The 72,089-nt window shown below is 49.7% G+C and overlaps 1 protein-coding gene and 1 long non-coding RNA gene across 2 annotated transcripts in view; one reads left to right on the forward strand and one right to left on the reverse strand.

The window, feature by feature from the left end:
- The window catches only part of LOC142313108 (uncharacterized), a 16,225-nt gene extending 11,252 nt beyond the window's left edge, over positions 1-4,973 (reverse strand). Inside the window, exons 1-2 of the mRNA XM_075352092.1 lie at positions 4,967-4,973; positions 3,378-3,491 (exon numbers count right to left, since the gene is read on the reverse strand). Of these exons, the coding sequence (XP_075208207.1) occupies positions 3,378-3,491; positions 4,967-4,973 (121 nt within the window). The remainder of the gene's footprint in view (positions 1-3,377; positions 3,492-4,966) is intronic.
- Positions 4,974-38,561: 33,588 nt separating this feature from the next.
- On the forward strand, positions 38,562-53,745 carry LOC142312444 (uncharacterized). Its single transcript, XR_012754383.1, has 2 exons — positions 38,562-38,606; positions 52,168-53,745. It is a non-coding gene; the product is annotated as an uncharacterized LOC142312444 (long non-coding RNA).
- The last annotated feature ends 18,344 nt before the right edge of the window (positions 53,746-72,089 follow it).

Consider the following 72,089-nt stretch of genomic DNA (forward strand, 5'->3'; position numbering starts at 1 on the left):
GGGTCCGGCCTGCCCCCGTCCGCCACGTCGCCTCGCTCGTCACCCTTGTCCGCAGCCAGCGCCCTGACAGACCCACTACCTCGACTTGTGGCAGCGAAACCCGTCTCGTCTGCTGAAGAGGACCCAGCAACTGGGACCTCGGGCCTTGCTTTTACCACCACCTCGGCACCCGTCCTGGCCCCAAACCAGGCCACAACCCTGATGACATCTCACCTGGTCCCGAGTCCAGCCGCACCGGTGATGACGTCGGCTCTGGCAGTCCGCCCGGCCGCAACGGAGGCGGCACTCGACCTGAAGTCTACCCCAGCTGTAGCGACAACCGCTCCTAAGCACCCCGTCCCGGCTGTGGAGTAGCCGGAGTGCATCTGCAGAGAGGTGGGGCCCACGGCAGTCCGAGAGGCCAGTCGTAGCCAGCGCCGAGGGCATCCGAGTGGGCCTGGCTCCTGGGCAGGAGGAGAAGCACAGGAACCGTGCCCCATACTGGGAACGGCAGCAGCAGCAACTCTGCAGAAGGGTAGCTGCTCGGGAAACCGGAGCCTGAAGTATCCAAGTTGTTTTTAGACTGCTAACCCTTGTTGAACGTCCTCATATTCCGTGGAGAAGGCCATCTGATCCCAGGTGGAGAGTGGCAGGAGAGTTAAAGTTAAAAATTTAAAGGAACACCGTTCTTGTTGAACCTCTTTACCCTGCCTGTTAAAATTGGAAGAGGCCATCAGGGTCCGGAGCAGCGTATCACAAGGAGGTGGTACCAGGAGCCCTTGGTGGAGGACGGTGCCGAACCTGCTAAAAGTTGAGAGCTGGAGAAAGGAAAGCAGCTGCACCCGTACCGCAAGCAACTAAAAGGGGGTCTCAGGACAGTGCAGCACCGTGAGTGAGGGTGGCACTGGGGATCCGTGTTGTTTGGGTGGCGGGTTGTTTGGGAGAAGAGCTGCCACAGGAGGCTGCGCTGGTTGTAAAATGTTGTTCTATGGACTTGGTAGCGGAACTCAACCATCTCTTTTCTTCAGGACAGTTTCGTAACGTTAAAAATGTTTGTTTTTTCTTGTGCCTTCCCTCCGGGGAATGAAAGAAACGTTTTGAAATGGTTTACTTGTTTTCTTTTTCAATTGCAGAAGCCGAAAAAGAAATACCGGTGCCGGACAGCCCAAGGACGGGCTGTGTTTTACCAAGGGGTGGAAGGGGGGGGGGGGGGTGACGCCTTGGCAAAACCAGGTTGTCACAGAGCCTGCACAAATCCACCAAAATGCAGGCCATTCTCCTCTTTGGCAACGACACAGTCCCCACACAGGTATACATTAGCCAATCAGACCCTAGTCACCAACCCCCCCCCCCATGACAATGGGAGGGAACAAGACAAGACAGTGAAGTGGAGCAGAGCAGTCTGTGTCAGGGAGAGGAAGAGAGAGGAGTGGAGAGCTGACAGGAGGGAGTTGGAGCTCCCTGGAGAGGGTGGTAGTCGGAGTTGGAGCCCTGGACCACTGGACATCTGGACTACCTACGCTGACTAGGTGGCAGTGAGTGCCACTGGCGACGGAGATCCGGTCGCGGGGAACCTGAAGTAGACTGGGGCAGGGTTGTAGCCCGCCGTTGCCGAGAGAGGGGATCTGGTCCACAGGCCGCTACAAGAGTGACACACAGAAAGTGCAGGAGAAAGGGCCCCTGGCTGTATATCTGCGTGCGGGATCCAGCACACCCCTCCAGAGGCTCCCGGCATCCGCCTTGGTTTAGAATACAGACTCTGTGTGTTTACTGACCCTCCAAATCATCATCAGCTCATCCAGCACCACGACAACCGAACTGTGAGTTCCCTTCTCCCTTCAACCCCTCACCGTTCCCTGGGCCCCGGGACTACACCTTCGCTACCTGTGGAGGGGATCCCACCATGCTGCCCCACTCCATCAGCCCCGAGCGCCCACCTACAGGGCAGCAGCGGTGTCACCATCCCTCACTGCAACCCATGGGTGGCGTCACTGACAAAGACTCTATCCCCTGTAAGTAACCCCTTTTCACTCGTGGGCGACAGACGGCTGCGCAAGCCCCGGATCTGGCTGCCACTCGAGCCACAGCCACCGCCCAGATCTGAGTGCCTCGAGTGACCCCCCGGTTGTGGTCTGTCCCCCACCCGCGACATCTTGGCGTCACATCAGTATGAACACACACACACACACAAAACCAGCCTGTCTCCTCTTCAGCCTTAGGCGGGCTTTGCACGTTGCGACATCGCAAGCCGATGCTGCGATGTTGCACGCGATAGTCCCCACCCCCGTCGCAGCAGCGATATCTTGTGAATGCTGGCATAGCGAAAATTATCGCTACGCCAGCTTCACATGCACTCACCTGCCCTGCCACCGTCGCTCTGGCCGGTGACCCGCCTCCTTCCTAAGGAGGCGGGTCGTACAACGGCACAGCGACGTCACACGGCAGGTGGCCAATCAAAGCGGAGGGGCGGAGATGAGCAGGATGTAAACATCCCGCCCACCTCCTTCCTTCCGTATAGCCGCCGGCGGCAGGTAACGAGATGTTCCTCGCTCCTGCGGCTTAACACACAGCGATGTGCGCTGCCGCAGGAACGAGGAACATCGTACCTGTCGCGGCAGAGTAATTATGAAAAAGTCGGAGCCTGCACCAATGATACAATAATGACGCTTTTGTGCTCGTTAATCGTATCATCTAGGATTTACACACTACGATGTCGAAAGTGACGCCGGAGGTGCGTCACTTTCGATTTGACCCCACCGACATCGCACGTGCGATGTTGCAACATGCAAAGCCGCCCTTAGACTCCTGCAGTTGAGACCTTTGGTCACATGATGTGATGTCAAAAAAGTCCTTAAGCAGTCCTATATTCAGCATATAAACACTGGGCCCCTAGGAGAATAGGGGCCCTGTGAAATTGTCCAGTTTGCTCTCCCTTTCCCCTAATGCTGCAATTAAGATACCTTTGGTTACATCATGTCACATGACTTTGAAGTCATCAAAGGTCCTTAAAGAATCAACCTCAGAATACAACTGATGGGGATCCTAAAAGAGTGGGGTTCCTAAGAAATTGCGCAGTTTGACTCCTCCCAACACTGGCCCTGACTGTAACTAGGGCTTATTTTTGGAGTAGGTCTTATATTTCAAGTATTCTCTAAAAATCCCATAAAAATCATGCTAGAGCTTATTTTCAGTGTAGGTCGTCTTTTTGGGGAAACAGGGTATTCATGAACCCTCTGCAGGTCTTTGAGTTGCCTTCATAACGACATAGAGAAGGCACTAGAAACAAACAGCAGAAGAAGCAGAAGCAAAGAAAATACAGCTGAAAAAACCCAGAGCAGAAAGTCTAAAAATGTAAACACAAAATTAGTGCAGAAAGTACATGAGTAGATATCTCTTACTGGATAGAGCTGGAGGAAACACATCCTGAGGAACATCGGGGTCTTCTTGGTTACAGTCCTGTGGGAGAAGAGGACGGGAACCTCTCTCTGGTGTTGTCCTCTTACTGGATAGAACTGGAGGAGACACATACAGGGACTGAATTCATTCCTTACATACAGATAATTATAGGCCGTGTGTATTTAGTCCTGTCTATTACCTGGTGATGTGAGGGGCTGGGGAACCTCCATCATGACGTCCTTGTACAGATCTTTGTGTCCTTCTAAATACTCCCACTCCTCCATGGAGAAATAGACGGTGACGTCCTGACACCTTAAAGGAACCTGACACATACAATGATACCGTCACCCCCGATCCCTTCATAGCGTTACTGTATAATGTCCCAGCATTCCCAGCAGTGTCACCTCTCCAGTCAGCAGCTCAATCATCTTGTAGGTGAGTTCTAGGATCTTCTGGTCATTGATGTCCTCATGTATCGGGGGGTGAGGTGGAGGCCCCGTGATTGGGCTCAGGGGTCTTCCCCATCCCTCAGACACAGGGGTCTGACAGCGCTCACTAGAGGTCTTCTTCACTACTGTGTAATCCTGGTTATGGAGAGACACAGTAATAAATCTCACTCCAGACATTTCCAGAGTCCTCACCTCTCCAGTTCTGTCCATCTGTAAAGGTTGCTTTACACAGGACGATATATCGTGCGATCGCACCCGCCCCCGTCATTTGTGCGTCACAGGCAATTTGTTGCCCGTGGCGCACAAAATCGTTAACTCCCGTCACATGTACTTAACTTCCGCACGACCTCGCTGTGGGCGGCGAACATCCTCTTCCTGAAGGGTGAGGGACGTTCGGCGTCACAGTGACGTCACACAGCGGCCGCCCAATAGAAGCGGAGGGGCGGAGATGAGCGTGACGTAACATTCCGCCCACCTTCTTCCTTCCTCATTGCTGGCAGGACGCAGGTAAGCTGTAGTTCCTCGTTCACGCGGTGTCACACGTAGCGATGTGTGCTGCACCGGGAACGATGAACAACCGGCGCACAGAAGGAGGAACGACATTATGAAAATGAACGACGTGTCAACGAGCAACGATAAGGTGAGTATTTTTGCTCGTTAACACTCGTTCGTAGCTGTCACACGCTACGATATCTCTAACGATGCTGGATGTGCGTCATGGAATCCGTGACCCCGACGACATATCGGCAGACATATCGTAGCGTGTCACGCCGCCTTTATTCCCATAGATAAGAATGATGTAATGTGACGTCATCAGAATCTCTCACCTCTCCAGTAAGCCGGAAGAGGATCTCTAGGGTGAGGTGTAATATCCTCTCCGCCATCTTGTCCCTGTCCATATCCATCCTTGATGGGGCAATTAGGAGAATTCTCTTATATAGAAGATCTCCACTGAGAGGATCCGATATTGTAGGGACCTGAATGTGGAGAAGATGACTATGTGACATCATAAAGAATCCTGTACAGTAATATAATTACTGGAGACTTTATATAGCATGAAGGAGAAGACAATTCATGGTTTTGGGGCTGCAGGAACCGAAATGAAGATTTTTGATCCAATAATATTAAGAAGCGGCTTTTACTTGACATGTATGGAACGTGACTATTTTATAATATTCATCGGTTTGCTTGTTTTATTTTTTTGTTTGGGTTTTTTTTGTATGCTTGCAGGTTTTTAGCTTTGCAGACTTTTTTGGCTGATTTTTAAACTGCAATTTTTTAAAAAATATTTGCAAAATTACTGCATAATAATGACCCTGAAAAAATCGTGGGTGTGCGGGAGGACGAGAAAACCAACCAGTGCCAGGAAGCTGCCGCCGAGGCAGATAACATAATAGGATGCAGTGAATGAGGCACAGATGCTCCGGACAAGAACAGTTTTTCCTCTATACAAGTCACTAGTGCGGCCACACTTACAATATTCTGCACAATTTCGGGCTCCAGTGAATGAGGAGGACATAACTGAACTAGAGCGGGTGCAGAGAAGAGCGACCATTAAAGGAATGGAAGGTCTGCACTAGGAGGACAGGTTAGCAAGCCTGGGGTTATTCATTTGGAAACACAAAGGCTATGGGGAGATTTTATTATAATGTACAAGTATATCAGGGGCATTACTGAGATATTTCTAATGAGCTTTTTACAACTGAGGCCTGCATTGATGACAAGGAGGTTCAATCATAATCACAGATGGGGATTCTTTACTGTAAGAGCAATGAGAATATGGAACTCTCTGACACATGATGTGATAAATGTTGATAGACTACAAACATTCAAGGCGGGCTTGGATGCCTTCCGTAAAATGTATATTATTGCAGATTATCAGTACTAGATTTTGTGATGGGACATTGATCCAGGGAACTAGTCTAATATTTTTAGAGTCATGAAGGATTTTTTTCCCCTTGTAAAAGTATTCACACCCCCAGAACGTTTCCACTTATTTTAGCGCCATACCCACAAACGTAAATGTATTTTATTAGGGTTTTATGTGATCTACCAGCATTAAAGTAACAAGTTGTTGTGAAGTGTAAAGATAGATGGTTTTCTAAATATTTAAACCTATAAATCTGAATATTGTGACGTGTATTTGTATTAAGCCCCTTGTAGTATGATGCGCCTGAGTGACCAATTGCCTCCAGAAGTCACATAATTAGTAAATTGAGTCACCTGTATCATTTATTGTCAGTATAACTACAGCTGTTTTGTGAAGATTTCACGAGTTTTGTTTGAGAACATTAGGGATCAAACAGCATCTTGAAAACCAAGGAACCCACCAGACAGGTTAGGGATAAAGTTGTGGAAAAAAGTAAAGCAGGGTTTGGTTTAAAAAAAAAAAAAAAAAAGCCTAAGCTCTGAACATCTCACTAAGCACTATTCAATCCATCATTCAAAAATGGCAGGAGTATAGTGTGGAGACACGAGGGTCAGTTGATACAGTCATGTGCTGGCCTAGATGTCTTCAGACAGACTGCTCGGACCAGGGCTCATCCCACTGAATGCCCGTACTCCTTCCTTGTGGGCATGACACTACTTAGACAACACAGGATGAGGGAACCACACCTTGGTAAAACGTTATTGGTTCACCAACAGGCAAAATCTTATTGTACATTTCCAATAGAAATGAACATAAGGTGGTACAAGCGACAGAGTCTCTCTCATCCATTGGCTCACAAGGGATTAAAATCTTTGTGACTTCGGGGCTTCCTGGGCTAACTATCCCAGCCAGCAGCACCCTGGTTTTAACAAGCACCCACTGAGAGGAGATAGCGGCAAGCTTAGAAAGATGAACGAGCACAGCAAGTTATGTAGCCAGGCAACTGAACTATCCTCACCTGGGTTCTCCAAGCAAATTTGTGGGCTCACCAATGAGCAGTGAAGCAGATCTGTGATCATCCAGCTGAACATGTGGATCCTAGGCTGATGTCCTGCAGAATGAATGTGGTGACAGGCGAAAAGCTCTTCTAATACCCTCAGTTTTCATTTCAGGTTATTGTGTCTGATAGGATTGGTGGGAGATGACTGTTCTCTCATTGGTTCAGTTCAATCCGACTGCATAATTTTCTTCTGATTGATGTAGTCAAAGAGGCTGAGGCAATCCACATTTAACAGACAATAGGGCTCCGGTCAGTCTCACATGAAACAATGGCTAAGTTCTCCTAATTTGCCAAAGGCACAATATGTCTGGCCTAATTAAGAACAGTTCACCCCTCACACAAATCTCCAGATACTTGGTTGTCACATATAGCACAACTGCAAAACGACAAAGACATGGCTGTCCACCTAAACTGACATTCCAAGCAAAAAGAGCAGTAATTATAGAGAAGCAGCCAAGAGGCCTGTGGTCAGTGGAAAAGCAGGAGCGATCCAGAGCTCAGGAGGAAAATCTGTCCACAGGACAACTATAAGTCATAAACTCCACAAATTTGGCCCTTATGGAAGAGTGGACAATTTTAAAAGCAAAACATAAGAATTGAAAATTGCTTCACAGACGTCTTCATCCAATTTACCTGAGATAGAGCTGTTTTATAAAGTAGAAAGGGCAAAAATGTCACCTCTAGATGTGCAAAGCTGGTAGACACATCCCCCAAGAGATTGGCAGAAGCAATTGTAGTGAAATGAGCTCCTGCAAAGTATTCTCACAGGGGGCTGAATACTAAGGCTGGGTTCACACATAGCGACAGCGATAACGACGTCGCTGTTACGTCACCATTTTCTGTGACGTAACAGCGACCTAGTAAGTCGCTGTTATGATTGCTGCTTAGCTGTCAAACACAGCGATGCAGCGGAGATCATAACGTCGCTACATGTGCAGAGAGCAGGGAGCTGCGCACACTGCTTAGCGCTGGCTCCCTGCTCTCCTAGCTACAGTACACATCGGGTTAATTACACGATGTGTACTGCAGCTACATGTGCAGGGAGCAGCGCACACTGCTTAGCGCTGGCTCCTTGCTCTCCTAGCTACAGTACACATCGGGTTAATTAACCCGATGTGTACTGCAGCTACATGTGCAGAGAGTCGGGAGCCGGCACTGGCAGCGTGAGAGCGGCGGAGGCTGGTAACGAAGGTAAATATCGGGTAACCACCTTGGTTACCCGATGTTTACCCTGGTTACAGCTTACCGCAGCTGCCAGATGCCGGCTCCTGCTCTCTGCATTTCGTTGCTCTCTCGCTGTCACACACAGCGATCTGTGCGTCACAGCGGGAGAGCAACAATAAAAAAAACGAACCAGGGCTGTGTGTAACGAGCAGCGATCTCACAGCAGGGGCCAGATCGCTGCTCAGTGTCACACACAGCGAGATCGCTAATGAGGTCACTGCTGCGTCACAAAAACCGTGACGTAGCAGCGATTTCGGTAGCGATCTCGCTATGTGTGAAGCACCCCTAATGCACATCACAATTTTCAGTTATATTACTTAAAATATTTAGAAATCCATGTATAATTTCCTTTATATTTCACAAATGTTTGTTACTTTGTGTTGTTATCACATAAAACCCAAATAAAAATCCACTTGTTTGTGGCTGTAATGTAAAAAAATATGGAAAAGTTCATTGGGTGTGAATAGTTTTTCAAGGAAAGGTATGTTTACCTTCAACCTAAAAAAAATGACGAAATTTTGTCACGAATGTTCTCCAGTCCACACCCGAGATATTATATGTATAGAAAATACTTTAGTGCAAACTTGTCGCCATTTAGAAAAACATGAGACTTGCACTAAAAAGTCAGAAACAGGTCACAGGGAAAAATACAAAGCGTTTCTATTGTGCGCAAAATTCATGATCCACTTGCTCCATTCTGAAGAATTTGAAACAAAAAACATTAATACAAGAAGATAAAAAAAGTGACTTAGAAAACACCACAATTGATGAGTTGGATGTAAGTTTTGTGGTGCGGAGCCCGTTATACCGGCAGACGGGCTGTGACCGGAGGCAAAAATATTCACGGAAGGGAAAGATTTTACACTTTCTAGATAAATCCTCTCCTCCCGGGATGTAACGGCCTATAATGCCGGGATCACACGACCGGATAAAGAATCATCACAGCTTCATCCAGAAAACTAGGACAAGTCTTTTCTTATTTGTCATCCATATACAATCCGGTATTTACAGCCGCTATTAATAATTTACAAGACCATTTACAGCTTCCTCCATTACAGAACTGCAATGTACCCGTAACACAATGTCTGCTGTATGGTGGAGCTGGTGGGAATCTGATGGTTTGTGCAGACACAGACCTGAATGGACGAGTCTCTTCCGATTTACAGAAGACACTAGAGGATGCTGGGATTATTCTCACACGCAGATTCAGTCAGTGAGAAAGAAAAATCCCCATCTGCACCGCCACATCCAATAACAATGGTCTGAGGGCGAGACGTTGTGTTATTTTATGGACAGCACTGAAAATACAGTAGTGTGAACGAGGACTAAAAGGAATCATCAAAGCTCTTATCTCTCCTAATCCTGCCATCTCCACCGCTCTCATTACACAAGTATAACACATATAATACTGGAGGATAAAACAAGACTGAGCACAAGACCTTCACAGCCGTCTACACATCATGGGGAGATTTCATGGCACCTTCTCTCCATCTACCTGATGATCCTGAGGAACATCGGGATCTTCTTGTTTACAGTCCTGTGGGAGAAGAGGACGGGGACATCTCTCTGGTGTTGTCCTCTTACTGGATAGAGCTGGAGGAGACACATACAGGGACTGAATTCATTCCTTACATACAGATAATTATAGGCCGTGTGTATTTAGTCCTGTCTATTACCTGGTGATGTGAGGGGCTGGGGAACCTCCATCATGACGTCCTTGTACAGATCTTTGTGTCCTTCTAAATACTCCCACTCCTCCATGGAGAAATAGACGGTGACGTCCTGACACCTTATAGGAACCTGACACATACAATCATACCGTCACCCCCGATCCCTTCATAGCGCTACTGTATAATGTCCCAGCATTCCCAGCAGTGTCACCTCTCCAGTCAGCAGCTCAATCATCTTGTAGGTGAGTTCTAGGATCTTCTGGTCATTGATGTCCTCATGTATCGGGGGGTGAGGTGGAGGCCCCGTGATTGGGCTCAGGGGTCTTCCCCATCCCTCAGACACAGGGGCCTGACAGCGCTCACTAGAGGTCTTCTTCACTACTGTGTAATCCTGGTTATGGAGAGACACAGTAATCAATCTCACTCCAGACATTTCCAGAGTCCTCACCTCTCCAGTTCTGTCCATCTGTTATTCCCATAGATAAGAATGGTGTAATGTGACATCATCAGAATCTCTCACCTCTCCAGTAAGCCGGAAGAGGATCTCTAGGGTGAGGTGTAATATCCTCTCCGCCATCTTGTCCCTGTCCATAGCCATCCTTCACGGGGCAATCAGGAGAATTCTCTTCTATAGAAGATCTCCACTGAGAGGATCCGATATTATAAGGACCTGAATGGGAAGAAGATGACGATGTAACATCATAAAGAATCCGCTGTAATAATACAATTACTGGAGATAATAAAGGGAAACATATAATGAGAACATTCTGGGGGAACATTATACTGTGTGGGGAAAGAAAGGGGCCAAGGACTGAGGGCAGAAAACCGAGGGCAGAAAGGGGCCGAGGACCGAAGGCAGAAAGGGGCCGAGGGCAGAAAGGGGCCGAGGACCGAGGGCAGAAAGGGGCCGAGGACCGAGGGCAGAAAGGGGCCGAGGACCGAGGTTAGAAAGGGGCCGAGGACCGAGGGCAGAAAGGGGCCGAGGACCGAAGGCAGAAAGGGGCCGAGGGCAGAAAGGGGCCGAGGACCGAGGGCAGAAAGGGGCCGAGGACCGAAGGCAGAAAGGGGCCGAGGACCGAGGGCAGAAAGGGGCCGAGGACCGAGGGCAGAAAGGGGCCGAGGACTGAGGGCAGAAAGGGGCCGAGGACCGAGGTTAGAAAGGGGCCGAGGACCGAGGGCAGAAAGGGGCCGAGGACTGAGGGCAGACAGGTTCCTCACTTCCACTATGGGGAGATAAGGTATGCACACCAGTGACTATGTAAGGGGAATACATGAAATAGCAGAAACTGCTGTGTGAATACTGACTTGAAAAATCCAATAGCTATATGTAAGAGTGAAAATGTGAAAAATGGAATCTGCATTACTGCCATGAACATATGAATCAAGAGAAATTTAGCTACTGAATTGATCAATGCAATAGAGCCCCAACACTACGCCAAAGTATTTCTCTACGTTGGGGTCCCTAGCTTGTGTGTGTCCTCTCATGCAGTTAAAAAACTTACCGTGTATGGGAAGCTGAGACCCAGGCTATTTATGTGTATGATATCGATTGGCAATAGGTGTGGTTGGGGAGGGTTCACAAATGAAAAACTACTAACGAACCCTCCCCAACCACACCTATTGCCAATCCATATCATACGCATAAATAGCCTGAGTCTCAGCTTCCGATACACGGTAAGTTTTTTAACTGCATGAGAGGACACACACAAGCTAGGGACCCCAACGTAGAGAAATACTTTGGCGTAGTGTTGGGGCTCTATTGCATTGATCAATTCAGTAGCTAAATTTCTCTTGATTCATATGTTCATGGCAGTAATGCAGATTCCATTTTTCACATTTTCACTCTTACATATAGCTATTGGATTTTTCAAGTCAGTATTCACACAGCAGTTTCTGCTATTTCATGTATTCCCCTTACATAGTCACTGGTGTGCATACCTTATCTCCCCATAGTGATGTTTTTGAGGTTTTTGCACCCAGTTCAGACTTAGAATGGTGTTCCAAACGTTAGTCCTTATTTGGGTTTCCTCACTTCCGGCCTCTCATAGTTGGGGCGCTTGTATCTATCAGAGGAAAAGGAACAAAAACCTCACAATTCATAGAAATCAGTGAGAGAAAACTCCAAGAAAGTCTCAGTGCTGAAGGGGTTAATGTCACCTGTGACCAATAATGGGGAATTTCCACACACCTCCACCTGCAGAGCCGCTGTCACAAGTGACAGTCATGTGGTTTCTGGCTATAGAAGGTCACAGCATCTGGCTGCGCAGAATGCTCCCTGACTTTCCATCGTTCCTGCTGTCAGTATTAATTTCCTGCTGGATTTCTCTCCCCCTTTTGGACCCAGCAGGAGCTCGCCTTACACCAGATCATCAGCATTGTCTGGGTGCTTAAATACCAGTTACTTCCTTGGACTCATGCTGGTGATATTTTTAGTTCATTCAAGCCTTGGTTGTAAGCAGGTGGCTTGTACTCCTCTGTGGTATTGCTGCTGAACTTCTACCTGTGTCACCTGTAGATAAGTAGTTCATGCATTTTCCTGTGTGTCCTCCTTGTGTCGTCTTTAGTGTTTAGTGGGGTTGATGAAGAGCCCATCCCACCCTTTCCCTATTTAGGGCCCAGCAGTAGTTATAGCTAGGGTCAGGTATCCGGCTCGGGGCAGAGGTGCGGAACCTATCTATGGTGGTGAGGACCCAGGGACCAGCAGTAGTTATAGCTAGGGTCAGGTATCCGGCTCGGCGCAGAGGTGCGGAACCTATCTATGGTGGTGAGGACCCAGGGACCAGCAGTAGTTATATCTAGGGTCAGGTATCCGGCTCGGGGCAGAGGTGCGGAACCTATCTATGGTGGTGAGGGCCCAGGGACCAGCAGTAGTTATATCTAGGGTCAGGTATCCGGCTCGGCGCAGAGGTGCGGAACCTATCTATGGTGGTGAGGACCCAGGGACCAGCAGTAGTTATATCTAGGGTCAGGTATCCGGCTCGGGGCAGAGGTAAGGAACCTATCTATGGTGGTGAGGACCCAGGGACCAGCAGTAGTTATAGCTAGGGTCAGGTATCCGGCTCGGCGCAGAGGTGCGGAACCTATCTATGGTGGTGAGGGCCCAGGGACCAGCAGTAGTTATAGCTAGGGTCAGGTATCCGGCTCGGGGCAGAGGTGAGGAACCTATCTATGGTGGTGAGGGCCCAGGGACCAGCAGTAGTTATAGCTAGGGTCAGGTATCCGGCTCGGGGCAGAGGTGAGGAACCTATCTATGGTGGTGAGGGCCCAGGGACCAGCAGTAGTTATATCTAGGGTCAGGTATCCGGCTCGGCGCAGAGGTGCGGAACCTATCTATGGTGGTGAGGGCCCAGGGACCAGCAGTAGTTATAGCTAGGGTCAGGTATCCGGCTCGGGGCAGAGGTGCGGAACCTATCTATGGTGGTGAGGGCCCAGGGACCAGCAGTAGTTATAGCTAGGGTCAGGTATCCGGCTCGGGGCAGAGGTGCGGAACCTATCTATGGTGGTGAGGGCCCAGGGACCAGCAGTAGTTATAGCTAGGGTCAGGTATCCGGCTCGGGGCAGAGGTGCGGAACCTATCTATGGTGGTGAGGGCCCAGGGACCAGCAGTAGTTATAGCTAGGGTCAGGTATCCGGCTCGGGGCAGAGGTGCGGAACCTATCTATGGTGGTGAGGGCCCAGGGACCAGCAGTAGTTATAGCTAGGGTCAGGTATCCGGCTCGGGGCAGAGGTGAGGAACCTATCTATGGTGGTGAGGGCCCAGGGACCAGCAGTAGTTATAGCTAGGGTCAGGTATCCGGCTCGGGGCAGAGGTGCGGAACCTATCTATGGTGGTGAGGGCCCAGGGACCAGCAGTAGTTATAGCTAGGGTCAGGTATCCGGCTCGGCGCAGAGGTGCGGAACCTATCTATGGTGGTGAGGGCCCAGGGACCAGCAGTAGTTATAGCTAGGGTCAGGTATCCGGCTCGGGGCAGAGGTGCGGAACCTATCTATGGTGGTGAGGGCCCAGGGACCAGCAGTAGTTATAGCTAGGGTCAGGTATCCGGCTCGGCGCAGAGGTGCGGAACCTATCTATGGTGGTGAGGACCCAGGGACCAGCAGTAGTTATAGCTAGGGTCAGGTATCCGGCTCGGGGCAGAGGTGCGGAACCTATCTATGGTGGTGAGGACCCAGGGACCAGCAGTAGTTATAGCTAGGGTCAGGTATCCGGCTCGGGGCAGAGGTGCGGAACCTATCTATGGTGGTGAGGACCCAGGGACCAGCAGTAGTTATAGCTAGGGTCAGGTGTCCGGCTCGGGGCAGAGGTGCGGAACCTATCTATGGTGGTGAGGGCCCAGGGACCAGCAGTAGTTATAGCTAGGGTCAGGTGTCCGGCTCGGGGCAGAGGTGCGGAACCTATCTATGGTGGTGAGGGCCCAGGGACCAGCAGTAGTTATAGCTAGGGTCAGGTATCCGGCTCGGCGCAGAGGTGCGGAACCTATCTATGGTGGTGAGGGCCCAGGGACCAGCAGTAGTTATAGCTAGGGTCAGGTATCCGGCTCGGGGCAGAGGTGCGGAACCTATTTATGGTGGTGAGGAACCAGGGACAAGCAGTAGTTATAGCTAGGGTCAGGTATCCGGCTCGGGGCAGAGGTGCGGAACCTATCTATGGTGGTGAGGGCCCAGGGACCAGCAGTAGTTATAGCTAGGGTCAGGTATCCGGCTCGGGGCAGAGGTGCGGAACCTATCTATGGTGGTGAGGACCCAGGGACCAGCAGTAGTTATATCTAGGGTCAGATATCCGGCTCGGGGCAGAGGTGCGGAACCTATCTATGGTGGTGAGGGCCCAGGGACCAGCAGTAGTTATAGCTAGGGTCAGGTATCCGGCTCGGGGCAGAGGTGCGGAACCTATCTATGGTGGTGAGGGCCCAGGGACCAGCAGTAGTTATAGCTAGGGTCAGGTATCCGGCTCGGGGCAGAGGTGCGGAACCTATCTATGGTGGTGAGGACCCAGGGACCAGCAGTAGTTATAGCTAGGGTCAGGTATCCGGCTCGGGGCAGAGGTGCGGAACCTATCTATGGTGGTGAGGACCCAGGGACCAGCAGTAGTTATAGCTAGGGTCAGGTATCCGGCTCGGGGCAGAGGTGCGGAACCTATCTATGGTGGTGAGGACCCAGGGACCAGCAGTAGTTATAGCTAGGGTCAGGTATCCGGCTCGGGGCAGAGGTGAGGAACCTATCTATGGTGGTGAGGGCCCAGGGACCAGCAGTAGTTATAGCTAGGGTCAGGTATCCGGCTCGGGGCAGAGGTGAGGAACCTATCTATGGTGGTGAGGGCCCAGGGACCAGCAGTAGTTATAGCTAGGGTCAGGTATCCGGCTCGGGGCAGAGGTGAGGAACCTATCTATGGTGGTGAGGACCCAGGGACCAGCAGTAGTTATAGCTAGGGTCAGGTATCCGGCTCGGCGCAGAGGTGCGGAACCTATCTATGGTGGTGAGGGCCCAGGGACCAGCAGTAGTTATAGCTAGGGTCAGGTATCCGGCTCGGGGCAGAGGTGAGGAACCTATCTATGGTGGTGAGGGCCCAGGGACCAGCAGTAGTTATAGCTAGGGTCAGGTATCCGGCTCGGGGCAGAGGTGCGGAACCTCTCTATGGTGGTGAGGGCCCAGGGACCAGCAGTAGTTATATCTAGGGTCAGGTATCCGGCTCGGCGCAGAGGTGAGGAACCTATCTATGGTGGTGAGGACCCAGGGACCAGCAGTAGTTATATCTAGGGTCAGGTATCCGGCTCGGCGCAGAGGTGAGGAACCTATCTATGGTGGTGAGGACCCAGGGACCAGCAGTAGTTATATCTAGGGTCAGGTATCCGGCTCGGCGCAGAGGTGAGGAACCTATCTATGGTGGTGAGGGACCCAGGGACCAGCAGTAGTTATATCTAGGGTCAGGTATCCGGCTCGGCGCAGAGGTGTGGAACCTATCTATGGTGGTGAGGGCCCAGGGACCAGCAGTAGTTATAGCTAGGGTCAGGTATCCGGCTCGGGGCAGAGGTGAGGAACCTATCTATGGTGGTGAGGGCCCAGGGACCAGCAGTAGTTATAGCTAGGGTCAGGTATCCGGCTCGGGGCAGAGGTGCGGAACCTATCTATGGTGGTGAGGGCCCAGGGACCAGCAGTAGTTATAGCTAGGGTCAGGTATCCGGCTCGGGGCAGAGGTGAGGAACCTATCTATGGTGGTGAGGACCCAGGGAGCAGCAGTAGTTATAGCTAGGGTCAGGTATCCGGCTCGGCGCAGAGGTGCGGAACCTATCTATGGTGGTGAGGGCCCAGCAGTAGGTTTAGTCTAGTTTACTTTCCCTAGACACAGGGTTTCCGTTACCTTCCTTTTTGCTGTTCGCTTGGTGCTTCCCAACCCCCGCATCTAGAGTAACAGCCGCACAGTATACATGTGGCTGCTCTGTGCTTCCAGGACCTGTGATGATGTCACATGGAGGGGAGGAGTCAGGGTCACATGGTCAGCTCCTCAGTAGTGATGGGTAAAATGCGGTTTTTTGGTGAGCCGGGGCTTTTTGCTCTGAAAACGGCTCTTCATTTCCTATTACCTTTGGCTTTAAATTTGAAGCCAAATTCTGGTATGTTGTAACCCATGATTGTACCTTTTAGTGAAAATCTACACGTGCCAATTTATGACATAAAACAGAATAGTTTCCAGAATAACTGGATTTTATATTATTTGCTGTAAAAACTTTAACAAACACAAAATGAACATGCAAAATAGCAACAAGATCCTAATTCTCAGCGCCACATTGTAGAGCCCCATTCACACTTGGCGAGTTCGCTGTGGGCTGTGTCTGCTGCAAACAGTCTGCAGCAAATCTGCAGCGTCAGATGTGGCCTCTGCATCCAGGCGGATTTAGAGAAGGAATCTGCTGCGGAATTCCCCCGTCCATTGCCTGCAATGAATGTGGCATATCGGATACTCTGCACATAGTGACGCTGCTGAAGCCAGTTTCACACCTCGTGTCACATTCTGAAGTTTTCCATGAAGTGAGAATGTGTTTTGGATAAAGCCATTGCCGCTGTCGGCTTCTGTAAATGCCATGGAATTTCCACGCTGATGATCTGCTGGAAACTCCGCTGCAAATCCACAAAGTGTGAAGGCAGCCGAAAAGTGTCTGTAGGGCCCATTGGATAAACTAAGTGCCATAGCCTGGATGGACGGATTCAGTTTATTTCCTCTGTTATTAGCTGTTTTGGAAAAGACTGTTTTTTTGGTGTCCCATCAAGGACCAATGTCTTCTGCCATCACTAATATAATGTCAGTAAAGGGGTTGGATCACATGGGCAAGTGCCATTAACTGAGGAGAACTTTTTATAATAGGTATATTCTCCATATACTTATTTTACAAATTCTGCTTCAATCCTGCTGGTATTCCATAAAAACCTATGAAACTGTTTACATGGGTTTCCATGGAAGTTGTCCTGTGCCGAGAGCCATTTTTGTACAGGTCAGTATTGAACCGCATTGCGAATAAACACAATGCGGCCGCTAAAATAGCGAATATTAGCGATTTTAGCCGCAGTATCGCGTATATTCACAATGCGGTTTAATTTAAACATTCAAATTGGACCACACAAAGTGTTGGAAATTGCCAGCACCGCGCAAAACGAGAAAGGTTTGATAAAAAAAGTGCAGAAATCAAACAAGTGCAATTCAATTAGCTCAACACTACTGGCAATTGTATGCAGAATGGGATGTGATGTGAGAGGCTGTACTGCCTTGTATAGTGCTAGTTTTGTGCATGAAGGTGGTCCCTCAGATTGGCACTGCGATCAAGAGAGGACGGAGCATTGCCCCCCCCCTCCCCCGGGGCATTTGCGGAGGCCTGCATGACCCCTGATTGGTGGGGAGGTCAGGGTGTCATGGGTGGGGGGAGGGGGAGCGAGCCCGTTTTTAAAGGATTGGATGGCCAAAGGGGAGGAGCGGCACTTTCCCGCTCCCCTGGCTGAAGGAAGAGTCGCAGCCACCTTACCTGCGGCAATGGAGTCGGTGGAACAAATCTTGGAGCGGCTGAGAGCGGCGGCTGGCGACCATCCTCCAGGCTGGCTGCAGGCGTCTGTGCAGGGACTCATCGGAGGGAGGAGGGAGGCGGTGGGGGCTCCCCCCCCACGTGAGCGGCGCCTCCGTAGATCCAGACCGCCGGAGCGGTTATCCCCTGAGGTGACTCCCCGGGCCCAGCGACGCACTAGAAGCCCCTCCGGGGACCCTCCAGGCCGGGCGCCATGTGCAAAAAAGTCCAGCAGGCCCCGGTCTGGGAGGAATTCAAGAGTGCGGCCGGGTCCAGCGGTGGAGAGCAGGCCTCTGCTGGAGTTGGGGGCGGGGCCTGCTCCCACTGTGTCAACGGTGGATGTCGGAGCTGCGGCGGGGCGCTCTGGTGATGTGCCTGCCGAGCGCCCTGAGCCCTGTCTGCGGTGGAGGTCGGATGAGGGGGCGGGCCCCAGCGGAGGGGGCGGATCAAGACGGCTGGGATCGGTAGTGCACCGGGCCTGGCGCGCAGGGCCCTCATCAGCAGAGGCCCCGAATGACGGGGGGGCCCCGTGGAGTGGGATGTGGGAGCTGCGTCGGCAGGATCCAGAGGACCGCAGACAGCCCCCTGTTGCAGCCGGCTGGGGGGGGCGGACATCAGCCACAGGATCAGCTCCTGGAGGGATCTTCCGGCCCTGCAGCAGCAGGGGCCAACGGCGGCGAAGCGGAGGTGCGGAGCCGGGAGTCTACAGAGCAGCCGGAGGGACGTCAGGAGTCTGGTGGTCCGGCTGACGGGGCCTCTACCCTCGTGCAGCCCGGTGAGTATGGTTCTATGTCTTGTTTGTCTGCCCAGTATTGTCAGGTACAGAATGCAAGGGGGGATGTAGGTCACCCAGGGTTTAGGCAGGGGATACCCACGGGGGGTGGAGGATATGTGTCAGGAGGGGGGGAGGTGGTAGAGCTTATAGGTTGTGTGCGTACGTTGCTGGAGCGGATTGGGGGGGCACGGGAACACTCAGGGCCAGTGGGGGCTTGGATTAATCCACCTCCCTTGGGCATTAGTGAAACGCCGGTTGCAGGTATTGCTTCCCCGGTGTCGGTGTCGGTTCAGACGGAAAAGAATAAGGGGGACAGGCTTCATTTAGATGATCGGGCGCGGGGCGAGGTTTTCGTCTGTTTTGAGGGTCCCTTGGGTTCCCATCTTAAGACAGAGGTGAGGGAGAAGATATGGAAGGATGAATACGTAGAGATCTTCTCCCTGCTGCCGTTGGCAAAATTTAATTTGGACAAAGGTAAAAAGGATGATAGCAAGAAAGAAGAGGAGAAGAAGCGGCGATGGCGCTTGATCCCCCAGACGTTCACTAATTGGTTGCAGGCTTTTGCTATTTTGGCGAGTGTGATAGGCGAAAAGGCGCCGGAGAACTGTTCACATTTGTTTTGCTATATGGACTCTATTGGAGAGGCTTACAGGGTGTATGGGGGACAGACATGGCTTAGGTATGACGAACAGTTTCGTCAGCGGAAGGCCGTTCGACCTTCTATTAGATGGGACCAAAAGGACATCGGGTTGTGGTTACGGGTTATGGCGCCGTCGAGGTATGGCCAGCCCTTTCAGGGCGGGGCCGGGTCTGCCGGCCAGTCCGGAACGCAGGGTGCCGGGAGTCAACAAGGTCAGGGGGGATCGCAAAAGCCCGGCGTGTGTTGGCAATTCAATGAGGGGCAATGCAAGTTCGGGGCCACCTGCCGTTTTAAGCACCTCTGTACCCATTGTAATGGGACCTCACATGGAGCGGCAAAGTGCTTTAAGAAAGGCAAATCCAAGCCCGGCACTACTCATACCCAAGGGTCTGACGCCGGTGAGCTTAGCCGCGATGCTTCCGTACCTAAATAGGTACCCTGATAGGGAGAAAGCTGAAGTTTTGTGGTTGGGATTTGGGGAGGGTTTCAGAATTCCGGCTCCCAATTTTAATGTGCCGGCGGCGACGAAGAACCTTTTGTCAGCTTACCAGCATTCGGTGGTCGTGGCCGAAAAATTAGGCAAGGAAGTGGCTTTGGGGAGGATGGCGCGGCCGTTCCAGGCCCCTCCTTTTCCTGATCTGGTGGTCTCGCCGTTGGGGGTGGTGCCAAAAAAGGAGCCGGGAAAATTCCGGCTGATTCACCATCTGTCTTACCCAAGAGGTAGGTCGGTAAATGACGGGATACCGGCTGAACTGTGTTCGGTGGTTTATACGTCATTTGATGAGGCCACAAGATGGGTAAAAAAAATGTGGAAAGGGGGCACTTATGGCTAAGACGGATATTGAATCAGCTTTTCGGCTTTTGCCAGTGCATGCAGATTGTGTCCGGTTGTTGGGTTGCTTTTGGGAGGGGGCGTATTTGTAGATCGTTGTTTGCCCATGGGGTGCTCAATCTCATGTGCATTTTTCGAAACGTTTAGTTGCTTTTTGGAGTGGGTTGTTCGGGACGTTTCGGGCTTGTCAGCATTGGTACATTACCTCGATGATTTTTTGTGTGTAGGTCCTGCCGATTCGGCGCAGTGTGCCGGGATCTTGGCAACTATGGAGTGGGTTGCGGACCGATTTGGGGTCCCCTTGGCGCCTGAAAAAACGGTGGGACCGACTACTAGTTTAAGTTTTCTGGGCATTGTAATCGATTCAGTGGCCTGGGAAGTCCGGCTTCCTGAGGACAAGGTTGCGGCCATGAGGGACGAGGTGGCAAGGGCACGGCGGGTGAAGAAACTGCAATTAAGGGAAGTGCAGTCCCTACTGGGAAAACTTAACTTTGCTTGTCGGGTGATGCCAATGGGCCGGATTTTTTCGCGACAACTTGCCAGGGCAACGGCGGGGGTGCTTTCTCCGCACCATTACGTTCGGTTATCAGCAGACCACAAAGCGGACTTAGCAGTTTGGGGACAGTTTTTGGAACACTACAACGGTCGTTCCCTGATCATGGAAGATGCAGTGGACAATTTTGACTTGGAGTTGTTTACGGATGCGGCGGGCAGTTCAGGTTTCGGAGCTTTCTTCCAGGGTCAGTGGTGTGTGGGTCGGTGGCCGGACAACTGGACGGCTGCAGGCTTGACAAAGAATGTGGCGCTATTGGAAATTTTTCCAATAATGGTGGCACTTCATCTTTGGAGAGGCCAGTTGGCAAACAAGAAGATTCGTTTTAACTGTGACAACATGGGGGTGGTGCTGGCGATTAATCAGTTTTCGGCGTCCTCTCCTCCGGTCGTTCGGGTGTTACGGGAATTGGTATTGGTTTGTCTGCAAATTAACGCATGTATTACGGCGACTCATGTGCCAGGTGTTCAGAACCTAATAGCTGATTCCCTCTCTCGTTTCAGTGGGATCGGTTCCGGGTTTGCGCACCAGAGGCAGAGTCCAGCGGGTTGGAGTGCCCAGCACACCTTTGGAACGTGGTCTTCGGGCAGCGGGACCGCTAATTCGGGCGTCCTTGTCGGGTAACACGTGGACAGCATATCAGGCAGCATGGGGGCTGTGGGAGCAATGGTTGCAGGGTGGGGATTTTTCTGAAGAGGATCAGTTGGGAATATTGTTGGAAAAGTTGGGGGAAGCGGCGGTAGCAGGGTGGTCGGTTGCGAAGGCAAATCGTTTCATGGCAGGGTTAGCATTTGGTTTCCGGTTACGAGGGTTACGAGATTTAACTAAGTGTTTTTTGGTTGTACAGGCGTTGAAGGGTTTTCGCAGAGGACGAAAGCTACTGGATGGTAGACGACCAGTGTCATTCGGATTATTGGAACGGCTGGGTGGGGTGTTGGGGGAGGTCTGTACATCTCCGTTTGAGGAACATTTGTTTAGGTTGGCATTTTCATTGGCGTTTTTTGGAGCCCTGCGGGTGGGGGAATTGGTATCTCCCAGTAAGTTGTCCCCTGGGGGTTTGAGTCGTGGTGACATTATGGCGGTGGACAGGGGAATTGAATTTTGGATAAGTAAATCTAAAACTGATCAACGGGGGGCAGGGAAGCGAGTGTGTTTGGGAGCGGTTAGGGGATCGGATATGTGCCCGTTGAGGTGTTTCAAGAATTTTGAACAGATTCGTAAAAAGGTGGACGGCCCGCTGTTATGTCATGACGACGGGTCTTTCTTATCACGATATCAGTTTGTGAGTGTTTTCAGGGCGTGTTTGAAGTCGTTGGGGTTAGATCCTAAGTCTTTCGGATCGCTTTCTTTTCGCATAGGGGCGGCAACAGAAGCATCCATGTGCGGTTTGTCTGAAGACGCGGTTAAACAGATTGGTAGGTGGAAGTCGGGGCGCTTTAAGTTATACGTCCGCCCCCAGGCGGTGGTCGGAAACTGAGTGGGGACTCTTACGGTGCATGGGGGGGGGGGGCGGCCGGGGTGTTGGTGTTTTGTTTGAGGGTATCAGGCACTAAAATGGTTGTTTGTTTGTGTTTTTGTATTGCAGAAACACCCCTTCCCTCCCCCCCGCTGGTCTGGATCCTGGGCCATTCCTACGTGTATTGGGGAGCCCGGCGAGCGGATGCGAGAAGGAACGGGAGACAGTTAGGCTTCGCCAGGGACGTGGCTCTCGTACGATGGCTCGGGGTTCGGGGGTTAGGGTGGAGCAGGGTGTTACAAGAGGTGCATAAACATGCCCGATTAGACAGGCCTCCTGAAGTGTTGGTCTTACACGTTGGGGGGAACGATCTAGGGGAAAGGCCTTTCAGAATCCTAATAAAAGACATCAAGCACGACTTGTTGCGGCTATGGGTGTCTTTTCCAGGGATTACGGTGGTTTGGTCAGAGATGGTGGCGAGAAGGAGTTGGCGGAAAGCGCGGTCTGTTGAGAGGCTGAACAAGGCGCGGGCAAAGGTTAATAGGGCGATTTCAAAGTTTGTTAGTCGGAATGGGGGTGTTTGTATCCGGCATGTGGAGTTGGAAAGGACGGAAGAGGAATTTTGGTTGGCGGACGGGGTACACTTAAATGCGGTAGGGATCGATTTGTGGGCCCTTGGCCTGCAGGGAGGTATTGAAAGGGCCCTGAGGTTGAGGGGGGTCTCAGGCACTTGAAGGTTATCAAGGTGCCTTCGTTGTGGCGTATTATTGGTGGGTCCTTGAAGTTGGTTTAAAATTGTTCGGGGAATCCATACGGGTGTGGATCCCCTCATTGGCACAATTGCTGGTCACCTGGTGATTTGGAGGGGAATTCCGACGGGGATATCGGGGCCCCTGTGGGTGTGTTGGGGTTAATGAAGGATTAACCCTTACAGTTTGGTGCGCCTGAGCCAGTGTGGGTAACGGCTGGGAGCAAGTTGGTTTTATGGTTCGGTTTATGGGAATCACCAGGGTTGTAGCTTCAAAGACCTTACCATATTGCAATTTTATTGGTTATGTATTTATGTTAATAAAATGGCTGCTATGGCCAGAATTATCCAAAAGATATTCGGTGTCTGCGTAGTCATTTTAGATAAGAATGGGAATGGGGGAAGGAGACGGAAGGAAGACCGGAGTCAGCAATTCCAGGGTCATGTAACAGGGGCTGCTGGGAGGTTATTCACCAGAAACAACAGAACCATTCCAAGCTGCACTAGCTAATGGTGCATTTACACAGTCGCTGCAGCACCCGAGCCTGCGATCCAGTGATGCTCAATCCAGCGATGGGATGTTTGCAGAGGAGATCCTTATCTGCCCTGCCCATATGCATCGCTGGATCATTTGTTCTCTTCCATTCAAGTGAATGGGAGAGAACAAGTGACGCACATTTACATCCGCTGTTTCTCCCTCGCTCAGTGAGGATTTACAAAGAATCAGGCTAAATCCAGATGTCAGTGTTCCTTTAATAAAGTGCCTGACTGCCTGACTGCTGCTTGTCACAGATTGGAGGGGGCGGGGCTGTGAGTCAGTGCTATGTGCGGCAGCAGGAGGAGCATGCATTCTCAGTCTCCTGGATAAAATCAGAGTGACTACTGCCGGGAGGGAGAGGCCGGGAGGGGAGGGGCAAGAGGGGAGCGGCGGGGCAAGAGGGGACTGACTGTGGAACGGAACTGGCAAAGAGCCGTTTACATTTCAATTGGCCCCTGCCAGGAGCCGACTCATATGATTCACTATGAAGAGCCGGCTCTTAGAGCCGGCTCGTTCAGGAGCTACCCATCACTAACACATTCCCTCCTGTCAGTATACTGTCCCAGCACCTGTAGATAAATTAATACTATGTAATGAACATTATATATAGCCCCTAACGTGAGTCTATAGGATACACACACACACACACACACACACACACACACACACACACACACACACACACACACACACACACACACACACCTAGAGTTATATAATATACATTATCCCACCTCATGCACTCTCTCCCACTGCACTGTCTCCTCTGCCCCCAGCACTCCCCTGTCTCTCACCCCCATGAAGTCTCGTCTCTGCCCCCCTGCTGTGTAACCCATGATCTCTTCTCTAGCCCCCCACTCTGTCAGCAGTGCACTCTTCTCTGCCCCCTCCCCCTCTGCTCGCTCTGCCTTCTCACTCGTGCAGCATGCTGTCTCTTCTCCTTGCTGTGATGATTGCAGTGTCCTTACAGCTGAGCTATACAGAGCTCAGTGCTGTTGTTCGCTGGTGTCAAGTGACATCCCTGCTTCTGACTGTATTCAGAAGCGAGGAGCACAGGAGGCTGCATTCATCACAGAGACAGAGCACGGGGGAGGGGGGGGGTCACAGTTGCCCAAGCACCATACAACATAATGAACTGAGGACACTGTTGGGAAAACAGCACTCACAGTGTCCTAGACAGAGAGGGCAACCCTGTGTTTGTCCAGCAATGTGTGTGTGCAGAGGGTGTGGCTGGACACTGAGGCCGGGGGCGGTGCCAGCTGTGACTGTGGGTTTGGCAGTCAAACATGTCATGTTAGGTTGTGCTGAATGTAAACAAGGAGCTGCAGAGAATAAAGTGAAAAATCAAGAGAAACAAAAGTTAGAAAACAAAAAAATAATGTAGGGGGTGTTTTATATGACAAGACAGCACAGATTAACTTAATTTTTTTTTGGAGTTTATGTTGGACAACTCCTTTAATTATTGAAAATAAATCAAAATTAGATTGGGGAACAAAAGTCAAACCCAGTTGAAGAACTTCAATCTGGGAGCTGGTTAATTGATGTTTAGATAAATTAATTACCTCACGACCTGTGTTCCCATCTTTTTCACTAGATGGAGGAGGAGCACCACGGACACCACCAGGGGTTTTAAATCTATTTTTTGCATGGGCAGCTCTCGTGTTAGGTCATAGAGATCCAATATTGTCTGCTACACCCTCCTCATCCAATGAAGAAGCAGATGATGCAGATATTGACATTGATGATGCATGATGTTTCTTTTTTTTGCTGAGTGAAGTGTGTCGCCCTGGGCAAGCCAGGGGACACGGGTCACAACACCACCACACCCCACACTCCAGGTAGGCACATCTGCTAACCAAAAATCCTTGTTGCCTTCCTCCAGAGGTTGATGATGCACACCAGGGGGTGGGCCAGGCGGTTGGCTCCGCCCACCGAGGAGCTCACAACTCTGGAGGCGGGAAGTGACCAGGCAGTCTAGTCAGGGAGGAGGAAGTGGAAGGAGTGAGGAGTAGCCCAGGCAGGGGCTAGAGTAAACAACCAGAAGTGAAGGTGAAAGTAAGGAAAGTAGTAAAGGAGGAAAAGCAAGAAAAGTAACAGAAGGAAGGAAAGCCTGAGAGCCCAGCTGTGTGTAGGGCTAGAACAGCAAGGTCAGCGACGGCGGTGACTGTCCGGAGTGGGACCGTTCGGAAGTTCCTGGAAGGACCCCGTTGGCTGTGTGCCCGGTGGTCTGGAGCAGTGTTCCGAAGGACAGTCAGCACCAGGGCAGGGGCCTCTCGGACCCCGGCAAGGCTAGGAGTCGCCCAATTTGCCGAATCCGTCAGTGACGGGGACGCAGATCCCCCAACAACGAAGTCCCGATTGACGGCAACAGTCCGACCATTAACGGGGAGACACCGCCACCGCCAAGGCACCAGTTTCCCCAGGGCCAGCGCCTGCGGGCAAAGTGTAGAGCTCCTCCGGCCCAGATTGCAGTCGGGGAGCGGGTAACCGGAGGGAATCCACCGATACCACCAGACAACACAGGTGCAAGGAAGAGAGAAGTCACCGTCACCTACCGGGAGTGCAGGTGCAGCCGTCTGTGGGACCGTCCTACCAGCCGTTGGTTTACCGTACAAACTGTGTCCGTGTCAGGCTGAGTGAGTACCATAGTGCCGCAAGGCACAGCGCTGCCCCCGCGTCCCTGCGCCCTCAAGGCCCTGCACTTTACATCTCTCCACCGGGCCCCGGGATCACCAACCCCTACCCACGGAGGGGCAACACAACACCTGGCTGCTCCCATCACCATCCCCGGGATCCCCATCCAAAGCAGCGGTGGTGCAATCACCACAACCGTGGGTGGCGTCACGAACTATAACCCCAACAACCACCCCCCTTTTCACTCACGGGCGAGGAGTGTCGCTCGAGACACCCCGGGATCCGGCCCGCGGCTCGAGCCACCAGGAGCAACTGCCGGACCCGAGCAGAAGGGGTGAGCGCGGTGTGCTGACACCCTCCTCCCCGCCCGCGACAACTTGGCGTCACGAACAGGATCTTACCGCTCTGCCGTCAGGTAGAGGTGCGCCTTGTGACCGCCGGAGATATCCGGCAGAAAAATTTCAGAAGCCGCCATCTTTGGCGCGAAAAGTTCCCGCTCGAGCGTCTTCTCGAGCAGTAGAAGCGCGAAGGCCAAAACCCCGCCCCGAGAGAGGAGGGGCCGGAAAAGAGCTAAGGGGGACGCGATGGCGGCTGGCGGCATGTAGTCGCCGCTATAAAAGCAGGGACGCCAGGACCTTGCCAGAAAACCGTTCCTGGAAGCAAACAGCAAAGATACCATGTGGATGCCGTCCCGAAACACCGTGGCCCCCGCACCGGGAACCGCAGCGTGGGTGGAGATCCGGACCGCGCAGCTCCACCTAAGGCTGCAGGTCAAGATGCAGCTCCTCATGGAGGAGTGGGAGACCGACATGGCGGACGTTGTGGCAGCCGTGCGGAGACGCGAGGAGGAAGCGGAGGAAGGGAGGGTGAGTGACCCACGCCCCTATGTCCCGGAGGGACCGGTCGCTGCGGCTGAGGGACCCGGTCCAAGCCCTCTCCCCCCGTTGCCTCCTTCGCCACCCGTCCCGGAGGCCGTGACCCCGCCACTAGGCCCGCTACCACCGCAACCGGTAGCGATACCCAGCCCGTCCGCCCCAGCGGACCGACCTGTAGCCGGAGCCCGAAGCAAGCCGGAGGCATTGCCATGGAAGGCCCCGAAGATTGTGCCAGAGACAGTCCCCGAGCAGTTCCCCGAGCCGGAGCCGATGACCCGCTCCGAGCCGAAGGCCCAACTGCGGAAAGCCCCTGTGCCCATCCCCCACACCTCGGCTGAGGTGGCGCCGGGTTGCTGCTGCAAGGCAGCGCCCAAGGCCATGACACCGCGGGATACGCCGCCCACCTTTCTGACAGTGGGTAACGTACTGGATGTCCCGCGGGGCTCAACCCGTGCGCCGGAGCCATACTGGGACAGGGAGCCGACCAAGCTGGGCCTGGAAATCGCGGAGAGGGAGCGAAGAAAAGCCGAGCTGGTAGCCCGAGCCATCCGGGAAAAGGAGAACCTGCGGCAAGCGACCTTCCGTGTCCGGGGCCCGTTCTACGAGGGGCAGGTGCGGCGCTTTGATATCCGCCGGGGCTACGGGTTCATATACGAACCGGGCCTGGAGGCCGAGGTGTTTGTAGCCCGGCGGGATGTGCATGCTCACCTGCCCGAAGAGCATCCTGGCCGCAATCTAATACCAGGGGACATGGTGCGTTACACTCGGCACTGCGGAGAGAGGGGGTGGTTTGCCCTGGACGTAAAGCTGAAGGGCAGCCCGGAGAGCAAGGTGAGCTCTGCACCCCCTCCCTCGGAGGAAGCAGCAGCAGGACCGGAGTAGGGCAGCGGATGCCCGTTGCACCGTCCCCCGTGGGGACCACCACTGAGTTATTTGTGTGTGTTTGAAAAGTTGAAAGTTTTGAAAATGAAAAATGATTACCCGAGTTTATCACCTGATTGTCTGCTTGATTGAACCGGCAGGAGCCGGCACCGTTGTCCCCGTGGGGACCGTTTAAAATGCATGGGAACTATCCATGGACAAGCCCGTGAACTCTGCAGGGCACCACAAACGTTAAGTGGCTTGTAAATATGTTGGGTACCGTTACCGTTTCCGCAATGCCGCCTCCGGAGAGGCAGGTTGGAGGGAGGGCCCTGAGCAGAGCAGGCCAGGGCCCAGCCACCAAAGGAACCGGTGGCCACCCTCTGGAGGGGAAGGACAGATCCCGCTCGGGTGACTTGTGCTGGACTGTGGGTCAAGGGGTGCTGCCTGGGTTTTAGGGGCAGCATCAGGGCCAGGTTGCTTGGGTGGGAGAGAGCGGAAACCGTGACCGTACACCGTTGCAACGTTTAAGAAAATGTGCCTCCCGTCTTGGGAAGAGTTTGATTAAAAATGTCATTTATGTTTTGTTTAACCCTTGTTATCCCCTTTTTACAGAAAAATAAAACCGGTGTAGGACGGCAGCCCGCGGACGGTCTGCATTTTGCTAAGGGGGAATGTGTCGCCCTGGGCAAGCCAGGGGACACGGGTCACAACACCACCACACCCCACACTCCAGGTAGGCACATCTGCTAACCAAAAATCCTTGTTGCCTTCCTCCAGAGGTTGATGATGCACACCAGGGGGTGGGCCAGGCGGTTGGCTCCGCCCACCGAGGAGCTCACAACTCTGGAGGCGGGAAGTGACCAGGCAGTCTAGTCAGGGAGGAGGAAGTGGAAGGAGTGAGGAGTAGCCCAGGCAGGGGCTAGAGTAAACAACCAGAAGTGAAGGTGAAAGTAAGGAAAGTAGTAAAGGAGGAAAAGCAAGAAAAGTAACAGAAGGAAGGAAAGCCTGAGAGCCCAGCTGTGTGTAGGGCTAGAACAGCAAGGTCAGCGACGGCGGTGACTGTCCGGAGTGGGACCGTTCGGAAGTTCCTGGAAGGACCCCGTTGGCTGTGTGCCCGGTGGTCTGGAGCAGTGTTCCGAAGGACAGTCAGCACCAGGGCAGGGGCCTCTCGGACCCCGGCAAGGCTAGGAGTCGCCCAATTTGCCGAATCCGTCAGTGACGGGGACGCAGATCCCCCAACAACGAAGTCCCGATTGACGGCAACAGCCCGACCATTAACGGGGAGACACCGCCACCGCCAAGGCACCAGTTTCCCCAGGGCCAGCGCCTGCGGGCAAAGTGTAGAGCTCCTCCGGCCCAGATTGCAGTCGGGGAGCGGGTAACCGGAGGGAATCCACCGATACCACCAGACAACACAGGTGCAAGGAAGAGAGAAGTCACCGTCACCTACCGGGAGTGCAGGTGCAGCCGTCTGTGGGACCGTCCTACCAGCCGTTGGTTTACCGTACAAACTGTGTCCGTGTCAGGCTGAGTGAGTACCATAGTGCCGCAAGGCACAGCGCTGCCCCCGCGTCCCTGCGCCCTCCAGGCCCTGCACTTTACATCTCTCCACCGGGCCCCGGGATCACCAATCCCTACCCACGGAGGGGCAACACAACACCTGGCTGCTCCCATCACCATCCCCGGGATCCCCATCCAAAGCAGCGGTGGTGCAATCACCACAACCGTGGGTGGCGTCACGAACTATAACCCCAACAACCACCCCCCTTTTCATTCACGGGCGAGGAGTGTCGCTCGAGACACCCCGGGATCCGGCCCGCGGCTCGAGCCACCAGGAGCAACTGCCGGACCCGAGCAGAAGGGGTGAGCGCGGTGTGCTGACACCCTCCTCCCCGCCCGCGACAGAAGCACCTCGCCACCAGTATACTTGACCATGTTTGTAATCAGACACATCGCGTTGATACTTTCTGGTCTTAGTACTCAGAATTTCTTTTTCCCACTTCGTAAATTCATTCTCCAATTATTGATTAAATTTAGTTAACTCATCAGGTGACAATTCTAAAGATAACTGTGTTTGGGTCTCAGTAATGTTGCTCTCCACCTCCTTAATTGAGGTCTCGTTGATTTCAATAAGGAGCTGCATAAACGTTTTTGAGCAAGTTGATGCTGCCTCTTCCCATCGTTTTTTGAAAGAATCATCGGAGACTGTAAAGGAGGGAAAAACCCTCACACGTAGTCCCCTTGTAATCAAGCTACCAAGTACCTCCTCGTAAATGCAACATTCCACCAGAGGCGTTTTTTTTAAATTTAATAATGACTTCATGCTATTCATATGGTCCAGAGCGGATCTGGAACCCAAAACATGTACATCACCCCCCTCTGATTCAAGTACCCGATCCAATTGTGTGGCCCACGGTTTTTCACGGGCCTTATGATCCATAGGACCCTGTGAAGAGGCTGTGAAAAAACACAGTAATAAATTATAGAGAACAAGAAAACAGGGACCTGACATGAATCTCATATCACGTGTCAAGCAACAACTTCAAGGAACATCAGAACACAGAACAAAAGAGAGAAGTCTTTAAATTTTGCTAGCTAGTGAAAAACCATCTCATGAAGCCAAAATTCATGCAATATAAATATTTATTATAACAATGCTTCAAGATAGTATAAATCAGACAAACAAACAAAGATCAACGGGTATATAAAGTGCAGAGGGGAAATAGAAAAGACCCCACGTGCCCCTGGATAGATGTTTTAATAATAGGATGGGTAAGTCATGCTGTATACAAGGCAGAGTAAAAAGGCAGGTGCAGAAAATTGCCCTAGTTAAACAGCCATGTCAAAACAGTCAAATTACAATGTAAAAACTCACCCATATTTAGTAATTATAGGACCAGGGGTGCGCGTGGGGACCAGCGTCCCGACACGTGTTTCACGTCTCAACGCTTCTTCGGGGGACAGATAAAAAAGTGTGGAGATGTGCAGCCTTATAAGCCTCCCGTGTAAGCCCCATGACACCACATCGCGCCCAGCTGTTACTGCGCACGGCCGGTGTTCTGAGTGCAGAGGCATTCAGCCACCCGGCGTCCGCAGTGGAGATAGGAGGGAAGAAAACTTCCTGTGACGTCAGTGAGTAAGTCCAGGTCTCCGCTGCTAAGGACGCTGTTGTAACCATGCTTGCAAACAGACACACACGGCCGCGCGTCAGGGACAGACGGCTCCCCTATCCTGGATAAACAAGGTATTAACCCTTTACTGCATACATCAAAAAAGGCAGGCTAATAACGTCCAAATCAGTACTATAGATGCAAATACTAGCGATCAGGAAAAACAAATTCATCATCTCAAAAATATGTCAGTATGCATAATATATCAGTTCTCTGAGAATGTGAGCAAGAGCAGGACATTGCAAGATGAGAAAGGTTAGTTGGAGCACGTCCAGCGACTTCTTGCACAGAGATGAGACAGTGTCTTGCTGTAAAAGTTGGCAGCGTTCAGGGCTTTCAAAGTCACAAATTTGGCAACTGCCAGACATGAGGCTGGGACAGTCAGTGTCAGTAGCCAGGATGTGAGAGCGGTCTTTACAAAGTCACACAACATACCGGTGTTCACACCAAACCGACAGTGGTCATCACAAATGGCAGGTCATCCACATACACACATACAAGAAATCACAACCTGTCAGCAAAACTGCCAGTCAGTCAAAACGTCAGTTCCAGACATTGCAATCAGTCTTCACTTGTTGCAATGTTTTTACAATCACACAAAGTTATAAGGTTACCATACACAGAAACCACAAAGTCCCTGGCTCGTACCCAGCAGCTCCGTCCCTTCTGAACGGAAGCCTCAAATGGTGTACGACCGTTCCCTGCCTATAGTGATGCGTATCTAGATCTTATACTCACCTCAGTCTCCTCCGAGTATGTCTATCAAGCTCAAAGAGCGACAGACCTGGTCTATCAAATCATGTCAGGGTCCGGGTAGGTCTTTGCACATGAATTTTAGAGTTTCAGACCCTCAGTTTCAACTGCTATACACATCAATCTCCGCGGGTGTCCCCAGGTATAGACAAAAACAAACAGGTAACAGTCCCTGGCTGGAGGCGCCTCACATGGATCAGCTCGCAACATCCCAGGGGCCCTAACTTTCTCACGGTTAGACCACTGTATACAGGGCCCCTTCTCCTTTCTCACAGTTGGACCCCTGTATACAGTGTCACTTCTGTCAGCCTCCCCGTAAGAGTATTATTACACACACACACACAGACTCATACGCCTACAGACAATAGCACATATAAAGCAACACTCATTGGGTACTAGGCAGCAGGATGCCTGCACTACACACCCCAAACCACAAGGACAGCACAGGAGGCAGTCAGTAACACAAGGGGTTACTTACCACCTTTTGTCCTGCGTCCAGTCTTGTTCCCGTGGGGGGAGATGTTGTGAGGCCGCAATTTTCCACCAAAAACTGTTATGGAAATCAGCAAAGCCACGAGCCACGTGCCCAATGAATGCTTCGCTGGCGGGAGGAAGTCAGCAATGACAGATGACGGTGTCATTTATTGCAAAGCTCTAACATGTACGTCAATGTACACCAACATTCATTGGTCAATCCCAACACTATTACATAATGATTGGTTACACCCTTGTTTATCATTTTTACTGATTGGTTCATGTGAAATCTAATATATAAAGCTGAGTGTATGTGTGTACAGTGCTGGCCAAAAGTTTTGGCACCCCTGCAATTCTGTCAGATAATACTCAGTTTTTTCTTGAAAATGATTGTGTTTCGCCCGGGGACCAGGGGTACTCAGATCCGGGCCACAGAGTCACTTCTGTGGGTATCACGATGGCGTGACCCGGTCTGTGATCCCAGGCTCCACAGTAAAAGGGGATTTGGGTAAGGGAGATTGTCCGTGACGCCACCCACGGTTGTGGTGATTGCACCACCGCTGCTTTGGATGGGGATCCCGGGGATGGTGATGGGAGCAGCCAGGTGTTGTGTTGCCCCTCCGTGGGTAGGGGTTGGTGATCCCGGGGCCCAGTGGGGTGCAGGGGCGCAGGGACAGTGCCGCAGTGCGATGCCCGAGGGCACGGGTGTACTCACAATAAAGTCACACGGAGTCACTGGTGAACTAAAAATTGCCGGTGTCCGCGGCCTCCGGTACGGGGGTGTTAGTGTCCCACACACGGTGCAGCAGCCCTGGTTGTTCTTTCCCTGCAGCAAGTGTCTTTCTCTCCACTCTCTCTTCCACTGCTCCTCAGCCGGGAACAGGGAATCCACTCCCCTGTAGTGATCCGGGTACCCAGGCACCGAGGGGCCACCGCCCGGCTCCGGCTACCGGTTCTGGCCCCTTCCTCACTACGGCCTGTCCCGGCCCTCTTAGAGCACACTTCACTCCCAGCCGGGAGCCACAGCTTCCGACTTCCGTCCTGTCTGCCTCCACACACTTTCTGCTCCAGCCCCTCCCCTCTCCTCTGCTTTTCCCTTACACTGGGGGCTGTGCTTTGTCGTGCTGCACCCTGTGAGATCATATTACCAAGGAGGATTAACTCTTTATGTGACACCCTGGCTGTGCCAGGGCGTCACAATTGCAATCACAAATTCTTTGGTATTATTATCTTCATTTAATTTGTCTTCAATGAAAAAAAAAAAATTGTCAAAAAGCCAAATTGGATATAATTCCACACCAAACATAAAAAGGGGTGGACAAAAGTATTGGCACTGTTTGAAAAATCATGTGATGCTTCTCTGATTTGTGTAATTAACAGCACCTGTAACTTACCTGTGGCACCTAACAGGTGTTGGCAATAACTAAATCACACTTGCAGCCAGTTGACATGGATTAAAGTTGACTCAACCTCTGTCCTGTGTCCTTGTGTGTACCACATTAAGCATGGAGAAAAGAAAGAAGACCAAAGAACTGTCTGAGGACTTGAGAATCCAAATTGTGAGGAAGCATGAGCAATCTCAAGGCTACAAGTCCATCTCCAAAAACCTGAAAATTCCTGTGTCTACGTGCGCAGTGTCATCAAGAAGTTTAAAGCCCATGGCACTGTGGCTAACCTCCCTAGATGTGGAAGGAAAAGAAAAATTGACGAGAGATTTCAACGCAAGATTATGCGGATGGTGGATAAAGAACCTCGACTAACATCCAAACAAGTTCAAGCTGCCCTGCAGTCCGAGGGTACACAGTCTCAACCCGTACTGTCCGTCGGCGTCTGAATGAAAAGGGACTGTATGGTAGGATACCCAGGAAAACCCCACTTCTTACCCTGAGACATAAAAAGGCCAGGCTAGAGTTTGCCAAAACTTACCTGAGAAAGCCTAAAACGTTTTGGAAGAATGTTCTCTGGCCAGATGAGACAAAAGTAGAGCTTTTTGGGAAAAGCCATCAACATAGAGGTTACAGGGAAAAAAAGAGGCATTAAAAGAAAAAAACACGGTTCCTACAGTCAAACATGGCAGAGGTTCCCTGATGTTTTGGGGTTGCTTTGCTGCCTCTGGCACTGGACTGCTTGACCGTGTGCATGGCATTATGAAGCCTGAAGACTACCAACAAATTTTGCAGCATAACGTAGGGCCCAGTGTGAGAAAGCTGGGTCTCCCTCAGAGGTCATGGGTCTTCCAGCAGGACAATGACCCAAAACACACTTCAAAAAGCACTAGAAAATAGTTTGAGAGAAAGTACTGGAGACTACTAAAGTGGCCAGCAATGAGTCCAGACCTGAATCCCATAGAACACCTGTGGAGAGATCTCAAAATGGCAGTTTGGAGAAGGCACCCTTCAAATCTCAGGGACCTGGAGCAGTTTGCCAAAGAAGAATGGTCTAAAATTCCTGCAGAGCATTGTAAGAAACTCATTAATGGTTACCGGAAGCGGTTGTTTGCAGTGATTTTGGCTAAAGGTTGTGCAACCAAGTATTAGGCTAAGGGTGCCAATACTTTTATCTGGCCCATTTTTGGAGTTTTGTGTGAAATGATCAATGATTTGATTTTTGTTTCATTCTCTTTTGTGTTTTTTCATTGCAAGCAAAATAAATGAAGATAATACCAAAGAATTTGAGATTGCAATCATTTTCAAGAAGAAACTGAGTATTTTCTGACAGAATTGCAGGGGTGCCAATACTTTTGGCCAGCACTGTATGTATGTCCGCTAAAGGAATCCGCACCGTCGCATTTACATTTACGAAATTTTGCACAGTAACTCCATGTGACTCAGGGAACGTCATAGACTATGTTTGGGCAGGAAAATTTAACTTCGCGCTTTACAGTTACTCTAAATCTTGCCTCCATTAAACTGAATAGTGGTTGCTATAGGAACAAAATAAACTGTTAGTATAAGAAGCTTATGTGTGAGGTAAAAAGATGTCGGTGGGAAGACGGATAGAGAGAGACAGAAAGAGAGAGAGAGACAGACAGACAGAGACAGACGTGGAAAGAGACAGACGGATAAAGAGACAGAGAGATAGAGATAGACAGAGACAGCCCTGGAAAGAGACAGCCCTGGAAAGAGACAGCCCTGGAAAGAGACAGCCCTGGAAAGAGACAGCCCTGGAAAGAGACAGATGGGCAAAGAGACAGATGGGCAAAGAGACAGATGGGCAAAGAGACAAATGGGCAAAGAGACAAATGGGCAAAGAGACAGCCGGGCAAAGAGACAGCCGGGCAAAGAGACAGCCGGGCAAAGAGACAGCCGGGCAAAGAGACAGACGGGGGACGAGACAGACGAGCAAAGAGACAGACGAGCAAAGAGACAGACGAGCAAAGAGACAGACGAGCAAAGAGACAGACGAGCAAAGAGACAGACGAGCAAAGAGACAGCCCGGCAAAGAGACAGACGGGCAAAGAGACAGACGGGCAAAGAGACAGACGGGCAAAGAGACAGACGGGCAAAGAGACAGACGGGCAAAGAGACAGACGGGGAAAGAGACAGACGGGGAAAGAGACAGACGGGGAAAGAGACAGACGGGGAAAGAGACAGACGGGGAAAGAGACAGACGGGGAAAGAGACAGACGGGGAAAGAGACAGACGGGGAAAGAGACAGACGGGGAAAGAGACAGACGGGGAAAGAGACAGACGGGGAAAGAGACAGACGGGGAAAGAGACAGACGGGGAAAGAGACAGACGGGGAAAGAGACAGACGGGGAAAGAGACAGACGGGGAAAGAGACAGACGGGGAAAGAGACAGACAGGGAAAGAGACAGACAGGGAAAGAGACAGACAGGGAAAGAGACAGACAGGGAAAGAGACAGACAGGGAAAGAGACAGACCGGGAAAGAGACAGACCCGGAAAGAGACAGACCCGGAAAGAGACAGACCGGGAAAGAGACAGACAGGGAAAGAGACAGACAGGGAAAGAGACAGATCGGGAAAGAGACAGACAGGGAAAGAAACAGACGGGCAAAGAGACCGAACGGCAAGGAGACAGAACATGAAAGAGACAACTGGGGACAAAGACAGCCGGGCAAAGAGACAGACGGGCAAAGCAACAGACGGGCAAAGCAACAGACGGGCAAAGCAACAGACGGGCAAAGAGACAGATGACCAAAGCGACAGACCTGGAAAGAGACAGATAGGGAAAGAGACAGATGGGAAAGAGGCAGCCCTGGAAAGACACAGCCCTGGAAAGACACAGCTGGGCAAAGAGAAAGCTGGGCAAAGAGACAGGCGGGCAAAGAGACAGGCGGGCAAAGAGACAGACGGGCAAAGAGACAGACGGGGAAAAAGAGAGACAGAAAGACAGACACAGAGATAGAGAGACAGATACAGAGATGGAGACAGATAGACTGATACAAATACAGACAGATAGAAACAGACAGACAGAGACATACACACAGATAGACAAGGAAAGAGACAGAGAGACAGACAAACAGCGATAAACAGACAGAGACTGGGAGAGATACAGAGAGACAGTTACTATCCCAGGCAATGCCCGGGTACTACAGCTAGTATTACATAAATCAGAGACCACCTGATTCAAATGGATGGCAAGATGATATTCCTGGCATGCTGCATGCTCCAAGATGGTCTTTATCTTATTCTTACATAATCTAGGGACCTTTTTAATATCAATTTATGTAATGTGGAACATGCAGAGCCATGTGCATCAGGGGACTCTCTTAGAGATAAGTACTGATTCATTGTGCAATGTACCAGTACCCAATATATCATTTTATATCTAAAGGCACATTACGCTGACTATGGCCTTCACACATGTTATTCTATGTTAGGTGTAGCAAATTCAAACTAATAATACTAATAATAATAATAATCTCATCTTGTAATCCAGATTCATTCTTTAACAATGCCCACCACATCATAATCCATGGTTGACATAAGAGTCTCCAATTCATTCATTTTGTTTGCAGGACTTTTGCATTTGCCAGTAAACATTTAATACTAATAACACATTCCTTACTCTGCTTCCCTATTTTCCTTGCATGTCCCAGCCCCCCTAATCCTTCATTGACCCCTACCATCTCACTATATTTTTCTGCTCTATTTATCCCCTTATTTGCTCCACTACCCTCCCTCCCCCCAGACCCTAGTTTAAAAGCTCCTCCATTCATCTGACCATTTCTTTCCCCCAGCACAGCTGCACCCTCCCCATTGAGGTGCAGCTCGTCCCTACCTTAGAGCCTGTAGCCGACTGAGAAGTCGGCCCAGTTCTCCATGAACCTGAACTCTTCCTTCCTGCACCAATTTGTAAGCCACGGATTTATCTCCCTAAGCTCCTGCTGTCTTTGTAGTGACGCTCGTGGCACCGATAGTATTTCTGAAAACAACACCTTGGAGGTCCTGGACTTCAGCTTCTCTCCTAGTTTCCTGTAATCATCCACCTGCCTCTAATCTTGTCATTAGTACCAATGTGCACCATGACCTCTGGGTTTTCCCCAGCCCCACCCAGCAATCTGTCTATCCGACCCGCAATATGCCGAACGCGAGCACCCGGCAGACAATGCACTGTTCGGCATTCACAGTCTCGGCGACAGATGACCCTGTCTGTTCGCCTAATTATAGAGTCTCCTACCACCAACATCTGTCTGGCCTTTGCTGCACCCCTATTTCCCTCCTTCCTACAGCAGCCATTTTCCTGGTTGCTAGTAGCAACATCCTGCTGTAGTGAGCCTAGTCCTGGCCTGGCATATTTACTAGGTTGTGCCAGATCAGGACTGCGCTCCCTGACACATTTCCCCCTACCCCTTCTTCTGTTACCCAGCTACCTACCTCTGGGTCCTGACCTTCCCCACCTCCACCCTCCTCCATAGCACTGGCCCCAGCCAGAGCCGCTCAGTGAGCTCTAAACTCCTCTCCAGGTTTGCAATGCTCCTGAGTGTTGTGAGCTGCATATTTAGATCAGTTACCTTGGCTTCTAAATATGTAACACGCTGACATCGAGTGCAGACATATTCACCCTCCAACGGCTGCTCAAGGCAGGCATTTACCTCACAAGACACACACCTGGTAGCATTGTCCATGGAGCCGCTATTAAATGGGGATGAACAGTGCAGATAAAAGCAAAAAACAATGGAAAACTTGTAAGGAAAACTCCAAACTCTGCTCTTGTGTCACACTATGATATTGTGTGTATACTATGCACTTCCCGGCCCCCTCAGACTTTACTGCCCCTCACAAGCTCAGTGACCCTCGCTTACTGTGGCCGGGGGAAATAGTTCTGGAACAATCTAGAAGCAGCTGTGGCCACTGCCCCCTCAGACCTCACTGCTCATCCCTGGATTTCCAGGATATCTGCTCCATGTCCGTCCACGGCTTCCAAGATGTGTCCTGTCTACATACAGCCTCCATTACCTCACTGTGACCCCCTGACATAACCTCCCCTCACCCAGCACCATGACACCCAGCACAGCAGAGCCCTGCATACACTGAGGAGCTGACCATGTGACCCTGACTCCTCCCCTCCATGTGACATCATCACAGGTCCTGTAAGCACAGAGCAGCCATATATCCGGTGCGCGGCTCTGCAGGAGGAGGTAGGTGCAGGGGCTCTATTATTTTCTCTCCTTTATTTTCATGTTTCTGTCATCTTTTCTTTGTTGCTATGACGACGCTGAAGTCGGTTTCTTATTCAGGAATTATGTTTTCTGTTTTTTTCCTCTTTTTACAGGTTTTTATCTACAAAAATAAAAACAATATAATACACTGCAGTGCGGAGCCCGGATGTGAATACAACAACAAAAATGATGAAACTCACAGCAAAAACGGCATCAAAGTGGCACCGAAGGGAGTTATGGAAAGGGTTAAAGGACTCCGCACTGCATTGCACTTTATTATTATTTTTTTGTGTTTTCTGTTTAACCCCTTAATGACCGCCGATACGCCTTTTAACGGCGGTAATTAAGGGTACTTCTTCCGATCCGCCGCTTTTTAACGGCGGTCGGAAAAAAGGGTATAGCACCCCCCAGAGTCAGAAAATCTCCGGGATTTCAGCTACCGGGGGTAGCTGAGACCCTGGAGATCACGATCAGGGTCGGTTTTTCCGGTCCCCATTCACGTGATCGCCGTTACAATCGTGTAACAGCGATGACGTAAAAGTTAATGTCGCACCGGTAAAAAAATGATTCTTCTCCCATCTGGCATGATCAAACATGTCAGATGAGAGATGAAAGTCCTCCCCCGGTCACCGGTGTGGCAAAAATCTCCTCACCCCTCCAGTCCCCGTCCCCCGTCGCTGAAAGTGTGTTAGTTCTGTGGTAACTAACAGAAGCCAGGAGCGATCCAGAAGGCATTCACCTTTTTACACATGTGACTTTTTGAGGCGTGAGTGGGGCCATGTGTTGCTTGTGCCATCATAGGGAACAGGGACCTTGGTAAACACAACTTATCCCTACTTTCCCATACTCCATTAGAGTTCAGCCTAGCTCCCATTTTCTCCCAATGTTCCTTCTCTGTTTGGGCAGCCTGATGCTGGAGGGATTTCAGGACATCCAGACTCACTGTGGCTGGGACTTCCTGGCTCCCTGCCACTATCCTCTGATCCCTAGGCCTCTTTGCCGCTGCTTTCGCAGCCGCATCCGCCCTTCTATTGCCCGCTACCTCCAGTGAGTCACCTTTTGTGTGTGCTTTCACCTTGATGCCAACCTGGACTGGTAACATTAGTGCCTCCATTAACCGTTTTACCAATTCTGCATTTTTAATAGGCTTACCAGCTGACGTAAGAAAAGCTCTACTTCTCCAGATAGGGCCAAAATCATGACAGATCCCAAATCCATAATTTGAGTCTGAATAAACATTAATTTTCCTACCTGATCCTGCTCTACACGCCTCAATGAGCGCTGTTAGCTCCGCCTCCTGCGCGGACATGTGCGGCGGGAGTGGTTCAGCTCGGATTACCTCATGTAAGGATAAGGATGGATACTACTGCATATCCAGTGTAGAATCTCCCATCCAGGTGGTATCTGGAGCCATCTACAAAAAACTCAAAATCTGCATTAGGAATAGGTGTATCGTAGACATGTGAAAAACCTGCTGTCTCCTGACTCATCAGCTCTATGCAGTTATGTTCGTGCGTCATGTCAAAGTATTCATCCTCACTTGCTACCATTGTCACCAATTCCCCCTTTTCTGAATCTACTGGCAAAAGGGTGGCTGGATTCAGAACATTACACCTCTTGAGGGTGACATACTCAGGAATCAGAAGGGCACATTCAAGTCTGAGCTGTCTGGCCATAGACAGGTGTTTCAGTTGGACTTGCACAAGTATAGCATGAATGTCATGCGGGGAGTAAATTGTTAAGGGAAATGTCAGTGTGATCTCACAAGCTTTCCCTAGCAGTACTGCAGCAGCCGCTACAGCACGGACACACGTGGGAGACCCTCTGCCAACCGGGTCCAATCGCGCTGAGTAGTAAGCTATTGGTCTTTGTTTGTCACCATGTTGCTGTGTGAGGACGGCTGTCGCATGCCCGCCCTGTTCTGTGCAAAACAAGAAAAATGGTTGATCGTAATTTGGAATACCAAGGGCCGGGGCAGATACAATGAGTAGTTTAAGGGAATGAAAGGAATCAATAGCTTCCTGAGTGAGGTCAAAGGGGTCAGATGACAGACAATCATAAAGGGGTTGCATCATTTGCGAGGCAGACCTTATCCAAGGCCTGCAGTATGACACTAAGCCCAAAAAGGTGCACAGTTGCCGGTGGGACCTGAGTAAGGAGAGATTTTGGACTGCTTGTTTTCTCTCCTCAGTCAGGTGTCTTGTACCTTCAGAGATACAGTGACCCAAAAATGTCACCTTTTGCTTACAGTACTGTAATTTTTCACGTGAAACTTTGCAACCATTCTCTGCCAGAAAACACAGCAAAGAAATTGGGGCTTCCTTGCAGGACGTCTGGTCTGGACAGCAGAGCAAAAGGTCATCCACGTACTGCAATAGCGTAACCTGTGGATGAGGCGGTTGTCAGTGCTCCAGAATTCCTGCCATAGCTGTAGAATAAATGGTAGGTGAATTCATTCCTCCTTGCGGGAGGACTGTTCACATGTACTGTTTCCCCTCATGTGTGAAGGCAAAAAGATACTGACAGTCAGGGTGTAGAGGCACAGAGAAAAAGGCATTTGCCAAATCAATTACTGTAAAACATTTGGAGGTCCCTGGGATTTGTGACAGTAAGGTATGTGGGTTTGGAACAATGGATGTTACACTCTCAGTGACAGCATTGACAGCTCTCAAATCATGCACCATTCTGTATGTATCAGGGGAACCTTTGGGCCCTTTTTTCTTGATTGGATACAAGGGAGTGTTACAGGGGAGGACCTTTGTACTAGAGCCCCTGCTTGCACATATTCTCTTATATCTCTGGTCAGGGGCATTGATTTGGCTGGGCTTAAGGGATACTGTTTTAAACAAGGAGGAGTGGAGCCTTCTTTTAATTTTATCATGACTGGGGGAATAGGAAGCCGACCAACATCAGTTTTTCCCTTTGCCCATACGATGTCTGGAACTTGTTGTGTCGCGGGCGGGGAGGAGGATGGTGTCGCTGCGCTCACCCACTGCTCGGGTCCGGCTACTGCTGCTGCTGCTGCTCGGCGGTGGCTCGAGCGGTGGGCCGGATCCCGGGGCCTCGAGCGGCGCTCCTCGCCCGGCGAGTGAAAAGGAAGGGTTTCGATTGTGGGGGATTTTAGATATTGTTCGTGACGCCACCCACGGTTGTGGTGATTTTGGTGACACCACCGCTGCTCTGGATGGGGATCCCAGGAGCGGTGACAGGGAGCAGCTTTGTTGTTAGTTCTCCCCTCCGTGTGTAGGGGGTTGGTTGTCCCGGGGCCCGGTGATGGGGTAGGGATGGATGATGGATGGCAGGCGGGTTGCGGGGTCTGGTGAGGTGCAGGGTCGCAGGGGCAGCGCTGTGCCGCACGGCACGGTGGTACTCACTCAGCCTGAGACGATGACACAGTTCTCGGTAAAACACACGGCTGGAAAGACGGGTCCCACGGACGGCTGCTGTTGCTTTTCCCCGGAAGGTTGGTGGTGATTATCTTTCTCTGCACCTATGCACTGTAAACGGCTCCAATGGGTTCCCACCGGTAACCCGCTCCTCCAGCTTGATGGGTGCTGAAGGAGCCATTTTGCCCGCAGGCGCTGGCCCTGAGAACGGTTGCCTTGGCGGTGGCGGTGCTCCCCTTATGGTTGGACTGTTGCCTTTTTCGGGACTTGATTGTTTGGAAACCCAGGAGGTCTCCTTCACTAACAGATTCGGCAAATTCACGGCGACTCCTAGCCTTGCCGGGGTCCGAAAAGCCCCTGCCAATGGTGCTGGCTTCTCTTTGTGTACCGGTCCGGTACCGCCAGGCCACCGCCCGTCCACGGTCCTTACGGTAAACTCCGATAGGCCACTCCTGCAGACGGTCACCACCGTCTGCCAACCTTGTTGCTCCGTCCGGGCCACACACCCGGACCAACTTCAGTCTGTTCAGCTAACACTTTACTCCTCTCACTTTCACTGCTCAACTGATCTGAACTTCCTTTTCCTGCCTCCAGGACTGTGAACTCCTCGGTGTGCGGAGACCAACCGCCTGGCTCCACCCCCTGGTGTGGACATCAGCCCCTGGAGGAAGGCAACAAGGGTTTTGTGTCTGGCTTTGATGTGCCTAACCGGGGTGTAGGGTGTGGTGGTGTTATTACCTGTGGCCCCTGGCTTGTCCAGAGCGCCACACTTGCATTGCTATGTCTTCACTAGTTCTGGTATCGGACACTCTCGCAGATTTGGACATGTACACCATTGCTACAATCTTGCACAAGTGTTTGTCAGAGAGGGGACTTGTGACTGTAATACATTCTGGGGTGTATTGTATGGTAGCCTGGATAGCACTTAACACATCAGCCCCCAGCAAATTCATAGGAGTATTTTCACTAACAATAAGCTTTGTGAGAATTTCCTGGCTATCTTGTAATTTCAGCTTCATCTGTTTTGTCAAGGGAGTTTCACACACCAATCCCTCCACCCCGACACACTCCACAGTCTCGTCAGTAATCATGTCTGGCTTTATCAGGTCCTTATGTACCACAGTTCCGGCTGCCCCAGTGTCAATTAAAAATTCTGCCTCTTTCCCCCCTGGCAATGTTATGGTCGTAATTAAGGTGGGACCAGGTCCTGAGGGAACAAAAACAGGGTACACGTTTGTCACTGGGTTGCCAGTTTCCTAGGCCAGAGGCAAAGGAGGAGGGAAGAAAGGAGGAAAGTCAGTCTGTTCCCTCGCCTTTTTGGGGTTTTTGCACTGTCTGGCGTGATGTCCATTCTGTCCACAATTCCAGCACTGTACGGTCACTAGGTCACCTGGTGTTCCCCTCCTCTGCTTCCACTGTTTTCCTTGTGCTCTAGCATACATTACTGGTCGCTTGCATTTTGTCAGTTCAACCCCCTTAGCTACTTGCAGAAGGTCTATTGGGTCCATGTTTCTCCACTCAGGTCTGGCTGTCTGTACTGCTTCTCGTAAAAACTTATTCATACCGTCAATGAATGCATTCACCAATATTTTGATACCAAGGTCGTTTCTTGCACTGTACTCCATGTCTGTCCACTTCAGCTGTAACCTCCCAAAGTACATCTCTATACTCTCCCCTTTTTGCTGTGTCACGTCAGTCATCAATACAGACTGCTCTGATTGTTTCTTTGTAGCCCATTCTTTCAATGCCTCACAGTACATCTTTCCAGACCTCTCAGACTGATCATCCATGATCCATGATTGATCCTTTACCATATCAGTATGTGATTTAATTACCGTATTTTTCGCTTTATAAGACGCACTTTCACTTTTGTTCCCCCAAATTTTTTGGGGAAAGTAGGGGGTGCGTCTTATAAACCGAATATACTGGGAGTGTGTGTATATATATATATATATATATATATACTGCAGGGTCCGCTCTGGAGCACTGCTGGGGGCAGGGAAAGCTGGGAGTGGCAGCGTTAGATCTCCTGCTCCCGCTCATATAATATGCACAGCCGCTGTCCATCAGCGTGGTGTTGAAATTGCATCACACGGAGGGGCTGGGGCAGCGGGGCATATTATATCTGCCTGTGCTCCCTTTGATCGCACATGATCCCCCCCTGTGTTAGCTATGCCCCCGTGCTGCTGCCCATAGTAAAATAAAAAAAGCTTTACTTACCTCCAGCGCTGATCTCCCGGTCTCCTGCTGCTGCTGTCTGTGATAAGACACGCAGAGATGATATCACTCTGCCGTGCCGATCACATGACCGGCAGCAAGAACCAGGAAGTGCAGGAAGCCGGAGCTCAACTGTGAGGAGGGAGACAGAGGAGGGACAGTGCTGAGAAGGTAAGGAAAGAGTGTTTTATTCTATTATGGGCAGCAGAATGGGGGCATATCTAACACAGGGGAGATGTGCCATCTATAGGGGCCATGGGCAGCTGTATGGGGGCCATATGTAACAGGGGAGATGTGCCATCTATAGGGGCCATGGGCAGCTGTATGGGGGCCATATAAAACACAGGGGAGATGTCCCATCTATAGGGGCCATGGGCAGCTGTATGTTGGCCATATCAAACACAGGGGAGATGTGCCATCTATAGGGGCCATGGGCAGCACAGGGGGACGTGTCCCAGCACAAGGGGGCTATATTCAATATAAGGGGGCCATATCCAGACTAAGTGGGGCTAATTTTAGGATGGGGGGCTATAAGGGACATATACCCTATACGATTTGTTAGACGGACACTGGCATTATAAGATGGACCCCATTTAACATTAAAAAAAAAATCTCTTTTCCTTCACTAAATTTGGGGGTGCGTCTTATAATCAGGTGCATCTTATAAAGCGAAAAATACGGTATGTGTCCCAGCACGTCACCTGCCTTTGCAGTCACCAAACTCTCAAGGTCTTTCCAAGTGCATTTATAAGTCACCTGTATTGTCTGTATTTGCCTGTAAAATGGGAAAGGTTGGTTTTCAGGGTCAGGTAACTGTTTCAACATAGCTAGCTGGTCAGAGGGGCTCCAGGGGTAATATTCCTGTGTCTGTCTGATTCTTGTGACCTTCCTTGGTCGGGATGTATTTGATTTTTTTGGTACTGGTCCCAGGACATTCTTTTCTTTCCTCACCGTCAGAGTAATGTCCAGCTTCCTCCCCAAAACTCAATTCCTTCACTACCTCTGTCTCAGAGTCAGCGTCCTCTGTCATCACATGTGATCTGGTTCGAACAGGATGTAGTGCAATCCGCTTAGGACGAGTAACATTACACGTAGCACAAGTACCTCTCCAGTCTGGGTTTTTCTGACTACAATGTTTCCAAGTCAATTCATCTGGTCTGGGTTTCTGATTATGTGAAGGTGGGGCGGTAGCAGTCACAATTTCTGCTTTTGGTGCATTAAAAAATTCATAATACACCTTATCTCCCGCTGTGGTCTCTTTATATCCACAATGCTGCACCTCTTCAGCCACACGACACCATTTTCCTTTCTCGCCTTTTCATTGGGTTATATGTATTACAGTGGGTTATATGTTGTCTCCAGGGGAGGCTTGACACTAGGTTGAAAAAAGAGTTAGCTCCTCCTCCCACAGCATATAACCCCAGCTAGGCGGGAACTAGCTCAGTTCTTTTTAGTGTCAGCAGGGAGGCTGACACGTCTGGCCTGAGCCCCAGGCCAGCTCATGTTTTTTTGTTTATTTATTTCTTTTCTTTGTGAATTTATTCTATTTTTGACTATGGGGCAATACCAGGGTATGCTCACCCTCGTTCCCCCTGCTTACGGGCAGAGGAAACCTGGCGTGCAAAAGCCGTCAGTCTTCCCGCGCGCCCAAGTGGTCGGGTCTGCGTACCCCTCCAGGCTCCCTGGAAGCACCTCACAAAGGTAGCTCCAGAGGGCTAAGCAGAGCTGAGCACCTGCTAGCCTTGAGCCGAAGATGCATCCCCGAGATCTCCGCATCACAGTACCGACGCGTCTTCAGACGGAGCAAGAGCAGGTAGGGAGACGACGCGTATCCGTCCCCTGCATCCATCCGCCGCCTGAGGAGGCACCGGTGGGGCGATGCAGGCCATGTTCCCAGGGAAGCATCATAAATTTAGCTCCCGACTTCGGCCTGCATTCTTAGCAACGCCCCCTCCACTGCTCCAGAAGCCGCTCCCTCTAGTGGGCCGTCTCTCCCCTCCATGCTGCTAGAGAACACTAGACGCCATTACATGTGGGGAGCAGAAACAGGTGAGATCGCTTCCTCGGCTCTGCAACTCTGCAGCACTATATACCGCTCTGTTCAGCGGTATATCGCTGTCTTTCTAGCAGTGTGTGCCTGCTGGCTGGCGGTGTATATCAGCTTTCAGCGATATATACTGACTGTGCCTGCAGGTATATACCGACTGTTTGGCAGTGTATGCCACTTTACTTTACTATTGGTATATACCAGCTCTGTATAGCAGTCCCTTTCTAATACTGCTAGTAGCCCCCTACCCATAATAGTGTAATACTGCTAGAGGCTCACAGTACTAATTGTACGTTTGTTGCTGACATGCGTAACCGCAAGGGTGATAATTTAAAGCTTCCCAGGCATCCTCTATGGACCTGTACTATGCTTGTACCACCTGTGGAAGCTCGTTTCCCAATGGTCGAAGCTATCCACTCTGCCGGGGCTGCGATGCCCCTACTACACTATCAACCCAGGCGTTGCCGGACCAGGGGGTCATGCAGTCTGTGGGTTCGGCCCCGGCCACCATTCAGGCAGCACCCCCGTCTGATGAGGCTATCCCTGCATGGGCTCTTCTGATGTATGAAAGGTTAGATGACCTGGCCGCTCAGATATCCCAGCCTTCCACAGGCAGCCTCCCCCCAGCTCAGCTCCCTCAGAGGAGCCCGCCTTCGTCTGATGTATCATCCCCAGTACGTAAAAAGGCTGTCTCCAAAAGGCGCCATGGCGACCGCTCCGCCTCGTCTGAGTCACACGATGGTCAGTCTCACTCAGGCTCCGTGACCTTTAGTAGTCACAATTCCCGAGACTCTGACTCTGATTCAGATGTCCTTTCTGAGTCTAGGCATATGGAAGACACTTTAATAGCAGCTGTCAATCACTCTCTGTCGATTTCTGATCAGCCCTCGGACCCGACTTCTCAGTCGGCAATCAAGCGAGCCAAGAAGCCTCCTAAGTCCTTTGCCCAGGATCCGATTTTTCATCAAATCATATTTAAACGGTGGGATCACCCTGATAGGAGGTTAAATAAAAAATCCTCCTCTTCATTCGCTTATCCCTTTCCTCCGGAAATGGTTAAGCCATGGTCGCTACCCCCCGTTGTGGATCCGCCAGTATCCAGACTGGCTAAACACACGGTTATGTCTGTTTCAGACAACGCGTCTCTCAAGGACTCGTCCGACCGCGCAGTTGAGGCTGCGGTCAAATCTATTTTCCAGGCTTCGGGCTCCTCTCTGCGCCCCCTGTTTGCCATGACATGGGTGGCAAGAGCTATGAGCGTGTGGAGTAGGAACCTGCGCAAGTTGCTTCGCCCTTGCAATATTCCTCCAGAGGCTCTTGAGATTCTTGATTTGTTCTCTCTAGCCTCTAATTATTTTCTTCACGGCTCCCTAGATGCAGCTAGCTGGTCAGCCCTAACGGCAGCCAATGCTGTCTTCGCCCGCAGGGTTCTGTGGCTAAAAATATGGAATGCGGACAGTGCCTCCAAGAAGTCCCTGTCCACACTTCCCTTCCAGGGTCTTCGTCTGTTTGGTGAATCCCTGGACAAACTCATATCTGAGGCGACGGGTGGTAAAAGTACCATTCTGCCACAAAAGCGGCCTGTAGCCAGAAATTTCAAAAAATCTTCTTGGCGCAGGCAGTCCTTTCGGCCTGCCCCCCAAAAACCATCAGCCCAAGGACCGTCCCAACGCTCAGATCGAGGATCCGGTCCCTCAAGGGGCTCTTCTTGGCGTTCCCACTCCAAGCAACCTAAACCCAAAGGACCTCGCTCTGTACAGGCCCCCTCAGCATGACGCCAGGTATCCCTCAGATCCGACTCCTGTGGGAGGGTGGCTTCTGCTTTTTCGGGATATCTGGCTAGACCACACTCACGATGCTTGGGTTCGAGAAATCGTCACCTCAGGTTACAAGATCGATTTCCATTCCCTGCCGGCCAACAGGTTTCTGCGTTCTCGTATTCCTGTATTGCAAATATAAAAATGGCTATTTTTTGAGTCTATACATTATGTTAAACTAGAACATATTGATTAGTCAGACAGACAAAGTGTACATGGTTACAAAATCTTGTATATACGTAAGGATTTCTGTGTGTTTGTCTTGAATATACAGACAGACAATATACCATTGTAACAGAAACCTTATGATTTACTTACAATCAAATATCTGATGGTTTTGTGTGTTTGCTATCCATTGAAATTGAAACTATGATTTACTTTAGTTCAACAATCTGATGTTTTAGGTGTTTGCTATATACACAGACAGACAATATATCCATTTACCTAGCTCAAATACCTGATGTGTATTCTTGGGAGATTTGAATGTCTGTGGGTTTATTACCCCATTGTCTGATGTGTGGTGTATCTCTAGTTCATCTATGCCCAGAGACTGGCCATCAAAGGGCATGGATCAATAAGACTACAACACATTAACTTTAAGGCTGGTAATATTGGTCAAGCCTCTATAAGATCAGCTGAAGTATAGCACAGACAGAAGCTCGTGTTACCTGTACCGAGATGTCCGGTCAGTGTTGGGATTTCCAGGAGTCCTCTGTCTATGTCATGCTTCTGTGATTCTTAATATTCCAGACAGATGATGTCCAAAACTCCTTGGTGATACAGATGATGTCCAAAACGTAAGTATTTAACTGTACTTAACCTTTGTATGTTCAATATACAAAAGTGTACGCAATATCATACTTTTCCTTTAAGTTTGTATTTCATATTAACCTTTATAATAAAATTACTTAATTGCCTTCTTTAAAGCCGTATCTGAACCTTAGTGCTAAAAATATTAGCAAAACATTTGGCGTAATCGGCAGGATATACGCAGAAGGCTTTGAGTACTTTTGTTAGTGTGATATTGCGTAAAATATGCCTCTTTTTAAGAAAAAAGTGGTTGTGAGTGAATGCATTGAGATTCCAGGTTGGGAACAGACTCCCTATGATATTTTAGCAACCAAGTGGTCGCACAGTGTTGGTTTGAGTGAACCATGGGACAAATGTTTGAAAAATGCTGAACCTGTAGATGTGGTTGAATGCTTGCAGAAAGTGAAAGTGGAGAAAGGTAAAGAATTGGGTGCTGTTGGTAGGCGTGGGTGGATCCTGTTGTCTGCATATAGAAAACAGCATCAGGAAAAGATACGTATGCTAACAAAAGTTCAGGAATTAGAGAGACAGTTGTGTGAGGTCCAGACTGCATTGGTCACAGCACAGTGTCAGAATAAGTTGTCAGTGGACAAATGTGATGGATATCTGCATGATGCAGACAAGTCTGCTGTATGTATAGAGCAGTATAAATACAGAAAGAAGAGCGGGAAGGAGAATAGAAAGGAAGTAACTTTGGCCATAGCCAAAGCGGGGTCAGAGGGGAACTCAGATGAGTGGAATGGTGACGTATGGAACTCAACTGATTCTGAAAACGTCACCGACCCAGAACAGGAGGATGAACATGTCAGTGGGGAGAAGGAAATTGATCCTCATCTTAACCCAATAAGAGTTCATCCAATATACCATAGACAAGTTTTAGAAACAGCTAGAGGTAAACAGAACAGGAATATGGTAGAGGATTGCAGTCAGCTTCTTGATCGTTTTTCACAAAGGTCAAATGAATCTTTGATAACTTGGATAGTCAGATTATGGGAGATGGGGGCTCATGGAGTACAGCTGGATGCTGTGGATGGCCCAAAGTTTGTTCAACTCAGCCATGAGCCTGTAGTGAAGGAAGCATTTTGTTCCTTGATAGTTCAGCGACCACATGTGGTGTGTAGTATGATGGATGTTGTGGCTATGGCATTGCAGCATAAATACCCATCTGAGGCGGACTGGCCGCCTAATGAAAAACCATGGTTTACATTGAAAGATTGTGCTTGGAGATTGAAGGAGGAGGCTATGAAAAATGCTATTTCAGCAAGTGCATATGACAATTACATGCAAGTTGTTGTAAGTGTTTCTATTAGAAATTGTATCATTAGAAATGCCCCTGCAGCTTATAAACATGTCATGATGGCATTAATGGTAAATCAGACTGGGAAACCCATCTCCAATACATTGGAGGCGATCCGACAGTTAGAGGGTCTGGGAGAATGGGGTCCCAAACAGAGAGATCAGCTTAATTTTGAAGAACAGTGTAACAACGTCAAAAGTAGTACAAATCGTAGATCCCGTGTTACCAGGAGAGATATGTTTATGGCCCTGATAAAGGATGGTGTTGCCTGGGATAAAATAGATGGGATTAGTACTGACGAGATGTGGAAATTGTATCAAAAGAGAAAATTGTATCAAAGGAGAGGACTCAATAAAAAGTCAGGGGTTTCACATAATAAAAAGGGTGCAGCAAAAGATTCTGAATCTCCACAGCACAGGCGAAGCAGGACACGGGGAGAAAGAGGGCCCACTTTCTCATCGTCACCAGCAAAGCCTATACCACCGGGGGTGTTGGATCTTTACGCTGAAGTCAAATGTTTGGTGCAGGAAATCAAAGCCCAACAGAAGAGGTTGTCATCATCTTCCACCAAGATGTCTCCATCTGAAATGGAAGATAGATGGGGGGAAATTGATAAGGGTAATATTGAGACCACAGAGGAGATTGAAATTAATAAGGGTAATATTGAGACCACAGAGGAGATTGCCGGTAATATTGAGACCACAGAGGAGATTGCCGGTAATATTGAGACCACAGAGGAGATTGCCGGTAATATTGAGACCACAGAGGAGATTGAAAAAGATAAGGGTAATTTTGAGACCACAGAGGAGATTGAAAAAGATAAGGGTAATTTTGAGACCACAGAGGAGATTGAAAAAGATAAGGGTAATATTGAGACCACAGAGGAGATTGAAAAAGATAAGGGTAATATTGAGACCACAGAGGAGATTGAAAAAGATAAGGGTAATATTGAGACCACAGAGGAGATTGCCGGTAATATTGAGACCACAGAGGAGATTGAAAAAGATAAGGGTAATATTGAGACCACAGAGGAGATTGCCACCAATACAGAATGTACAGAGATATGTAAAGAGATAAGTATTACAAAAGCCATTCCTGCTCATAAACAATACAGAGCCATACAAATGTTCACAAAGGAGAGACTAGAAACCAGGAGGATTCCTGTGTTCAGTCTATTGGAAGGGCAATTATTTTTGCTATTGTTTGGTTGGTCTCATATTTACATACCCATGCTGCTAATTAATACAGCACAATATACCAATATGGTTGGGTAAATAGTGAACTTTTTAGGCTGTCAAGTTAGATGTGAATCTTTTAGCATATGGATAATGGACTGGATAAAATTGTGTTTTGTGTATTATTTGAGCTTGTATGCTAATCATGTTTGTGCTTTCTTTTTAGACTGGAGACCAGAGTTTTACATTACATGTTATTAGAGCCATCAGGCTAAAACAATGAAACAAGTAATCATCCCATTGTGATGAATGGGTATTGTATTTACCTAATGGTTGTTGTTTGTTTTATGTGTATGTTCAATCAGGACCACAGTAGGCTTGTAAATGCCCTCTCAGTATGATGGTCTCATAGTCCAAAGGTCAGATTTGGCCTTCAACTGAACTCAGTTAATAAGAGAAGGGATAGATCAGGATTATTAATTAAGGTAATTCTAATGAATAGTGGAGACAGTGACATGTTAATCAGTTGATGGTACTGTCTATTTCTAAAATGTAGATAGTCAGAGGGAGGGTTCCTTCAGTTCTGCAGAGAAGATAAATGATTTGGATCTTCACATCCTATCAATGATTGTGCAAACATTTGGGTGAAACAATTGAGTGACAAAGGTATTCCAGAACCTGCTGAAGTCATTGCTCGAGGAGCAGACAATGTGCTGACAGTTATGAAACAAGAAAAGTGGGAATACATCCCAACTGACAGATGAGTAATATGTGTATTGTTGTCCCTTTAGAACAAACTCTGGAAATGTTGCATCATTGGCGCCACCATGGGCATGGATCTACTTCCGTCAGAAGCCAAGCAACCTTCAGACCGAAAACAGAGAGACCAACCATGGAAAATGTGGCCTTATTGAAAATCAAACAGAATCTATGGGTTTACCTGGCTCAGCTGATGAATACGAGCCATTTTTGTATAACAAACTACCAGTGATGACAATATATGAGAAACTTGTATCGAGGCGCTACTGACCCCTTTACATAAATGAAGACCTAGAAGAAGAAGATGTGACCCAAAACTTCATCTCCAATCTGTATTGTGCCTATATGAACTGCACTGGGGAACATTCTCTAACAGAAGAGATGATTGCCCTAAGGACTCAAAGGGTTACATGAGCTGATCTATCAGAGGACTTGTTAAAGCAAAATAGGCAGATGTCAACAATTAAAAATACAGAATAAGACAGGGCATAAACAGATTGCTATTATTTGTGTCTCTCATACAAATAAAAAATGCAAACGTATGAGGGCAGGAAATAATATGAGATTAACAATATAATGACTGTTTCATTATATACAAAAAATGTAAAATTGTTAACGAAATCATAGATACAAGGATTATCTATAATAATTGTAGGAACACTCACTGCAGCGGCATATGCAGCTAAAGCAATAGGACGATTCTCTTGTTTGGTGGCTATATTTATCACAAGTAGAGATGGATTTATACTAGATTAATTACATTACACAAGATAATGGTAGATGGTGGGAATGTGTATTTTCTTAGTTACCTGATTTTTTGATATATGCATTATATATATTAGGAGTAATTTTTGCTATTGTGCATGCATTGCTTTGTGTTGTTGTATCATCCGCTAAAACTATGCCGTTAGGGTATGGGACATTGTATAAATAATGTATGGCTCAAAACAGCCAAGGGTGGAATGTATTGCAAATATAAAAATGGCTATTTTTGAGTTTATAAATTATGTTATACTATAACATTGATTAATCAGACAGACAAAGTGTACATGGTTACAAAATCTTGTATATACTTAAGGATTTCTGTGTGTTTGTCTTGAATATACAGACAAACAATATATCCATTTACCTAGCTCAAATACCTGATGTGTGTTCTTGGGAGACTTGAATGCTGTGGGTTTATTACCCCATTGTCTGATGTGTGGTGTATCTCTGGTCCATCTATGCCCAATGACTGGCCATCAAAGGGCATGGATCAATAAGACTACAACACATTAACTTTAAGGCTTGTAATATTGTTCAAGCCTTTTTAAGATCAGCTGAAGTATAGCACAGACAGAAGCTCGTGTTACCTGTACCGAGATGTCCGGTCAGTGTTGGGATTTCCAGGAGTCCTCTGTCTATGTCATGCTTCTCTGATTCTTAATATTCCAGACAGATGATGTCCAAAACTCCTTGGTGATACAGATGATGTCCAAAACGTAAGTATTTAACTGTACTTAACCTTTGTATGTTCAATATACAAAAGTGTACGCAATATCATACTTTTCCTTTAAGTTTGTATTTCATATTAACCTTTATAATAAAATTACTTATTTGCCTTCTTTAAAGCCGTATCTGAACCTTAGTGTTAAAATTATTAGCAAAACAAATGTCCCAGCATTCCCAGCAGTGTCACCTCTCCAGTTAGCAGCTCAATCATCTTGTAGGTGAGTTCTAGGATCTTCTGGTCATTGATGTCCTCATGTATCGGGGGGTGAGGTGGAGGTCCCGTGATTGGGCTCAGGGGTCTTCCCCATCCCTCAGACACAGGGGCCTGACAGCGCTCACTAGAGGTCTTCTTCACTACTGTGTAATCCTGGTTATGGAGAGACACAGTAATAAATCTCACTCCAGACATTTCCAGAGTCCTCACCTCTCCAGTTCTGTCCATCTGTTATTCCCATAGATAAGAATGATGTAATGTGACGTCATCAGAATCTCTCACCTCTCCAGTAAGCCGGAAGAGGATCTCTAGGGTTAGGTGTAATATCCTCTCCGCCATCTTGTCCCTGTCCATATCCATCCTTGACAGAAAATTTTCTTAAACAGAATGAAATCACTGAGAGGATCCGATATTATAAAGACCTGAATGGGAAGGAGATGAGCCGATAAGTAAAATTATTGGCGATAAGGGAGGTGAGTAGGTCTGAGCGGATCCATATTGTAAAAATCCGGATCCGTGCAGTTTCAAAGATTTCCGGGTGCTGTATCCGGTATTCCAGGTGCAAAATCCAGATCCGGCACTGGAGAAAATAATTGAAAAATAAATAAAACCAGAAATAAAATAGCGTTTCATACTTACCGAGACTCGGTGTCATGGCAGCAAACTGCTTCCGGGTCGCGCATTCACTTCCTGTACTGTACAATGTATACACACAGCTTTCCATGTTTTCCTCGTCCACCTGCCATCCTCTCATCTGTGATTGGTTGTAGGTAGATGCGCCCCCAGCAGGTGACAGTATCTGCTATGCAGTCATCGCGGCTGTCATTGCTGCACAGCCAGCGGTAGTGCACTATGGCCGATGGCTATGTAGCAGAGCTGGGACCTCGTGTGGATTACGCCGAAGCTGCAGGGGTGTTAATAAAGAGGTGAAGGAGGGTGGGTGTTGTACTTTATTCCAAATAAAGGATCTTTTCTGTGTTTATTTTCATTCATTTACAGGATTTGATGCAGGTATCTCAGACGCCTGTGCCATCACTAACCTAGAGCTTAGTAGCAGCTGTGCGCTGCTATTAATCCCTTGTTACCCCGATTGCCACCGCACCATGGCAATGGAGAAGAGCTGGTATTGCTCGGGGATTGTCACATCTAATAGATGCAGCAATACCGGGCAGCTGTGGGCTGAGAATACCAGCCCCCAGCCAACCTTATCATGGCTGGGTATCAAAATTAGGGGGGACCGTACGTCGTTTTTTTTTAAAAATTATTTATTTAAATAATAATTAAAAAAAAAAAAAAAAAAAACGCATCACCGACATAGCCGCGCACACTTCTGACAGGAGCGTGCATGTGTTTCTGTGTACATGCACGCTCATGCTCAGAGAGGGCAGGCTGTGCCGACTGATGTTATGTCAGACTTGTACGAGTCTAACAGTACATCACCGGCACAGCCGCACTTTTCTGACAGGAACGTGCATGTGTTTCTGAAAGACATGCACTTCACCATACTGATCCTGAGACACTTGCACTGCTTTCTCCGCCCACCGGCTGTCCTGCTGCCTATGATTGGTTGCATACAAATCAGAGTGAAGAGGGGGTTAATGCCGCGCATCAGCCAAAATGAAGATGCAGCACGTTGATGTTATAAACGTATTCTTTTATTCCATCGGTCTACGCGTTTCGAGGATATACCTCTTCTTCAGGACCAGTGCATCAACATACTATGTTGATGCACTGGTCCTGAAGAAGAGGTATATCCTCGAAACGCGTAGACCGATGGAATAAAAGAATACGTTTATAACATCAACGTGCTGCATCTTCATTTTGGCTGATGCGCGGCATTAACCCCCTCTTCACTCTGATTTGTATGCACATCCATGTGGGGCTGCAGCAGACGCCTTCATCCTATGCTCTATCAGTGGTTGTGACTATCACAACCATTTCAGGTGAGTGTCTTTTTCCTGATCTACCTCACTGATCTGTTGGTATTACACTATCAGCGCTCCTTATTTTTCAGTTTATATGATTGGTTGCAGTCAGCTGACATGCTGCCACTCAGAGGGGGAGCGCGTCTAGCTGCAACCAATTACACGCGTCGGTGGGCAGGTAAAACAATGCATATTGAATTGTCGGCTCCGGAAGGGAAAAGCGTGACCTGGAAAAAGTTTGCTACCATGACACAGCCACGGGTGAGTACACCGCACGCGCGCTCCTACCCCCTGTCCCCTCCACAAACGTTTTTAATCTCTGGATTCTGGTCCCCATAGACTTATATAGGGACCGGAATCCGGAGCAGATACAGAGTTTTTGTTCAATCCGGCAGGGATCCGCCGGTTCAGGACTTTGGTGGATTCGATCAGCCCTATAGGTGAGATATCATTTGGGTACTAAAAAATATTCAACATGAACTGTGCTATGTAAATAGTACAACCATAAAAGTAGCACATTATCTTTATAAAAAAAAACAATCCTTCATACAGCAATGTGAACGGAAAAATAGAACAGTAATTGCTCACGGAATAAGAGTAGGAAAATATAAAAGTGCAAAACTAAATAATTTCCCAGTTTTTCGGTTAAGAACAGGGCAATGGAATTAGGATTCGATGTTTTCTTGTTTCTAATGGAAGAATAGGGGTCACACATGGTGTACGGATTTGTGCACTCGCTGACACGCACAATTTACCACCCATTTCTTGTACGAATGCAGCAAAATAGTGAAAATTACCCAATTACAAAATGTGCCCCCATTATATTTCACTCCTAAACTAGAAAAATTATGTAAATATGAAAGTTTAGATATTCTAAACTAAATTCGGAGCTTGAAGACTTTAACACCTTAATGACCGTGGGCAGTAAAATTATGTCCTAGCGGTCAGTGTTAATCCCCTCCCGCTGCTGCCGGCAAGCAATAAAGAAATAAAGTGTATACCACCCCCCAGCATCGGAAAATTTCAGTGGCTTCAGCTACCGAGGGTAGCTCAGACCCTGGAGATCACGATTCGGGCCGAAAAAAATATTTATCTCTCACCTGGCATGATCAATCATGTCAGATGGGGGATAAGTTGCCTACTCTGGTCCCCCGATGTGGCCAAAGTGCCCCCCCCAGATCATCTAAAATGGCCGGCACGCACACTGTGCTCATCCTCTTCCTCTGAGTTTTGTCGTACCTGACATGTCAGATAAGAAATTAAAGTTCTCCCCAGGTCCAACCAGGTCACCAGATGTCAATCCCCGGTCTCCCGTTGCCTCCTGCAGCGACAATTCCCCACGATCCCTGCTCTTCCTTCTCAGAAGATCCTGGACACATGTGCTGAGCGGCTCTCAGCCGGTTCCCTGCTAGTAGTGACACTGAGCTTACTGCAGCTCACACTGCCATGCTGTGGACCCGGGGAGTGTGAGTGCAGTATAACTACACCCACACTCCTCACATGGAGGGTCTGCACTTCCAGAAAATGGGGGAATACGTTCTCGGAGTGTGCCACCCATATTCCTGAAGGTCCAGAGTCGTCGTAAGACCTCCAAAATGGATTGCGGCAGATTTTTTTTTCTTTTCAATAAATTGGTGAAAGAGGGAATGTGTTGGGGAGTGTTTTTTCAAATAACATTTTTTTTTTTATTACTGACTAGGTTAGTGATGTCGGGTATCTGATAGATGCCGTGACATCATTAACCCTAACCCCAACAACCCCATTTATTACCCCATTTGCCACCGCACCAGGGCAATGGGAAGAGCCAGGGAGAAACGCCAGGATTAGTGCATCTAATGGATACGCCACTTTTGGGCGGCTGTGGCCTGCTATTTTTAGGCTGGGAAGGGCCAAATAACCATGGTTCTTTCCACCCTAAGAATACTAGACCACAGCTGTCCACTTTACCTTTGCTGGAAATCCAATTTGGGGGGGACCCCACTTTTTTTTTTAATTATTTATAAATTAAAAAAAAAAAACAGCATGGGGAGACCTTCATTTTGGATTACCAGCCAAGGTGAGGCTGACAGCTGTGGTCTGCAGCCGTCTGCTTTACCCTAGCTGGGTTTTTTTTTTTTAAATTATTTATTAATTTATTTATTTTTTTTAGCTAAATACAAGGTTAAACACCCTTTAGTGCCACATGAAAGTTACTAAATGGAGCCAGCTTAGAATATGCAGGGGGGTGGGACATTATATTTGTGTTTGACATCTATTTATCTAGCCATCTATCCATCCTAGCTTATTAGGCTGTGTGCCTACGATCAGGATTTGCAGTGGTTTGGATGCAGAGTGTTTTGCCTGCGATGTTGTGCAGTACAAGCGCAGTAGCGGGATGTTTAGAAATCTCCGGCCCACTGTGCTTCTTTTTTCTGCAGCATAAACTAATCAGCTGTGCGGCTTCCTGAGACGCAGGATGTCAGTTTATGCTGTGGAGATGAGAGTGTTCTTTGCAGGGAGAATAAAGTCCGCAGCGGCCTGAACCCGGATCGTGGGCTTGGGCAGCTGCATTCTCGTGTGGACAACACTGGCATCTGCGCAGAAGGGCTGACACTGCGTCCTAGATGCAGTGTCCCCGGGTTGTCGGCACACAGCCTAACAGTGAGAAATTTGGCACTACAGCAGCATTTTTTGTGAAATACCTGTTAATTCAAAATGCTCACTGTACCCCTGAATAAAATCCTTGAGTGGTCTAGTGTCCAAAATGGGGTCACTTGTGGGGGGTTTCTGCTGTATAGGTGCCTTAGGAGCCTTGCAAATGCGACAATGTGCCCGCCATTTATTTCAACTTTTCCAAAATTTACGTGGTGCTCCTTCCGTTCTGAGACCTCCTATTTGTCCAAACAGAGGTTTTTGGTCACATGTTGGGTTATCAATGAGTTCATTAAAATTTGGTTAACAAACTGTGGGGTCCACTTTTTGGTGTTTCCTCTTGAAAAAGTGAGAAATTTGGTATATATATTATATTATACCAAATTATAATTATATTATATTAATATTATTAATATTATAAAATTCCGTGGGATTCCAGGTGCTCACCAAACTTCTAGAGAAATTCCTTGAGGGGTCTAGTCTCTAAACTGGGGTCACTTGTGGGGGGTTTCTGCTGTTTAGGTACCTTGGGGGCCCTACAAATGCTACATGGGCCCACAATCTATTTCAGCCAAATTTCCTTTCCAAAATTCAAATATTGCTCCTTCTGTTCCGGCTCCTCCCATTTGTCCAAACAGAGGTTTCTGACTACATGTGGGGAATCACCGCGCTCATAATAAAGTGGGGAACAAACTGTGGGGTCCACTTTTTGGCGTTACCTCTCGAAACCTGTCAAAATGACACTGGTCAGAATTGTAAAAAATGGCCGAGTCATAAAGTACAAAATTGACTCTGTCCTTAAGGGGTTAAATTGAATGTAAATGAGCAGGTTAGAAATAGCGGGAAAACTGGTCCTGAACTGGTTAAAGGTGAAAATAGTTGAGAAATGAAGGGGTTAATGATAATGATGACCCCAAAATAACAGAGACCCTGCACCTACCTCCACCTGCAGAGCCGCACACTAGATATATAATACCCTGCACCTACCTCCACCTGCAGAGCCGCACACTAGATATATAATACCCTGCACCTACCTCCACCTGCAGAGCCGCACACTAGATATATAATACCCTGCACCTACCTCCACCTGCAGAGCCGCACACTAGATATATAATACCCTGCACCTACCTCCACCTGCAGAGCCGCACACTAGATATATAATACCCTGCACCTACCTCCACCTGCAGAGCCGCACACTAGATATATAATACCCTGCACCTACCTCCACCTGCAGAGCCGCACACTAGATATATAATACCCTGCACCTACCTCCACCTGCAGAGCCGCACACTAGATATATAATACCCTGCACCTACCTCCACCTGCAGAGCCGCACACTAGATATATAATACCCTGCACCTACCTCCACCTGCAGAGCCGCACACTAGATATATAATACCCTGCACCTACCTCCACCTGCAGAGCCGCACACTAGATATAATACCCTGCACCTACCTCCACCTGCAGAGCCGCACACTAGATATAATACCCTGCACCTACCTCCACCTGCAGAGCCGCACACTAGACATATAATACCCTGCACCTACCTCCACCTGCAGAGCCGCACACTAGATATATAATACCCTGCACCTACCTCCACCTGCAGAGCCGCACACTAGATATATAATACCCTGCACCTACCTCCACCTGCAGAGCCGCACACTAGATATATAATACCCTGCACCTACCTTCTCCTGCAGAGCCGCACACTAGATATATAATACCCTGCACCTACCTCCACCTGCAGAGCCACACACTAGATATATAATACCCTGCACCTACCTCCACCTGCAGAGCCGCACACTAGATATATAATACCCTGCACCTACCTCCACCTGCAGAGCCGCGCACTAGATATATAATACCCTGCACCTACCTCCTCCTGCAGAGCCGCACACTAGATATAATACCCTGCACCTACCTCCACCTGCAGAGCCGCACACTAGATATATAATACCCTGCACCTACCTCCACCTGCAGAGCCGCACACTAGATATATAATACCCTGCACCTACCTCCACCTGCAGAGCCGCACACTAGATATATAATACCCTGCACCTACCTCCTCCTGCAGAGCCGCACACTAGATATATAATACCCTGCACCTACCTCCACCTGCAGAGCCGCACACTAGATATATAATACCCTGCACCTACCTCCACCTGCAGAGCCGCACACTAGATATATAATACCCTGCACCTACCTCCACCTGCAGAGCCGCACACTAGATATATAATACCCTGCACCTACCTCCACCTGCAGAGCCGCACACTAGATATATAATACCCTGCACCTACCTCCACCTGCAGAGCCGCACACTAGATATATGGCTGCTCTGTGCTTCCAGGACCTGTGATGATGTCACATGGAGGGGAGGAGTCAGGGTCACATGGTCAGCTCCTCAGTGTATGCAGGGCTCTGCTGTGCTGGTTGTCATGGTGCTGGATGAGGGGAAGTTTATGTGTGGGGTCAGGAGGGGTTTACAGTGTGGATGTAGCGGAGCCCTGTGTGTAGGAGGTGTACGGAGCAGAGCCGTGTGTGTACGAGGTATACGGAGCAGAGCCGTGTGTGTACGAGGTGTACGGAGCGGAGCCGTGTGTGTACGAGGTGTACGGAGCGGAGCCGTGTGTGTACGAGATGTACGGAGCGGAGCCGTGTGTGTATGAGGTGTACGGAGCGGAGCCGTGTGTGTACGAGGTGTACGGAGCGGAGCCGTGTGTGTACGAGGTGTACGGAGCGGAGCCGTGTGTGTACGAGGTGTACGGAGCGGAGCCGTGTGTGTACGAGGTGTACGGAGCGGAGCCGTGTGTGTATGAGGTGTAAGGAGCGGAGCCACGTGTGTACGAGGTGTACGGAGCAGAGCCGTGTGTGTATGAGCTGTACGGAGCGGAGCCGTGTGTGCACGAGGTGTAAGGAGCGGAGCCACGTGTGTACGAGGTATACGAAGCAGAGCCGTGTGTGTACGAGGTGTACGGAGCGGAGCCGTGTGTGTACGAGGTGTACGGAGCGGAGCCGTGTGTGTACGAGATGTACGGAGCGGAGCCGTGTGTGTATGAGGTGTACGGAGCAGAGCCGTGTGTGCACGAGGTGTACGGAGCGGAGCCGTGTGTGTACGAGGTGTACGGAGCGGAGCCGTGTGTGTACGAGGTGTACGGAGTGGAGCCGTGTGTGTACGAGGTGTACGGAGCGGAGCCGTGTGTGTACGAGGTGTACGGAGCAGAGCCATGTGTGTACGAGGTGTACGGAGCAGAGCCGTGTGTGCATGAGGTGTACGGAGCGGAGCCGTGTGTGTACGAGGTGTACGGAGCAGAGCCGTGTGTGTACGAGGTGTACGGAGCGGAGCCACGTGTGTACGAGGTGTACGGAGCAGAGCCGTGTGTGTACGAGGTGTACGGAGCAGAGCCGTGTGTGTACGAGGTGTACGGAGCAGAGCCGTGTGTGTATGAGCTGTACGGAGCGGAGCCGTGTGTGCACGAGGTGTAAGGAGCGGAGCCACGTGTGTACGAGGTGTACGGAGCAGAGCCGTGTGTGTGCGAGCTGTACAGAGCGGAGCCGTGTGTGTACGAGGTGTACGGAGCAGAGCCATGTGTGTACGAGGTGTACGGAGCAGAGCCGTGTGTGCATGAGGTGTAAGGAGCGGAGCCACGTGTGTACGAGGTGTACGGAGCAGAGCCGTGTGTGTATGAGCTGTACGGAGCGGAGCCGTGTGTGCACGAGGTGTAAGGAGCGGAGCCACGTGTGTACGAGGTATACGGAGCAGAGCCGTGTGTGTACGAGCTGTACGGAGCGGAGCCGCGTGTGTACGAGGTGTACGGAGCGGAGCCACGTGTGTACGAGGTGTACGGAGCAGAGCCACGTGTGTACGAGGTGTACGGAGCAGAGCCACGTGTGTACGAGGTGTACGGAGCGGAGCCGTGTGTGTACGAGGTGTACGGAGCGGAGCCGTGTGTGTACGAGGTGTACGGAGCGGAGCCGCGTGTGTACGAGGTGTACGGAGCAGAGCCGCGTGTGTACGAGGTGTACGGAGCAGAGCCGCGTGTGTACGAGGTGTACGGAGCGGAGCCGCGTGTGTACGAGGTGTACGGAGCGGAGCCGCGTGTGTACGAGGTGTACGGAGCAGAGCCGCGTGTGTACGAGGTGTACGGAGCAGAGCCGCGTGTGTGCGAGGTGTACGGAGAGGAGCCGTGTGTGTGCGAGGTGTACGGAGCGGAGCCGCGTGTGTACGAGGTGTACGGAGCGGAGCCGCGTGTGTACGAGGTGTACGGAGCGGAGCCGCGTGTGTACGAGGTGTACGGAGCGGAGCCGCGTGTGTGCGAGGTGTACGGAGCGGAGCCGCGTGTGTGCGAGGTGTACGGAGCGGAGCCGCGTGTGTGCGAGGTGTACGGAGCGGAGCCGCGTGTGTGCGAGGTGTACGGAGCGGAGCCGCGTGTGTGCGAGGTGTACGGAGCGGAGCCGCGTGTGTACGAGGTGTACGGAGCGGAGCCGCGTGTGTACGAGGTGTACGGAGCGGAGCCGCGTGTGTACGAGGTGTACGGAGCGGAGCCGCGTGTGTACGAGGTGTACGGAGCGGAGCCGCGTGTGTACGAGGTGTACGGAGCGGAGCCGCGTGTGTACGAGGTGTACGGAGCGGAGCCGCGTGTGTACGAGGTGTACGGAGCGGAGCCGCGTGTGTACGAGGTGTACGGAGCGGAGCCGCGTGTGTACGAGGTGTACGGAGCGGAGCCGCGTGTGTACGAGGTGTACGGAGCAGAGCCGTGTGTGTGCGAGCTGTACAGAGCGGAGCCGTGTGTGTACGAGGTGTACGGAGCAGAGCCATGTGTGTACGAGGTGTACGGAGCAGAGCCGTGTGTGCATGAGGTGTAAGGAGCGGAGCCACGTGTGTACGAGGTGTACGGAGCAGAGCCGTGTGTGTATGAGCTGTACGGAGCGGAGCCGTGTGTGCACGAGGTGTAAGGAGCGGAGCCACGTGTGTACGAGGTATACGGAGCAGAGCCGTGTGTGTACGAGCTGTACGGAGCGGAGCCGTGTGTGTACGAGGTGTACGGAGCGGAGCCGTGTGTGTACGAGGTGTACGGAGCGGAGCCGTGTGTGTACGAGGTGTACGGAGCGGAGCCGCGTGTGTACGAGGTGTACGGAGCGGAGCCGCGTGTGTACGAGGTGTACGGAGCGGAGCCGCGTGTGTACGAGGTGTACGGAGCGGAGCCGCGTGTGTACGAGGTGTACGGAGCAGAGCCGCGTGTGTACGAGGTGTACGGAGCAGAGCCGTGTGTGTGCGAGGTGTACGGAGAGGAGCCGTGTGTGTGCGAGGTGTACGGAGCGGAGCCGCGTGTGTACGAGGTGTACGGAGCGGAGCCGCGTGTGTACGAGGTGTACGGAGCGGAGCCGCGTGTGTACGAGGTGTACGGAGCGGAGCCGCGTGTGTACGAGGTGTACGGAGCGGAGCCGCGTGTGTGCGAGGTGTACGGAGCGGAGCCGCGTGTGTGCGAGGTGTACGGAGCGGAGCCGCGTGTGTGCGAGGTGTACGGAGCGGAGCCGCGTGTGTACGAGGTGTACGGAGCGGAGCCGCGTGTGTACGAGGTGTACGGAGCGGAGCCGCGTGTGTACGAGGTGTACGGAGCGGAGCCGCGTGTGTACGAGGTGTACGGAGCGGAGCCGCGTGTGTACGAGGTGTACGGAGCGGAGCCGCGTGTGTACGAGGTGTACGGAGCGGAGCCGCGTGTGTACGAGGTGTACGGAGCGGAGCCGCGTGTGTACGAGGTGTACGGAGCGGAGCCGCGTGTGTACGAGGTGTACGGAGCGGAGCCGCGTGTGTACGAGGTGTACGGAGCGGAGCCGCGTGTGTACGAGGTGTACGGAGCGGAGCCGCGTGTGTACGAGGTGTACGGAGCGGAGCCGCGTGTGTACGAGGTGTACGGAGCGGAGCCGCGTGTGTACGAGGTGTACGGAGCGGAGCCGCGTGTGTACGAGGTGTACGGAGCAGAGCCGCGTGTGTACGAGGTGTACGGAGCAGAGCCGTGTGTGTACGAGGTGTACGGAGCAGAGCCGTGTGTGTACGAGGTGTACGGAGCAGAGCCGTGTGTGTACGAGGTGTATGGAGCGGAGCCGTGTGTGTACGAGGTGTATGGAGCAGAGCCGCGTGTGTACGAGGTGTACGGAGCAGAGCCGCGTGTGTACGAGGTGTACGGAGCGGAGCCGCGTATGTACGAGGTGTACGGAGCGGAGCCGCGTGTGTGCGAGGTGTACGGAGCGGAGTGTTCGCAGATGACCTCTTACTGATCCTAAACAAGTCCTATGTTCACTTATACAAGACGTAGAAGCAATGGGTGACTTATCGGGTTATACTAGTAACTGGGATAAAACAGAGGTAATGATGCTACGAGCCCCCCCGGCCGTTGTGGGCATCGAGTTCTCCCTGCCAGTGGACTACCCGCTCTTTACAATATCTGGGAGTGAATGTGACGAGGCTCCCGGCCAGATTATATAATGCTAATATCAAACTGTATAGCGACAATTTAGGATCCACTCTGGTTACATGGAGAATCTTCAGTTTCTCGTATCTGGGTAGAGAGAACCTAATTAACACGACAGAATTTCCACCTCTTCTCTATCTTTTTCACAAGAGACAAAAGAGGAAATCTTTCAGCTCCCCTTACCCTTTGAAGATCTTTTGCTCGGATGCTGCAATGCCGAACAGGGATATATGGAAAAATAGAAAAAATATCCAGCAACCGATCTAAAAATCCAGATTCTTTATTTTCAAATTGTTAAAATCATAGAAATGGCAGTACAATAAAGCCAGAGAGCCATAATGTCGAAAAACAGACGCGTTTCAGAAAGTTTTAGTCCTTAACACTAGAAGTCCCAGAAATTTCGAGCTCCATAGGGATCCAATGGTAGAAATGTTAAATGACCCCTCTCTGGGACTTCTAGTGTTTATAATTGTTTCTGACATGAGACTCGTGCTATATGGCGTTTTACGTCATTTCCTCAGGGTCATGTGTGATGGAAACACCAATACGAATTGATTCTATGATCGCCATGAAGCACCTGAGTAAAAGGTATATTTGATAAAAAAGAAGAAAACAAAAATATAAAACAACATAGTATACAAATGACAAAAGGGAGAGAACACAACGTCTTATAAAGACATACAGTACAGACCAAAGGTTTGGAAACACCTTCTCATTCAAAGAGTTTTCTTTATTTTCATGACTAAAAATTGTAGCTTCACATTGAAGACATCAAAACTATGAATGAAATTATGTGGAATGAAATACTTAAAGTGTGAAACAACTGAAAATATGTCTTATATTCTAGGTTCTTCAAAGTAACCACCTTTTGCTTTCATTACTGCTTTGCACACTCTTTGCATTCTCTTGATGAGCTTCAAGAAGTAGTCACCGGAAATGGTCTTCCAACAGTCTTGAAGGAGTCCCGAGAGATGCTTAGCACTTGTTGGCCCTTTTGCCTTCACTCTGCGGTCCAGCTCACCCCAAACCATCTCGATTGGGTTCAGGTCTGGTGACTGTGGAGACCAGGTCATCTGGCGTAGCACCCCATCACTCTCCTTCTTAGTCAAATAGCCCTTACACAGCCTGGAGGTGTGTTTGGGGTCATTGTCCTGTTGAAAAATAAATGATGGTCCAACTAAACGCAGACCGGATGGAATAGCATGCTGCTGCAAGATGCCGTGGTAGCCATGCTGGTTCTGCATGCCTTCAATTTTGAATAAAACACCCCCAGACCATCACACCTCCTCTTCCATGCTTCACGGTGGGAACCAGGCATGTAGAGTCCATCAGTTCACCTTTTCTACAAAGACACGGTGGTTGGATCCAAAGATCTCAAATTTGGACTCATCAGCCCAAAGCACCGATTTCCACTGGTCTAATGTCCATTCCTTGTATTCTTAGCCCAAACAAGTCTCTTCTGCTGGTTGCCTGTCCTTAGCAGTGGTTTTCTAGCAGCTATTTTTCCATGACGGCCTCCTGCACAAAGTCTCCTCTTAACAGTTGTTCTAAAGATGAGAAGGTATGTCCAAATGTTTGGTCTGTACTGTAAATGGTTAATAATTCTGAGGAAAAAGAGTTATTTATTGTAATGAAATAACAAGTCCTGTTATTTATTTAACCCTTGTGGACTTCTGCTCTGCAAAATGAACATCCACCAAGCCTCCCGATTTAGGAGCTTTCTTTTGTGGTCTCCACCACGTGGAGATGGAAAAACTTTCTCGATAGCTTGGACCGAAAAAGAACTTACATCTCTATGGTGGACAATTGAAAAGTGCTTAGAAGCTGCTGAACATTTAGCTGTTAGTTTATTACGTGCATCTGAGAGATGCCGACGTATGCGATCTTTGAGGGGACAGCTTGTGCACTGTGTATTGAAGGTTGCGGCTAGTGCATGCGATTAAATATATCACAAACGTGGTGTTACAATTTATATAGTGTTTTATCTGATAGTTTTTTTGAGTTACTGAGGACTGGAAGATTTTTCCAGGCGCTGCATAATTGCAGCACATGCATACCGTGTGGCCACATTTAAAAAAAAAAAAATGGTCATGTTTAACCAAGTTTTTTCTTTTGATAAATTGGTGCAAAAAAGACTTGAGGAGAGGAAGTCTCCCAATGTGAAAGCTTATATAGCTATAAATCTGACATCTTGGGAGAGAAGAATTTTCAATTTAGGGTCTTGGCATAGAATGGGTACATTTCTTTTGATAAGATTGGTAATCAATGTGAATTGAGCGCTATATGCTGCGGAAAAAAGCACCCCACTATTGCCAGTATTAGAATTTTTAGGATTTATTATTTTCTCTTTCAAGATGTCAGATCTGGTCATTTTATCCACCCTGCCAGCAGCTTTTTGGATGATCCAATTGGGGATAATTGCTATCTTTTAATCTGGATTCCAGTAAGTTTTTTTCCTTCATAAATATATTAGAGGACAAATTCCTTTTTAATCTGATCATTTCTCCTAAGGGGATATTTTCAATTACTTGTTTCTTATGACATGAATTAGCTAATAATAATGTGTTACCCAAAAGTTCCTTACGAAATGGAGAAAATTGGATAATATTGTCATCATTAATGTGTACTGTGACATCCAAAAATTCAATAAAGTTTTTTTGGGCTTTATGTGTGAAGCGTAAGTTCATATCATTGTCGTTGATGTAAGTGACAAAATCAGAGATAGAATCGTAGTCCTCGTCCCATATCAAGAGCAGGTCGTCAATGTAACGACCTAGCCACTTGATATGGGACGAGAAGGGATCCAAATTTGAAAAGATGAATTCTTCCTCGCATGCTCCCATGAAAATATTTGTGATGGAGGGGGAGAAGCCCGCCCCCATCGATGCTCCCCTTTTTTGGAGGAAAAAAGTGTTATTAAAACTGAAAGAATTTCTAGTCAGAAGGAAATCAACTGCTTTGCACAAAAAGCTTTGTACTGGTATGTCATACTTACAATATTTGGCCAGATGTAAAGATAATTTTTGTAAGGCCAAGTGGTGAGGAATAGAGGGGTAAAGACTAACCACACCACAGGTTAATAAGACACAGTTTTTTGGCATTTTTTACCATCTAATGACTGTATAACATGTTTCGTGTCTCTAATATATTCCGGTAAATCTTTAACCAAGGGCTGGAGATGCAACTCCACCCAAGAGCTGAGTTTTTCTCCCAGACTCCCAATGCCCGCCACAATGGGGCGCATAGGGGGAGGGAAAATTTGTTTGTGGGCTTTCGGGAGAGAATGAAAGATGGGAAACACTGGAAAATTGACAAATATATCGTCCACAGTTTTTTGAGAAAAAACACCCCCCTTTACTCCTTCTTGTAATAATGTACTCAATTCATTTTGAAATTTCTTAGTGGGATTAAAACTCAGCTCTTGATACACTTCTACATCACTCAGCATGGACAAATTTAATTTATCGTATAAGCCTGCATTCATAAGGACAACCGCCCTCCCTTGTCTGCTTGCCTGACTAATAAGTCAGGATTGCTTTTTAGACTGGAGATCGCTTTTTGTTCCATATGGCTTATATTATATTTAGTAGATTGACACGATTTTTTGAGATGCTGTAGTTCCTCTTCTAAAATTTCTTGAAAAATGTCCATAACCGGAGGTCTGGAATTGACAAGGTAGAAGTATGGATTTTTTGTTTTGAAAAAATTAGTAAGGATAGAATCTTGTATAATGGAATCGCTGGAGAGACGTTTGAGATCTCACCGGCTGCATTGTTCTTGGAAGCTTCCAATGTGTGTATATATATATATATATATATATATATATATATATATATCGCATACGTCGGCATCTCTCAGATGCACGTAATAAACTAACAGCTAAATGTTCAGCAGCTTCTAAGCACTTTTCAATTGTCCACCATAGAGATGTAAGTTCTTTTTCGGTCCAAGCTATCGAGAAAGTTTTTCCATCTCCACGTGGTGGAGACCACAAAAGAAAACTCCTAAATCGGGAGGCTTGGTGGATGTTCATTTTGCAGAGCAGAAGTCTACAAGGGTTAAATATAAACAGGACTTGTTATTTCATTACAATGAATAACTCCTTTTCCTTAGAATCATTAACCATTCATGTCTTTATAAGACGGTGTGTTCTCTCTCTTTTGTCATTTGTATACTATGTTGTTTTATATTTTTGTTTTCTTTTTTTTTTTTAGCAAATATACCTTTTACTCAGGTGCTTCATGGCGATCATAGAATCAATTCGTATTGGTGTTTCCATCACACATGACCCTGAGGAAATGACGTAAAACGCCATATAGCACGAGTCTCATGTCAGAAACAATGATTAAGGACTAAAACTTTCCGAAAGGCGTCTGTTTTTCGACATTATGGCTCTCTGGCTTTATTTTTCTACCATTTCTACTATTTTAACAATTTGAAAATAAAGAATCTGGATTTTTAGAAGATCGGTTGCTGGATATTTTTTCTATTTTTCCATATATCCCTGTTCGGCATTGCAGCATCCGAGCAATAGATCTTCAAAGGGTAAGGGGAGCTGAAAGATTTCCTCTTTTTTTCCCTTGTGAAAAAGATAGAGAAGATGTGGAAATTCTGTCATGTTAATTAGGTTCTCTCTACCCAGATACGAGAAACTGAAGATTCTCCATGTAACCAGAGTGGATTGTAAATTGTCGCTATACAGTTTGACATTAGTATTATATAATCTGTCCGGGGGCCTCGTCACATTCACTCCCCGATATTGTAAAGAGCAGGTAGTCCACTGACAGGGAGAACTCGATGCCCACAACAGCCTGGGGGGCTCGTAGCATCATTACCTCTGTTTTATCCCAGTTACTAGCATAACCCGATAACTCACCCATTGCTTCTACGTCTTGTATAAGTGAACCTAGAACTTCTTTAGGATCAGTAAGAGGTCATCTGCGAACACTCCGCTCCGCACCCCTCGCACACACACGGCTCCGCTCCGTACACCTCGTACACACTTGGCTCCGCTCCGTACACCTCATACACACTTGGCTCCGCTCCGTACACCTCATACACACACGGCTCCGCTCCGTACACCTCCGTACACACACGGCTCCGCTCCGTACACCTCGTACACACTCGGCTCCGCTCCGTACACCTCGTACACACTCGGCTCCGCTCCGTACACCTCATACACACACGGCTCCGCTCCGTACACCTCCGTACGCACACAGCTCCGCTCCGTACACCTCGTACGCACGCGGCTCCGCTCCGTACACCTCGTACGCACGCGGCTCCGCTCCTTACACCTCGTACGCACGCGGCTCCGCTCCGTACACCTCGTACGCACGCGGCTCCGCTACTTACACCTCGTACACACGCGGCTCCGCTCCGTACACCTCGTACACACGCGGCTCCACTCCGTACACCTCGTACGCACGCGGCTCCGCTCCGTACACCTCGTACGCACGCGGCTCCGCTCCGTACACCTCGTACGCACGCGGCTCCGCTCCTTACACCTCGTACGCACGCGGCTCCGCTCCTTACACCTCGTACGCACGCGGCTCCGCTCCTTACACCTCGTACGCACGCGGCTCCGCTCCGTACACCTCGTACGCACGCGGCTCCGCTCCGTACACCTCGTACGCACGCGGCTCCGCTCCTTACACCTCGTACGCACGCGGCTCCGCTCCGTACCCCTCGTACGCACGCGGCTCCGCTCCGTACACCTCGTACGCACGCGGCTCCGCTCCTTACACCTCGTACGCACGCGGCTCCGCTCCTTACACCTCGTACGCACGCGGCTCCGCTCCTTACACCTCGTACGCACGCGGCTCCGCTCCTTACACCTCGTACGCACGCGGCTCCGCTCCTTACACCTCGTACGCACGCGGCTCCGCTCCTTACACCTCGTACGCACGCGGCTCCGCTCCGTAGTACACCTCGTACGCACGCGGCTCCGCTCCGTACACCTCGTACGCACGCGGCTCCGCTCCTTACACCTCGTACGCACGCGGCTCCGCTCCTTACACCTCGTACGCACGCGGCTCCGCTCCTTACACCTCGTACGCACGCGGCTCCGCTCCTTACACCTCGTACGCACGCGGCTCCGCTCCGTACACCTCGTACGCACGCGGCTCCGCTCCGTACACCTCGTACGCACGCGGCTCCGCTCCGTACACCTCGTACGCACGCGGCTCCGCTCCGCACACCTCGTACGCACGCGGCTCCGCTCCGCACACCTCGTACGCACACGGCTCCGCTCCGTACACCTCGTACGCACACGGCTCCGCTCCGTACACCTCGTACACACACGGCTCCGCTCCGTACACCTCGTACACACACGGCTCCGCTCCGTACACCTCGTACACACACGGCTCTGCTCCGTACACCTCGTACACACACGGCTCTGCTACATCCACACTGTAAACCCCTCCTGACCCCACACATAAACTTCCCCTCATCCAGCACCATGACAACCAGCACAGCAGAGCCCTGCATACACTGAGGAGCTGATCATGTGACCCTGACTCCTCCCCTCCATGTGACCCCTGACTCCTCCCCTCCATGTGACATCATCACAGGTCCTGTAAGCACAGAGCAGCCATATATCTAGTGTGCGGCTCTGCAGGTGGAGGTAGGTGCAGGGTATTATATATCTAGTGTGCGGCTCTGCAGGTGGAGGTAGGTGCAGGGTATTATATATCTAGTGTGCGGCTCTGCAGGAGGAGGTAGGTGCAGGGTATTATATATCTAGTGTGCGGCTCTGCAGGTGGAGGTAGGTGCAGGGTATTATATATCTAGTGTGCGGCTCTGCAGGTGGAGGTAGGTGCAGGGTATTATATATCTAGTGTGCGGCTCTGCAGGTGGAGGTAGGTGCAGGGTATTATATATCTAGTGTGCGGCTCTGCAGGAGGAGGTAGGTGCAGGGTATTATATATCTAGTGTGCGGCTCTGCAGGTGGAGGTAGGTGCAGGGTATTATATATCTAGTGTGCGGCTCTGCAGGTGGAGGTAGGTGCAGGGTATTATATATCTAGTGTGCGGCTCTGCAGGTGGAGGGAGGTGCAGGGTATTATATATCTAGTGTGCGGCTCTGCAGGTGGAGGTAGGTGCAGGGTATTATATATCTAGTGTGCGGCTCTGCAGGTGGAGGTAGGTGCAGGGTATTATATATCTAGTGTGCGGCTCTGCAGGTGGAGGTAGGTGCAGGTTATTATATATCTAGTGTGCGGCTCT

Source organism: Anomaloglossus baeobatrachus, chromosome 5 (assembly GCF_048569485.1).
Source record: "Anomaloglossus baeobatrachus isolate aAnoBae1 chromosome 5, aAnoBae1.hap1, whole genome shotgun sequence".
Classification (NCBI taxonomy): Eukaryota; Metazoa; Chordata; class Amphibia; order Anura; family Aromobatidae; genus Anomaloglossus; species Anomaloglossus baeobatrachus.